This window comes from Rattus rattus, chromosome 9 (assembly GCF_011064425.1).
Source record: "Rattus rattus isolate New Zealand chromosome 9, Rrattus_CSIRO_v1, whole genome shotgun sequence".
Lineage (NCBI taxonomy): Eukaryota > Metazoa > Chordata > Mammalia > Rodentia > Muridae > Rattus > Rattus rattus.
Genome location: NC_046162.1, coordinates 40,687,502 through 40,758,940, shown reverse-complemented (window position 1 = coordinate 40,758,940; position 71,439 = coordinate 40,687,502). Strand labels below are relative to the sequence as shown.

The 71,439-nt window shown below is 45.2% G+C and overlaps 2 protein-coding genes across 6 annotated transcripts; one reads left to right on the top strand and one right to left on the bottom strand.

Moving 5' to 3' along the window:
* Nucleotides 1–12,301: 12,301 nt before the first annotated feature.
* Fam114a2 (family with sequence similarity 114 member A2) lies at nt 12,302–46,105 on the bottom strand. 4 transcript variants are annotated; one of them, XM_032911882.1, is made up of 14 exons: nt 46,004–46,105; nt 41,352–41,548; nt 40,904–41,006; nt 40,519–40,611; nt 36,500–36,588; nt 34,362–34,496; nt 33,737–33,895; nt 32,279–32,402; nt 27,456–27,535; nt 20,936–21,058; nt 19,809–19,948; nt 18,243–18,315; nt 14,864–14,917; nt 12,302–12,902 (listed from the first exon to the last, which is right to left on the bottom strand). In XM_032911882.1, exons 2-14 carry the CDS (start codon nt 41,529–41,531, stop codon nt 12,780–12,782), a joined length of 1,476 nt encoding a protein of 491 aa, XP_032767773.1. In that variant the 5' UTR covers nt 41,532–41,548; nt 46,004–46,105; the 3' UTR covers nt 12,302–12,779. The 4 variants fall into 4 exon arrangements, with proteins under 4 accessions (XP_032767773.1, XP_032767776.1, XP_032767775.1 ...); XM_032911885.1 differs by having other exon boundaries at nt 40,904–41,003; nt 46,004–46,100; XM_032911884.1 differs by having other exon boundaries at nt 41,352–41,545; nt 46,004–46,082.
* Nucleotides 46,103–60,565, top strand: Mfap3 (microfibril associated protein 3). Of its 2 annotated transcripts, none has more exons than XM_032911887.1 (3): nt 46,103–46,172; nt 55,395–55,829; nt 57,220–59,859. In XM_032911887.1, the coding sequence occupies exons 2-3, from the start codon at nt 55,556–55,558 to the stop codon at nt 57,987–57,989; spliced, it is 1,044 nt and encodes a 347-aa protein (XP_032767778.1). In that variant the 5' UTR covers nt 46,103–46,172; nt 55,395–55,555; the 3' UTR covers nt 57,990–59,859. The 2 variants fall into 2 exon arrangements, with proteins under 2 accessions (XP_032767778.1, XP_032767779.1); XM_032911888.1 differs by lacking the exon at nt 46,103–46,172 and adding an exon at nt 46,179–46,372 and having other exon boundaries at nt 57,220–60,565.
* Nucleotides 60,566–71,439: the final 10,874 nt, after the last annotated feature.

Sequence of the window (71,439 nt, the reverse complement as noted above, 5' to 3'; positions counted from 1 at the left end):
GGAAAAATTTCCTGAACAAAACACCAATGGCTTATGCTCTAAGATCAAGAATAAAACAAATGGGATCTCATAAAACTGCAAAAGCTTCTGTAAGGCAAAGGACACTGTGGTTGGGACAAAAGCGGCAACCAACAGATTGGGAAAAGATCTTTACCAATCCTACAACAGATAGAGGCCTTATATCCAAAATATACAAAGAACTCAAAAGTTAGACCGGGGAGACAAATAACCCTATTAAAAAATGGGGTTCAGAGCTAAACAAAGAATTCACAGCTGAGGAATGCGAATGGCTGAGAAACACCTAAAGAAATGTTCAACATCTTTAGTCATCAGGGAATTGCAAATCAAAACAACCCTGAGATTTCACCTCACACCAGTGAGAATGGCTAAGATCAAAAACTCAGGTGACAGCAAATGCTGGCGAGGATGTGGAGAAAGAGGAACACTCCTCCATTGTTGGTGGGATTGCAGACTGGTACAACCATTCTGGAAATCAGTCTGGAGATTCCTCAGAAAATTGGACATTAAACTGCCTGAGGATCCAGCTATCCCTCTCTTGGGCATATACCCAAAAGATGCCCCAACATATAAAAAAGACACGTGCTCCACTATGTTCATCGCAGCCTTATTTATAATAGCCAGAAGCTGGAAAGAACCCAGATGCCCTTCAACAGAGGAATGGATACAGAAAATGTGGTATATCTACACAATGGAATATTACTCAGCTATCAAAAACAACGAGTTTATGAAATTTGTAGGCAAATGGTTGGAACTGGAAAATATCATCCTGAGTGAGCTAACCCAATCACAGAAAGACATACATGGTATGCACTCATTGATAAGTGGCTATTAGCCCAAATGCCTGAATTACCCTAGATGCCTAGAACAAATGAAACTCAAGACGGATGATCAAAATGTGAATGCTTCACTCCTTCTTTAAAAAGGGAACAAGAATACCCTTGGCAGGGAAGAGAGAGGCAAAGATTAAAACAGAGACTGAAGGAACATCCATTCAGAGCCTGCCCCACATGTGGCCCATATATATACAGCCACCCAATTAGACAAGATGGATGAAGCAAAGAAGTGCAGAAGTGTAGATCGCTCCTGAGAGACACAGCCAGAATACAGCAAATACAGAGGCGAATGTCAGCAGCAAACCTCTGAACTGAGAATAGGACCCCCGTTGAAGGAATCAGAGAAAGAACTGGAAGAGCTTGAAGGGGCTCGAGACCCTATATGTACAACAATGCCAAGCCACCAGAGCTTCCAGGGACTAAGCCACTACCTAAAGACTATACATGGACTGACCCTGGACTCTGACCTCATAGGTAGCAATGAATATCCTAGTAAGAGCACCAGTGGAAGGGGAAGCCCTGGGTCCTGCTAATACTGAACCCCCAGTGAACTAGACTGTTGCGGGGAGGGCGGCAATGGGAGGAGGGTCGGGAGGGGAACACCCATAAGGAAGGGGAGGGGGGAGGGGGATGTTTGCCCGGAAACCGGGAAAGGGCATAACACTCGAAATGTATATAAGAAATATTCAAGTTAATAAAAAAAAAAAAAAACAATGACTTCATGAAATTCATAGGCAAATGTTTGGAAGTAGAAAATATCATCCTGAGTGAGATAACCCACTCACAAAGAAACGCACATGGTATGCACTCACTGACAAATCCAAGCCCAAAAGCTTGGATTACCCGAGATCCAATCCACAGACCACATGAAACTCAAGAAGAAGGAAGACCAAATTGAGAATGCTTCAGTCCTTCTTAGGAGGATCAAAAATTCTCAAAGGAGGAAATATGGAGACAATGTGTGGAACAGAGACTTAAGTAAAGGCTATCCAGAGACTGTCCCACCTCTGGGATCCATCCCATACACAGAGACCAAACCCAGACAATATTGTGGATGCCAAGAAGTGCATGCTGACAGGAGCTTGATACAGTATAGCTGTCTCCTGAGAGACTCTGCCAGAGCTTGACAAATACAGAGGTGGATGCTTGCAGCCAACCACTGAACTGAGAACAGGGTCCCCAGTGAAGGAGTTGGAGAAAGGACTGAAGTAGCTGAAGGGGTTTGCAATCCCATAAGAAGAACAACAATATCAACCAACCAGACCCCCCCAGAACTCGGAGGGACTAAACCACCATCCCAAGAGAACACACAAATGGATCTATGTCTCCATCAACACAAGTAGCAGAGGATGGCCTTGTCCTGCATCAGTGGGAGGAGAGGCCCTTGGTCCTGTCAAGGCTTGATGCCCCAGTGTAGGGAAATGTCAGAGCAGGGAGGTGGAAGGAAGTGTGTGGATGGGCACCCTCATAGAAGCAGGTGGGGGTGGGATAGCGGGTTTCTGGAGGGGAAACTAGGGATGGGGATAACATTTACAATGTAAATTTAAAAATATCCAATAAAAGAAAATACAGGACAATATCTCTGATGAAGACAAACAAAAAAAAATCACAATAAAATTCCTCCAAACCAAATTCAAGAACACATTTTAAAATATTATTATCAAACTGGCTTCATCCCAGAGACACGGGGATGGTTCAATACTAGTAAATCAATAAATGTAATCTATCACATAAAAAGATTTAAGGACAAAAACTTCATTAGATGCCGAAAAGGCCTTGGACAAAATCCTTTGGTGATAAAAAGAGACACTGGAGCTAGAGAAACTAGGAATGCACCCCAACATAATGAGGGCAGTTGAGAGCAAGCCCACGGCCAACAGCATGCTCACTGGAGAAAACATCAAGAGCATTGTCACTAAAACCAGGAGCAAGACAAGGGCGCCCACCTCCTCCGTTCCTCTTTGGTGTTGTGACTGAAGCTCAGCTAGAGCAGTTAGAACTGAAGGAAACGAAGAGGAGCAAACAGGAAAGGAAAACTACAAAGTACCTTCATTCACCATGATATGATTTGACACACGAGAGACCCTAAAACCGCCTCCTCAAAGCACCTGATAAACACATTCAGCAAAGCAGCAGGATGCGAAACGAACACACGAAAGTCAGTAGCTTTCCTAGCTCCAACAACAAGTGTAGCAAGAAAGAAATCAGGGCCATATGGCCATTCACACCAGCCTCAGAAACAATGAAACACCCTGCAATAAATTTAACCAAGCAAGTGCAAGCCTTATATAAGAAAACACTGACTTCTTAAAATGTGAGATTCTGAGGATCGAACACCGGCCCCTGCTTGCCTGCACGGAACCTTACCAGCTGAGCCATCTCCCTAGCCCCGGCCCGGCCCCAGCTGAGCCATCTCCCCAGCCCCGGCCCCGGCCTCCTATATTTAACAGATTCTATTGTCTCAAATTAACTTAGCAGTTTCCTGTTCCACTCATACAGTAAAACAGGGCTCCTAACCGAGTAAAAGAGGTCTTAATGGGACATAGTTCTGGAACACTGGGCACAAAGGTCCTGAGAAGTTTGGAAAGGGAGGATTCCTGTACTACAAGTCACCCAAGAAGACTTCACAACACACTGAAAAGGTGAGCTGGGCCTGGTGTGGAGAGCTTTGGCAGCTGAGAGCCCTAGGCAGGGACTTGCATTAATCAGCAAAGGCCTCCGGGTACCTACAGTCTGAGCTGCGTGTGGGCAGGTCCTTCTCTTCAAGGAGACCAAACCAACTACTGGGAGCTTGGCAGCTCTGTGCATGCTGTGGATAGAGTCATCAACGGGTCCTGGAGGATACCCAGAGTGACAGCCAGTCTGTCGTGCAGAACACAGCAGCACCATTTGCTACAGCTTTGCAGCATGCACTTTCCCTAAAGAACCGAGAGCTTCCTCCCCAAAGCTGCCACCAAGCCTGGAAGAGGAGTGACTTGGGGGGGGAGGGGAGGGAGAGGGAGGAAGGGAGGAAGGGGGGAGGGAGGGGGGGGAGGGGAGGAGGGGAGGGGAGGGAGGGGACTGGTGTGCCCTGCAGTTGCTGGAAAGGTTTAGGGGGCTCTCAGAAACGACAATGCAGGAGGGGCAGATGAACCATGGAACTGGATACTCAGTGCTGAGACAGAGGATCCATCCACCCTCCCACTCCCCTCCTCCCCACTCCCATCTCTTCCTGTCCCTTGCTACCCAGTATTTGATATCTTTGCTTTGAATTGCTCTTGCTTTTTAATTGTTTCTGTCATTTTTAGGTAGGGTCTCATACCATAGCCTAGCTTGGCCTTGTCTTAGGATAAGAGATGCCATTGCTGTAAAGAGATACCATGACCAAGGCAACTCTTACAAGGACCCATTTAGTTGGGGCCAGCTTCCAGGTTCTGAGGTTCAGTCCATTATCATCACGGCAAGAACCATGTCAGCATCCAGGCAAGCATGGCGCTGGAGGAGCTGAGAGTTCTACATCTTGTTCTAAAGGCAAACAGAAGACTGGCTTCCTCAGGCAGCTAGGAGGAGAGTCTCAAAGCCTATGCCCACTTTGACACACTTCCTCCAACAAGGCCACACCTCCTAAGAGCGCCACCCCCTAAGCCAAGCATATTCAAACCACCACAGGCCTCAGACTCATGGTGCTTCTGCAGTGCTCTGGGGTTACTGGTGTGGCCTCCCGTGCCTAGCGTGTCTTCTTGAAGAGCTGTTCTGACTGGGTTAGGATGAAGTCTCAACATAGGTTTGAGTTGCATCCATCCAGCGGATAAAATACTAAACATTATTTTTCATGCCTTTGTTTTATTTTTGATCTTTTTGTTTTGTATCTTTTTTTGGAGACTGAGGCTCATGTAACCCAGGCTAGACTAAAACTGAATATGCAGCTGGGGATAACTTTGAACTCTTGATCCTCCTGCCTCTACCTCTACCTCACCCATGCCTGTAGATTGAAGAGTTTTCCCTATTCATTTCTAAGGTTTAGTCCTTACGTTAAGGTGATCCACTCTGGGCTGACTTTTGTCAGCATGAGACAGATCCAGTTCAGTCTTCTGTGCGAGGGCATCCGGAGGCTGTCTGTTCTCCAGTGTTCTCGTACCTTTGGGGCATTATTACTGGGAGCTGTTCGGCTGGCCTTACAGCTCGTGCTTTGTGTCAGTGCCCGGCCGTTTTTGTCGCTGTGTCATGTGGGTTAAGTTTCACATGTCATCTCTCCAGCCTTGCTCTTAGCTCAGCGCTGTTTTGGCTGTACAGGGTGTTTGTGCTTCCCCTGTGGGTTTTAGCATTGTTTTTCCTAGTTCTGTGAACAATGCCACTGGACTTTTGATGGGGTCTGCATCGAATCTGTAAATCACTTTTGGTAATGTGCCCACCTTCACAATGTTAATGCTGCCAGTCCACAAACATGGGAAGGGCTCCCATCGCCTGTCATAGTCCCTTCTTCTCACCGGCACTCCGAGAATTGCCTTCCGGTTCCCCACGCATCTCCCTGCTCTGAGGCTCCAAAGCGCCTGCACTAACTACACAGCAGTTAGCTCCCAGGGTTCTGACTGACTTGGGAGAAAATAGACAGACGTGGACATTTAATGCTTAACCAGAAGGCTCACTAACTCTCAGAGCACTTTGCATCCAAGCTCCCATCATCCTCCTCGGCCATCTCACAGAGCTGATTGGCTAGGGGAAACAGAGGCTCAGAGAGGCTGAAAGGGAAGAGGGCCAGAGCTGTAGGCAAATACAGGGGGCTCTCCTCCCTTCACGGCCCATCCCTGCAGGAATGTTCTGGCTTGGAGAGAAGGATGAACATCCCAAGTCAGACTGGGGCCAGGAACAGAAGGAGGTGGTTGTCATGGTAACAAGTGGATAGAACACTGTGCTTATTCAGTTCTCCCTACTTCCAGGGGGTTTGGGGAAGAGGAAGAAGGGTCAGCCAGGACAGGAAGTCTGGAGACAGAGGAAGCAGCTTGTGAGGAGTGCACTATGGATTTGGTGTTGGAAAACTAGGACCTGCATGTGTGACCTGGAGTGGGTCCTGCTTTGGCACGAGCCTCTGTGACTGTGGTGGTTTGAATATGCTTGGCCCAGGAGGATGGCACTATTAAGAGACGTGGCTTTATTGGAATAGGTGTGGCCTTGTTGGAGGGGTTGTGTCACTGTGTAGGCAGGCTTTGAGGTCTCCTATGCTCAAGCTCTGCCCAGTGCAAAAGAGAGCTGACTCTTAGCTGCCTGCAGAAGCGAGCCTCCTGGCTCCCTTCAGATCAAGATGTAGAACCCCTGGTACCTCCAGCACCAACTCTGCCTGGACGCTGTCTTGCTTCCCGCCATGAGGATGATGGACTAAACCTCTGAAACTGTAAGCCAGCCCCGATTAAATGTTCTCCTTTACAAGAGTTGCCTTGGCCCTGGTGTCTCTTCACAGCAATAAAACCTAATTAAGACAGCGACCATCAGAAATATCAGGACCTCCAGTACCCGACAGACCTGACTCTTGGGACTTCTCTATCATGAATCAAGGTGAGAGCTTCCAGAGGGCTGAAAACACCACCGGTGTGACCCAGAGGTGACAGCAACTCATTGGACTTTCAGGACAACTGTGATGTATCCAGCCTTTCCCCAGACCCCACAGCAGACCAATATGTCCTAGAAGCCTTAGCCTCCTGGAATATTACTGAGGGCGGCACTATTGCAAAAAGGTACAGTGACCAAAACTGGCCAGCAGATGGAGCCAAGCACCCTGGAATCCTGAGCAGATTTCTAGTTTGGGTTTTGGTGGGAATTTTTGTTGTTTGTTTTGTTTTGTTTTATTTGGTTGGTTGGTTGGTTGGTTGGTTGGTTGGTTGGTTGGTTGGTTGGTTGGTTGGTGGGTGGGTGGGTGGGTGGGAAGGAACACATTACACACCAGGGCATTTGTGTGGCAGTCAGAGGACAACTTTCAGGAGGTCGGTTTTTGATTCCACTGTTGTAGATCCCATAGCTGGAACTCTGGTTTTCAGGCTTAGCATCATGAACCTTTAACCACTGCGCCATCCCACTGGCCCCGATTTCCAGTTTTAGGCCACAGAGGTAAGAGGTGTGTTTGAGGTTTCCCACCTGCGAGCTGCCTAAGCCAGGCATTAAGACTCTAAGACCAGCCATTACCTCTCCCCCCTACTTTCCTCTGCCCAGCCGGCAGGATATAGGTCAAGCAGAATATATTCCAAGATACCCTGACCTAATTCTAGCTTGCTTGTGAGAGAATGATAGGAAATAAAGAAGGGGGTCACCAGTCAGAGGAATCCGGGCTCACAGACAGAGCACCTAGGTTTGCAGATACATGAAGCACATGTCAAAAACGAAAGGTAAAGTCGGTCACAGAGGCTTAACTAGCATGTGTGGACAGTTTTCATTGTGCAGCCCTTCCCATTCGCTGCTCCCTTCCCCTGGGGTCTCACACCCATGCAGTCCCTTCCCCTCACTTTCTTCTGGCTTCACCCTCTCCCTAGGCTGTGAACACCTATCATTTGGATCCCGAGACCAGGCTGGTTTTTTTCTGTTTCACAGCCATCACTTCCCAGTTCTGTGGGGTGAGCAGCCAGACCTTAGCAAGATGATGTGGCGGAGGGAGGTGGCAGAGGCTGGATGCCCAGGCCATGAGGAAGCCTAGAGGTCATGGGAGTCTCGTACCTTCCCATCCATCAGCTCCCAGGCAGCCCCAGCCCCTCACCTTCTACAGAACCTGGAGCCAGTCTGTTCCCATGTGAGTGATTCCATCTCCAGCAGCCCCTCCCTCCCTGCCTGGCCAGACTCTGTTTTCCAGGTACAGATGCTTCTCTAGCAGAGTAATCTAGAGGCCGAGCATCCCATCTCAAGGTCAGGATTCACACTGCTTGCTTGACCGTGGAAGGGACATTATTCTAGGTTGATGGCTATTACTGTGAAGAAGAAACAGGGGCTTTGTCCAGAGACAACTGATGGAAGGAAACTGTTTATTTCAGCTTATAGTTCCAGGTCACAGTCACAGAGGGAAGTCAGCCCAGCTCAGTCAGGAACCTTGGAGGAGGACACTAACCAGCTCTCTCACCTGCTATTTGCCCAGGGAATGGTACCTCCCACAGTGGATTAAGAGACCCTCCTATGTCAGATAACAATCAAGCCACTCCCCCTCACACATGCCCACAGACCAACCTGATAAAGACACTCAGTTGATACTTGTTTCCCCAGGTGATTCAGGGCTACTAGGGCAAGCACTGTGAAGTCCCCCAATTCCATTCAAGTCTGACCCTACTCTGACAGAGGGCACTCCTTCCAATCAAACTCCATGCTTCCTATTCAGTTCATTCTTCCCTAGGATATGGCCGAACCAACCCAACATCAGACAAGAAGCCAGGTCCTGTTATGTTGTCATTTTAATGCTACATAAATAGAATTATGCAGAATGTAGCCTGTAGGGCTCTCCCCCACCCCCACTCCTTATCCGCATAATGGATTCCCTTGGGATTGACCTCAGCTGTTACAAAGATCTATGATGGGTTCATTACCTTAACTGCTGAGAAGCACATAGTATAGCTGTATCAAAGTCTAGTCCTCTCCAGTTTGGGGGGTGTTACAAGCATAGCCGCCAGGCAAAGCAAGCTCTCCTTTCTCATCACTAATTACACTAATCAACACAGATGTCCCCACATAACGGAGGCCTTTGTTCCTGCTGTGTCAAACATGTTCTGGGACCATACTGTCCTTCCTATGCCAAGTCTAGTGGCTCCGGGAAAGCCCAAGCAGATGCTCGCACACAGGTTTTATCACTAGATGAGCATCCCTGCACCATTCCCTTCAGGAAATAACACAGGACACATATGAGGTTAAAAACCACACGGCGGACTCACCGTAGAGGCTCTGCACGCGGAGCTGGGACATCTTAAAAGCCAGGCCTCTTGGTCTGTTTCACAGTCCTTATCGTAACAGCCAAGAATTAAACCGGTTTCCCTGCTGATGGTTCATGGTGACTGTGTCATATCATGGAGAGCGGGAACCCTGGTGCTCTGGGTTTGAGCCCCATCACTGACACCTCTGTGACCTCAGACTAATGGCTTAACCCTCCCATGCCTCAGTTTCTTCATCTATAAATGAGGATGTTAACAGCAGGGTGGTTGTGAGGATTACATGGTGCAAGCAGTGCATGATACATACGCATTCAGGACAGTGTTTGGGACACTGTCACGTGGCGGGCTCCCCGTAGATGATTTACAAGGCTCAGCCTACCAATGACTGGTTCACAGCGTCACAAGGCTGATTTTATAGAGAAAGTTCAAGAGTTGCTTACTTGTTCGTTGCCGTAGAAACGAGAGAGCAGAGATTCAGAGAGTCATTTATCGGCCTGTGCAAGCAGTCTTGCAGCCCCCGAGCTGGAGGGCACCATTACCCTGGCCCCCCAATAGTTAGGAGAGTTTAAAGTACACTCCACAGGACTTCCTAGCCAAAGTGCTCCCTGTGTGAGCTTCCTTTTAGCCATTGGTGGGTGGTAATTCTGAAGTTCAGAGACAGGAGACATCAGCTCCTTGAGTCAAAACCAGCCAAGGCAGCAACAAGGGTGTGGTGAACACATCTGTAAACATCTGCAATGCTAACCCGACTGGACAGGCAGACGGGAGACAAGGCCCTCCAAACCAGCCATGGTTCACCCTTCACCAGCCATGTAGCTGGTCCCTCCCTTCCTCTGAGACTTCCACAGCTCCTACACGGAGATGGCTCAGCCAGAACCACCAGCATGAACTAAACTAAACAGAATACACGCACCCCGTATCCTTTCCTCAGAACTTAGCAGTGTCTCTCTACACGTGCCGAAGTGAGGTGGGATCTAATGTCAGACAGGTACAAACAGATCAGAAGATCTGGGTTCAGGGCCTAGCCAAGTCTGCCTCTTAGGAGGCCTCAGTGTCCTTGGCTAGGGAGCCACGGGTTTAACTACACAATCCAGATGCCAGCAGATCCTATTCTGGACTGACAGCCACACTTCCGACCCTGCGGCAGAACATCGAAGTGAGCTGGAGGGTAGCATGATGGCTGTTCTTGGCTGACGACTACATCTGGAATCAACTAAAATCTAAAAATGGGAGGGGGGACATACCTGTGAGGGGTTTTTGCTTAGTTTGAAGTAGGAAGATCCACTCCTAATCCAGATCTCTGAGGTGGGCAGACAAGCCTTTAATACAGATCTTTAATGCTAGATCTTGAGAACACACCTTTAATCTGGGCCATGCCTTCTGCAGGAAGCCTATACAAGAACACGAAAGGAAACTTCTGCTCTTTGCCTGCTTCGCTTGCCCTTGAATGGCTAGCAAGTCCATTTCCTTCACTGGCATTTGCGCCTGCTTCCTCAAGATCCCAGCATACACTGAAGACATCGCAGACCAAGCAACCATTGGGTTCTCCTCAGACCTTCCGTTCACAGCCAGCCATGGTTGGATTAGCTGAACCATAGCCTGAAAGTCATCCTGATAAACACCCCTCCAGAGAGAGATTCATTCTGTAAGTTCTATTACTCTGGGGAACTCTTGCTAATACAGTTATACTAGATACAGAAATGCATCTGGATTTACTGAAGGCAATATTCACTCGCTGACTTTCAAAACTTTTCTTAACGCAGGGCTGAATTATTCAGTGCCAACTGAGAGGTTAGTGGGTTTCAGTTGCATGGAAAACTTAAGCCCTTCGGGTTTAAAATCTCAACTGAAATTTCCATGTTCACTGTTAAGTTACTCAGATGAGGCCAGACTGGTCTACACAGCAAGCTCTAGACCAACCACAGATACAGAGTCTCAAAAAAAAAAAAAAAATTAAGCTTATTTGGGTTAATATGCAGAAAATAAGTGGCAGGTGAACGCCCGGCCATAATTGTGACATCTGTACACACCCTACCCCCACAAGGCTCAGAGGACAGCTCAAAGAGCAGACTGGAGAGCAGGTTGTGGAGGGTTACTGGGAAAGTGTATTCTAGACACGATAGGAACATTGCACCCATGAGCTTACAGCAGCTGTGGATGCCTCCCCGCAACCTGAAAAAAAAAGTCAGTCAGCATCCCAACATGGATGGGGAGGGCTCCTGAGGACCAACTGCTAGCTGAGGGGCTACTGATGGCTGTCGTGGAAGGGATAAGTCAGTTTCCTTTAGGGTGTGGTCCCTGGTAAGTTGCCCACGCTCCAGTGGATGGCCCTACACGTATGTACAGGTGAGCATCACTAATGGGACTCAGTGGGTTATCAAAAAAAAACCTTTTTCAAGGACATGAAGTTGGGAGGGGACATTGTGGGGATGCTTTAGGAGTTAGAAAAGAGGCTTGGAGTGTATAGAATTCCAACGCATTGTTCACGTATGAGATTCTCAAACAATAATGAAATACTTTAAGACTATCGGTACATGCACGCATACCCACATGAAGTGGGGTCACTTGACCTGCACTGTAGAAGCAGTTGGAGTGCACAGCAGCAGCGGTGTGCAGAGAAAGCACCAGTGTGGGCTGCCTGCAGCTCCCTCCTAGGCCGCTGGGAAACGTGCTCTCTGGCAAGGACAGCCCTGCTGTCAGTGGAACACCCACCACTTCTGTTCACCGCTAAACAAGTGCCAGGCGGGCATCTGGATGTCCCTTTCACTCCCCGGGAAAATGACTGAGACAAAGAGCTTAGGGACGTGGGATTCCTCCAGACAACAAAATAAGCAGCAAGGCTTCTGAGTAGAGAAACGAGAAGACTGGTGTCTGAGGAGAGGACTGCAACTGGGGTCATACCAGCGCGTGCATTTTCAAAGCTCCCCTCACGGGCTGGACAGGGCCCTAATGACTTGTTACTAAAGGCTCTTATCATTCTCAGAATATCCTTGCTTCTCAAATGCTTCATTCTTTAAGCCTTTTATGAGAATGAACAACATTAAGGTAAACTATTTTAATTCTAGATATTTCTTAAATACCACACTTATAAGTAGGCATAATTATACTTTATTGTAATGGTTTTCAAAGATGAAGGATGGGGCTCTCAAAAGTTACCAGAGTCACTAAAAACCGCAAAGTTAGCGAACATTTTCAAAAAGCCTGGATACCAAAACAGCTCTTAACTGTTGAAATTTGCAAAGAAGGCTCAAGAGTACAGGATGGCAGTTGAGCTTTTCCCAAAGCACAGTAACAAGTACATTAAAACAGGGAATAATGAGGGAACATCTGACGCTAAGTCCTGTCGTCGTGAGCATCTTCACAGGACTCAACAAAGCCCCATCGCCAAAAGAGCCTCCTCCCGCTCTGGGGTTGGCAGCTGAAGAACGTGCCCTGCATGGACGCAGCCTCAGGCAGCGTCTGCACAGCGCAGCCTGAAGAGACTCAGAGCACGAGCAGACATGCAGCTGCATGGTCTCACTGGGAAGAGAGCCATTTGAAGCTAAAGGGCACTTTGCTGGGGTTCACACCATGGCTAGGTGAAGGGGGGACAGCTCTGTCTGACCATCTGCCTGAGGGCCAATGGAGTGTCAGCTCTCTAAAAGCCACCGGCTTTATTATGGAAAGGAAAAAACCCAGGGTACGAAGAATGTCATAATCCGCAGGACAGCAAGTTGAGGTTTTGTTCTCTCCTGTTTAACAATTATACCTCTGGCTGTAAATGACATCCATGCCAGCCTTTAGTGTTTTCTGATCTTTGTAAGAAAATCCAGCATTTCTGCCAGAATGTCCCGCTGACTTTCCTGGAATACGCTTTTTTAAATAACGTATTACTTATAAGGCTGGGAAGAGCGGTGAGAGCCGAGCACCGTGAGCCTGCGCCCTGCCTGCGCCCTGCCTGCGCTCTCACACACTCAGACTACGTCTCCGTCTGGCTGCAGGGCGTCCCGGAGCAAAGTCAGAGTCTCTGCTCTCACAGTCTCAGGCAGCCTCTCCGCTGCTCCTCAGCGCTCTGTCAGAGGTCTCTGGGCTGGTGGCTCACATCTGGGGACTCTGTCTTGCTCTCGATGAGAGAGATCTGCAGCACAGGCAGGAGAAGCTGGAAGGCGTCTTGAATGTAGGAGGCACTGTTTGAGGCCTGGCAGGATTGAGAAGTCACCAGAAACAAAGTGTTACAATCCCACGGAGGAGGAAATACTTGAAGACAAGGAAACAGCAGACCTGTGTCTGCCATCCAACCGACGTCACAGCTTAAGTAAAGAAAGAACAGGCTTGACTACTGCACTCAAGTGTGACATGGGACAAGACAGACCTAGGACTCAGATAGTGCAGCAACACCAAGAGAACACCAGCTCCCCGACCACCCAGCACGGCAGCTCTGACTGCTGCTCAAACTTGACAACCAAGGACTCTGTTCCCGCACTAGGGTCAAGACTGACATGCTCTCCGGAGCCTCTGAACCACCACATCTCCTTCCACAGACCCAATGCCATGACGGAACCACTGCACACAGGTATGAACAGTACAGACACAGTCTGCTCAGTGTGACAGACATGCAGACGAGGAGCCTTAGAGAATCTCTACACCCAAGTATGCAGATCTGGCTTATATCTGACAGGCTCTCCCTTCCCAGAATAATAGCCTAAAATAAAAACATACATTTCCAAGGACAAGAGTGTTTCAATTTTGTACCGAATAGCCCATTCAAAATGGAAACAGGGAGCTCACACCAAGAGAGCCTGCCTTTTGTATACTTATCAATAGCTGGCACTCCTATCAGAACTTCAGTGGGACACTTGATAACACAATTTCCAGCCAAAGGAGGCCTTAGGGATCCTCTAGTTACAGCTCCTTGCACTTAAAATAGGTAAGATTGCCAGGAAAGGCAACTCTGACCCAGGACTGTGAGGGAGGCCTAGGGAGGCTTCCAAGCGCTTTCAGCTCTGCCAGCTACTAAACCACAGGCCCATGTTTAAAAGCAGTTTATCTTATCACAAGAGGCCTGAGCTACTCAATGCTGTACAGCTGGAGGGTTAAGAGCATTTCTTTAACAGCAACTTAAAATACTTTTAAACTAAACAGTCTAACTAGTTCTTTAAAAACTTTTCACTTATGTTTTTACCTATATTTTTATTTATTTACTTGTGTGCACACACATGTGGGTGTACACATGCTATAATGCACATGTGGAGATCAGAGAACAACCTTCAGGAGTCCGTTCTCTCCTACCATGTGAATCCTGTAAATCACACCCATGCTGTCAGTCAGGCTTGGTAACAAGCACCTTTACTGAGCCATTTCACTGATCCTTACTTCTTACTTAAAACCTAGCCAATTATCAACATATTCCTCTCCTTGCGTTACATAAGTTCATCTCACCAGGTCACCACAGGTCTAAGTTGTCAGGCAGCATGGACTCCAGAAACCACCCCACACAGGTGACAATCTGACCGAGGACAGCAAGCATCCTCTCACTCCTCCTCTGGAAACCTTTTCTTTACGTACATTGGTGTTTTGCCTGCATGTATGCAGACAGTTGTGAGCCACCGCATGTGAGGCTGGGAATTAAGCCCAGGGAACTCTAGAAGAAGAGCCAGTTCTCTGAACTGCTGGGCCATCTCTCCTCCCACCCCTTCCAGAGACTTAAACCCTGTGGTGTCACAGACTGAGAAGGACGTGCATGCTCCGGTGCTGCCCTGTCAAACAGAGAAGAACTCTTTCCTTGGCAATGGCCACGTGCCTTTCTCTAACTCCTCTGCACGAGGCCGGCCTTTCAGGAGGCAGTGCTTGTCTGAGTGAGCTTCAGTCCTTCGTGTTCGACAGCTGGTCTCCAGAAGTGTTTCATTACTGAGAATCGTGCATGAAGCTTCAGGGAGGAACTGAGTAACAACGGCCTATGGCTCCTTCCATGTCACTTTACCCTTCAGCTTTGTCACACCTTCTATACTGAGTAGGGACACATCAAGTAAACAGCGTTTGGCGATATCTGTATCGGCAGGGCTAACCTGCAATCTGGTTTTTAAAAAGCAAAGCTAAGGGTGGAAAATATTAATGTGCGATGCCTTTGGAGTCAGAGACGCAGAAGCCATCACTACTGACCTCTAGAAACACTGCGGTGATTAACGGGTTGAGAACATCTGCCTTCTCTTTGACCTGGAATAAAGGAGAGAGTTTTGTCACCAAAAAAAAACAAGACAAGACACCAGGCAGAACAGACTCTCCCCTTGAGACACACAGGGTAAAGGCACAGGACACCTCTGTGTCGTCTCTGGAGGAAACCTTAAGTGCTTCACGCTTACTTTTTACACATGTCTGCGCTGCCAAACCGAGAACACATTGCTTAGCAGTTTGGGGGGTTGTTGCTGCTGTTGTTTTTTTGGGTGTGTGTGTGTGTGTGTGCGTGTTCTTGAGGCTCACATGAGTAATGACAAGGCATAAGTGAGGGGGTCAGAGGACATTTCAGGAGCCAGTTCTCTCCTTCCATCATGCCTCTGAACACTCAACTCAGGACGTCAGGCTTGCTCAGCAAGCACCTTACCCTGAGTCAAGTCACCAACCCTGTAGTCATTTATCAACGTCTAAAACTATCTTCATTCTGTATGATATAAACACCAAATGGAGTTCTAGTCAGGCAAAAAGAGGAATGAAGGTATGAAGGTCGCTAGCAGGAGAGATGGTATTCTCCAGAACTGTCTTCATGTTGAGTAGGACAAGCCGGTGTCACAAAGAAAAACAGATATGTTTTCTGTAATAGATGTGGAGTCTAGAGTAACTCTTCTCTGTAGGTGTGGAGAAAGAGATGGGGGAGGCAGAAAAGTATACGTAGGACTATTTAAAAGATAGAAGGTGATCAGCCAGCACTAGGAGGGACAAGAGAAAAATGGGGGTGAGTTTGTATGTGTGATGTTCGTGTTGTCAACTTGACAGACTGTAGAATCATCTGGGACATGGGCCTCTGAGCCCTCTGTGAGGGCTTCTCTTGCCTGGGCTAAGCAACTGCTGCTGGGATCACTCCCTCAGCAGGGGCTCCTGCACTGCTCAGGGGAGGCAGCAGGCTGAACACTAGCACACGCATTCACTGCTCTCTGCTCTGACTGCAGACAACAATGCCAGTGGCTTCAATGCTCCCACTGCCTTGACTTCCCCACCATGATGGACTACTCACTCTAACTTTCACCTTAACCTGCGTCTGCTGCAACATCCCATCACAGCAACAGGAAAAGAAACCAAAACCATGCACTCAGAGAAACTAAAACAATGAAGTAAACATGCAGATAAACTATAGAAAGAAAAGTAATCTTCATTTTAGAAGGGCAGCTGGAAACCTGACCACAGCACTGGGACAATTCTAAAGTAAGCGCACAAAACTGTTTTGAACACAGGCCTCTGAGAGTCTCATTCCATATAAACGCAGTCTGAATTTCAAACACGTCAGTACTCTGTAGTTGACTTATCTTAGCCTGCCTTCACAAAACACACAAAATATCTCCATTAAACTACTCAGGAAATCCAGGAGCTCATTTAAAGAAGATGCTAAGGACGAGAAGCTACATCCTCGGATTACTCCAAACAGGAGAGTCTGAACTCCAGCTCTGGCATTTCATCTGGGCCATGGCTTTGCTACATTAGGCTCAGCAGCAACTCTGCCACCACCGACGCACACACTGGGGAGCCAGCCTCATTTCCTCCGTGCTCTTGGTTCACCTCACCAAGAAATCACTAGTTTCCAAATCTCCCTTCACATCACTCACAGACCTTCAGTAATCGTAGACCATAAAGATGAGGAAGGCTGTGGCAGACTGTCCGAGCAGGAGACTGGCTGAACACACCTCAACCACACGCAGGAAACAGAAAGTGGCGAGCAAGGCCACAAACTCTCCACGCCCACTTGCGGTGGCAGACTTCCTCCAGCAAGGCTCAGCAGCCGTAAACTCCAGGACATCCCCACAGACTGCCACCAACTGGGGACAAACAGTCAAACACGTGAGTCTTGGGAGGGCATTTCTCACACAAACCACCACAGGGCAGGACACGGTACTCAAATACAGACGTGAGTAATAAAACCGTGTGTCTACAATCTTATGACCTCTGTCAAGGGGACAGACTTCAATGGGGAAAGAGTAACCTTTACACTGGTACACGAAACAGAAGAATGCAAACCAATGAAGTTGTAACCTGTGCCTCATACCACACACACACACACACACACACACACACACACACACGCACACACACTCATCAGAGAAGACATGAAGTGGGTCCTGGTGAGGTGATGCCTCCTGCTACAACACCAAAATTGTATGTGATGATGATGACCAATGAAAGGAGAACTTTGTTGAAATTCGCCAATATCACATAGGACAACAAATCAAGAAACCAGACATGGTGGCGGCACACACCTGTAATTCCATTGGTCAGGAAGCAAAAGGAACACAAGAGGATAGCGAGGCCAGCCTGGGCTACACAGACCCTGTCTCAAAAACCTACAAGATGGGCCTCTAACTCAGTGGTAGAGTGCTTGCCGTACACAGACACATCCTGGGTTTGATCCCCTGCACTGCAAAAGCAAACAAAAAGTGAGAACAACCCAGGAACTGAGGGCAAGTCTGTGTCTGTCACATACCTGACAAGAAATTTACATCAGCAAGACACAAGAGCTTTCTACATGGCAGTAATAAAAAGCAAACAACCCCGTTAAACTTACTGTAGCAGGTATCTCTTCAAAGTCACTCCAATGCCCAACAAGTGTGTGGAAAGACAGACAAAGTATCCTTAGATACTAGAGAAATGCAAATCTAGTCAGCAGTGAGGCACCACCTCACACTCACCAAGACAGCTATTACTGGTGAAGACACAAGAAAACTGTCACTTCATACACTGCTGGAAGAATGTGAAACTATGGAGTCACTTTGGAAAAAATGTGACATTTACCATGTTATCCATAAGGTTCAGCAATCCCACATCTACCCAAGAAAAGAAAAACTCACACTACGTTCATGACAGAATTATTCAAAATAATCACAAATAAGAACAATCCAAATATCTATCAAATGAAAAACAGATTAAAATCGGGTATATTCAGTCATAAAATAAAGTATTAATAAAAACAGTAAGTACGAACACATGCTAAAACAGGACCAACTTCAAAACTACCATTCCAGTCTAACAAACCTTCACGTGTCATCTCATTGATAGTAAATGTCTAGAATGAGAAAGCTTTCTGGAGAGAGAAAATGCACCGTCATAGACTACAGAGAAAACCGCCGTCATAGACTAGTAGAGATGGAGTAGAGAAGGAAAGGGGAGTGCTAATGTGTGGAAATCTTAGGGGCAGTGATGAAATCTCCTCCACTCCAATCCTAGTAGCAACGGTACATCTCTGTCAACATACTAACAAGCATCAACTGTACCGAGACGGTGAACTCTATGGTACATAAACTACCATTCAGACATTGGCCCCACGAGCAGGAATTCTTACCCCAGCTGTGGTCAGGCAGGTGGTGAACTCTTTAGACAGAGAGGCCAGGTCTTTACACAGCATGACTGTCATCCTGGAGAGAAGAACACATCAGGAGACTTCTGCTCTTCTTTCTCTTTCTAGTCACTTAAACACTGTGCTTAACAACTGCTACACAGAGACGCATCTGTCCTAGTAATGAAGAAGGATGCCTCTAATGGTATATGTACATCTCTCTTTCCACTATTTCATCATGGATACACAATTCGACAGTGGCATATTTAGGAGACAGAGTGACCCTGCCACTTGTTCTGTAGTCCACCTTGGGCTCCAGTGGCTATCGCCAGTCCTTGGTGATAAGAGTCCATTCCTTCCTGCTACAGACGACCTTACCTGCCTTTTCCTACAAGGGATGCTTCTTGGGTGAATGAGCTCCCTGACTCTGCAGTGGAAGCCATGCTTTCTTCCCTCATCATGACTTCTAAGCCAACCACCTTCTCTCTCAGGTTCTAGTCCCTGAAGGACCTCTCCCCTTTCTAGCTCCTTTCCTTCTTGCCCAAATCCCTCCATCCTGAGTTGTGAAAACAGGTCCCTGTCCTTGCTCATCTGTCACCTACATCAAGTCTCCCACACCTTGTGTGATAATTCCCTGAGGCTCAAACACTGGCATGGTCTCCCTACCATGTGTTAACTTCCTTACTCCCCATACTTCCATAGACAGCCACTGGTACTACTGGCTGGCTGGCTGGCTTTGTCTGTTTATTGAGACAGGGTCTATCTATATAGCTCTGGCTGTCCTAGAACTCCTTGTGTAGACCAGGTTGGCCTCAAACTTGAGGCTGGCTTAGGCTACATAGGAAGATGTTCCCCCCGCCCCACCCCACCCCCATGTCTGTCTATCTGAGTGTCTCTGTCTCCCCCCCCACACACACACACACTCTCGGATGTCTATTTAGATTTATAAACCATAAACCCCCAGACTTCTCTTACCCTTCTACTGCCATTACTCCTTTTTTTTTTTTTTTTTTTCTCTTCACACACACGGACACTGGGGACCAACGGATGTCTATTTAGATTTATAAACTATAAACTACTAGACTTAGGCTTACCCTCTCTACTGCCATTACTCACATTTTACTACTTTGAAATATATTTGTTCAAAATCAGCAAAAGTGAAAAAATATGTGTGGGACTTGGGTAGCCTCCTTTAACTGCCCTGGGTCTACACCTCCTCCATTTGTAAAGTTGTACTAATCATTTACCTTTTATGTTGCTATAAAAATGAGCACTGGTGACTAATAACTTACTTAAGAGCTGAAGAACTTAGGCCCACTTTCGTTGTTACTTATGACAAGTTCCACTCCTACAGAGATTAACAATCAGTTAATGAAATAGGCGGGTTTACATGTACACGTGCCCCTGCTTGGTAACAATACCCTAAATGAGCAAGCCTTTAACGTGTGCCTGTGTGCAATGGGACCAGTACCTGTAACATTCTAAAGCTGGAAGCAACATTCTAAAAGCTAGAAGGAGTAAGAAACCCTCTCCACAGGTTCCTTTGAGATGTGCAGGATGTGTTGTACTTACTGGGAGAGAGTCTGGCTCCTTTCTAAGGCTGTCACCTCCTGCTTCTGGCCATGCAGAACCAACGCTGCTGTTTTGTGGAACAATTCAATTGAGCAGGCAGTCAACTCTGCTAAGCTCCGGATTGCAAATGCATGGATGTCCTAGGAGCCAAACAAAGCAAACAGAGCATTATCGCTATTGTTGTTTATCACTGTAAGTGAAAACGACGGCCCTTGCTTCTTATACTAAAGAGACAATAGGATGCTTCCCAAGTGGAAACAAGGAAAGGCCACTGTCTAATAGGCCTGCTCTTCTTCCACAGCACGGCACCTTCCACAGCTGGCCTCATCACTACAGCAACCGAGGCTTCTGCACGGCTGCCTGTGACCGTGTAACTAAGTCCGGCCAAAGGACTAAGATAAGTGTCTGGTAACTTATTCAGAGTTACAGCCAACTTCCCTCCTTCCCTCCTCTCCCCTTCACTTCATTATTTTTATTTATTCCTCTTCTGCATTCTGGAACTGAAATGATACCAACCTACATCATAATGTTGAAATCACTGATAACAGCATAACAAAATAAAAGGCTCCTCAGCTCGACTGCAAGGTCACCTCTATTTAGTGTGTCACGGGGCAAGGGGGGGATATACTCACCTGTGTGAGTGTAGGAGGGTACACTCACCAGTGTGCATGAGTGTGGGGTGGGGATGCACTCACCTGTGTGTGTGAGGGGGCGCACTCACCTGGGTGTGTGAGGGGGCACACTCACCTGTGTGTGTGTGTGAGGGGGCACACTCACCTGTGTGTGGGGAGGTGCACTCACCCGTGTATGTGAGTGGGGAGTCCAGAGGCCCATGTCCAATGTCTTCCTTTATCAGCCCCCACTTTATCTTTTGCAACAGAGTCTCTCACTAAACTTGGAGCCTACTGTTATGGCTAGACTGTCTGGCCAGTGAAATCTGGGGAAATCTTGCCTTCACACCCCACAGCTTCTGCACTGGGGTTACAACCATGTGAGACCACATTCAGCCTTTTATGTGGATGCTGGGACCCAAGTTCAGGTCCTAATGCTTGGGCAGCAAACACTGAGCCATCTGCCAGCCCCCCCAACTTCATCTTTCTTTAAGAGAGTTTAGTTGCTTTGGTTACCTCTATTGAATGTTTCTGGGCTTCCTCAGTATTTTCTGCCTCCAACTGTTTTTCCCCTTCTTCTTTCTCTGCTACTGGCTTAGCTAGAGACGTCCTGATCCATTCGTAGGCTGTGTTTCTTGCCTAATAAGGATTAAGGCAACAATTAAATGCAGTTCTTACCAGAAACGCATCAGCACCCTGGAGGACAAGCTCTTCACACAAAAACAGACCATGCAACCTCTCAGTCCTTATCTCGTAAGACACAAACCCTTACACTGAACCCTGTCCAATGGCTCCCTGTGAACCACCCCCCACTCCCACTCCATCCTGTGGGTTCTCTGAAACTGAAGTTTGCTTTAGGGAAAGTGCAAGCATCTGGAGCACAGATCAGACATTTCACAGGTAGGTCAAGCTGCAGAGCACTGCCCCCAGCACATAGATCCTCCAGGCCCCTTCTTTAATAATGCTCACACAAAAGACTTTGGCTCACCATCAACAACCTGGTTTGTAAAATTTTGGGGATTAGTTCTAATGCTTTGTCTTAATTCAGCTCCCAAAAGCCAGAGCTTCCAGATGCTGAGGGTCCCTGCCCCCAGCTGGCTTTGATTGATAATAAAAAAGTAATGTACAGTCAATGGCTAGGCAGAGGGACAGAGGTGGGACTTTTAGACTGTAGGGCAAGAGACTGAGGAAGAAATATCATCATGACTGGGGAGCAAAAAGAGCAAATTTAAAGACCTGCCAACATGTAAGAATCCAGGAAAGTGGTCTTAAGGGTCTTTCCCCCATCTGGGTCTTGGGTAGCAGAGATGAAATAGAGATTTTAAAAGATGTTAACTCTGGAATATCGGAGGGGAGTGTGTGCTAGCCTCAGGGAGGTTTAGAAATGCCCAACCATTGAGCTAGTCAAGACATATCCAAATTAGCTGGCATGTGAGTGTGTCTTTCATTCGAGTACCCAGAGCTCTAGGGTGGGTACAGCGCATACAACCTCCTGAGAGCCAAAGTGAATTAACCACTATAGTAAAATTCATAAAAAATAGACTCCATATTCATTTTCATTTGTCCCTGCATGTTAAAAGTGCAGCCAATGTCAGACACACCCACACTGTCACATGTACTAATTCACTGACTTCCTACATAAAGATTGTCGCTCCACACAAATGCCACAAATTTCCTTTCTCCTGATAATGATCCTTTCTCTGGTTTCTCTAGTTTGTTTTGATTCAAATACAATCTTCTGATTCTTCACCCATCTTTTTAGTTACTGCTCTTCAGTGATTATAAAGTGCAGTGTAATCCTGATCTTGCCAGCCTACCTATATCCTCTGACCCCACTCACCCTACTGCTGCCTTTGCCTAGATCACTATTTCCAATCTTAACTTCTTTCTCTGGAAAAATGAAGCACCCCAAATGCCTGCTAGACACACATCTGATATTCTGCAACACATACAGCATGTACAGGAAACGAAACACTTTTATCTTTCTATCTCTAATCCATCCTTTTATTAGCCAAACTTTGGAGGTACTGTTCTATACTAGTGACTCAAGCAAAACTATGACAGCCATCTTGGATTTTTCCATCAGTCTGATTTTCACTGCCCCAACCCTCCCCTTCTATTACCATCATGTGCACTCAGAGAGATGCCATGACTACTCTATTACTTCTAATGTGACTTGTCTTAAATTTATTTTCACTGTCATAATACTGTCAGTGATCTGCCTACCAGGCAAAGCTGATCATTCCCCTGTGGTGGCTTGAATGAGAATGGATCCCATAGACTCATGTATTTGATGCTTAGTCAGTAGTTAGTGGACCTGTTTGGGAAAGACTAGGAAATATAACCTTGCTGGAAGCGGTGTGTCACTGAGGTGGGCTTTCAAAAGCCTGCCTGCCTGCCACCATAGTCCCCATCATGATGGTCATAGATTAACTCTAAAACTGTAGGTAATCAAGTCCCAATTTAAATGCTTTCTTTCAGTAGTCATGGTGTTTTATCCCAGCCAGAGAACAGTAATTAGTAATCCCTTTTGGTCATGGGTGCCCCATCACCTAGATCGTGTTCCTTCACATGATCTAACTGCTTTCCAATTTCATTTCCCATGCTATGCTCCAGTAAGTCAACCTGTAACTGTACCTTTTTCCCCAGCCCTTCACCTAAAACATCATCCCACATAATTTCCAAAGACAAGGCACCTGAACAACCTTTCTCTGAATTTCCACAATCCCAGAATACCACTTAACTTGAGTGCTTACCAGAAGACAGTGAAATCATCTGTTAGTCTCCTAAGTAGAGTGCATGCTAAAGGACAGCAGCAGAATGCCCATCTGGCTTGCACACCTAGTCCCTGGCATGTGTGTTTCACAACTGCTTTATCTTCCTTCTTTTTGTAGCATACTGGTTTGGGTTCTAGAGTCTTCTGGGTTTATATAGTCTGGATGAGTCTTGCCTATAAATATATAGGCACCAATGATTAGCAAATGATTCCACTAGCTACCAAGTAACATTAATCCCACCATTCCAACAGTGATTGGTTTGTGGACAAGAATGTAATACAATAAGGCCAATGAACTCTCAGAGTCTTAGTAAACTTGCTAGGAAAGGTAAACCATCAACCCAAAGCCACTAGCGCTCTCTTAAAGCCATGTACAAAAGTATGCTAAGAACAAAGCCACAGAAAAATAGCAGAGCCTGGAAGTACAGGCTCCTCTCAGAGCCACTCCAGAAGCAACACTACTGCTCACTGTTCTAGTTTCTTTGACTTTTGCATCCCCTCTTTTCATACAACTCCACTTGTATTTTTAGCATTTGTAGAGAAAGAACTCCATTACCTGTGCTAACTGGTTTCTGTCAACTAGACACAAACCTACACATATCTGGGAAGAGGGACTCTTCATTGAGAAAATGCTTCCAAAGACTGGCTTGAAGTAGTCAAAGGAACTGTCATGATTAATAACTGAGGTGGGAGAGCCCAGTTCACTGCGGTTGGTACCACCCCTAGGCCAGTGGTTCCAGGCTGTATATATACTAAAGCAGGATGAGGGGGGCAGGAGGAATAAGCCAATTAATGATGCTCCTCCAGGATGTCTGAAATAGATTCCGGCCTCCAGGTTCCTACCATGTCTTCCCTTAGTGATGAAATGTAACATGAGAGTTGTAAGAAGAAATAAAGGTTTTCTTTTGGTCATGGTATTTATCATGGTGACAGAAAATAACTGTCCTTGAATAAAGGCACCCATTTAATGAATTTTATACAAACATAAGGAATGCGCTGAGCTGGACAGTAGTGTCACACACCTTAAATCCCAGCACCTGAGGCTGTGAGTTCCAGGCCACTTTAGTGTACAGAGTGAGTTCAAAGACAGCCAGGGCTATAAGAGAAATCCTTCTCGAAAAACAAAACCAAACAAAAAAAAATTAATTAAATTAATTAAACTTTCAAAAAAAAAGTTGAGCCAGGCAACAGAGACCACACATGACCCTGGGCATTCCAACTAGACTGCAGACTGCAGATATGGCACTGGACTTGAGCCTTTAAGTGTCCTGAGTATTCCTGTAACCAAGGTACAACATGAGCTGGAGAAAACCTGGCATTCATTTGTTTCAGGGTTCTGTCCTCTTCAGAATAGTTCTTCTCCCAAAGAACCTGCAAGAACAATCTAATCTAATACTGAAAAAGAAAACCTTCACACCATTTAAATATCAACCTGTTTCCAAAAAAAAAAAAAGAGAGAGAGAAAAGAAAAAGAAAAAGCAAACAGAAGGGGATAGAGAGATGATTAAATTGGCCAAAAGCCAGCCACAGTGATTCATGCCTATAATCCCAGCATTAGTGAGTCAGAGACTAGAGGATCTCCCTGGTGCTTAGTATCCAGCTAGGCTAGCCAGATCAGTAAGCCTCAGGTCCAGTGAAAGACCTTATCTCAAAAAATAAACAGAGAAAGACTGAGGAAGACAACTGACTTCAACCTATGGCTCCACGGGCACAGGCACATAGCACATGTACATGTAACACACACAAAAACAAACAGTGACTTATACCAAGGTGCGGACCCAGGATATTCACAGTATACTAAGCAAACTGAGATTTATCAAGACCAGAATATAGAATATAAGCACATAAGCAAGGTAGAAGACATTCTCACCCTAAGGACCAGTGTATGTGAGTCAAGAGCACAAGGGCTGGAAATAGAGCTGAGTTTGTAGGAGGAGTGCCTGGTATGCAGGAGGCCCTGGGCTCCATCCTTAGCCCTGCACAGACCAGGGACAGCAGCATGCCCCTTTCCCAGCACTGGGAAGATCAGGGGTCAAAGGCTTCCTCAGCTACACGGTGAGTTCAAGGCCAACCTAGGCTTCATGTCTCAAAAGAATCATAACAGCCGCTAAATTTAAGGAAGAGTCCCCAGCACCAGACATACAAAGAAAACAACAAAAGGAAGAAAAATATGAGGAGTAGGGGTAAGAAGACTGTCTAGAATCTTTACCAGTCTCTTCATAGCAGCAAGGGGAAATAAATCGTTAACTCCACAGAGAATCATACGACACATCACCAGTCAGAACCAGACAAACATCTCACACCTGCAGATGTGACAAGTATCACACAGGATTTTGGCCCTAGGAATGTATGCCTAATAAAAGAGAGAAAACCTTAGACAAACCCCGGTACAGGTAGCAGACAGGGAATGCTCTACTTTTAGAATGGGGAGGAGAGAGTTGTGTGTTTCAAAAAGATACACATCACTAAAGACAAGGCTGAGGGACTACCACATATTAAAGGACTCCAAACCAGACAAGTAAAACTAGTTCAATCTGGCTGCAGGGGGGGGGGGGGGGGGGTCTGAATAACACGGCTCCCACGGGCTCATGCGTCTGAATGCTTACCCTCAGAGAAGGGCACTGTTTGGATTAGAAAGTTAGGAGGTTGTGAGGTTTCAAAAGCCTGTGCAAATGTGCCAGGCCTCTCTCTCTCTCTGCTGCTGGAAGCTGATCAGGATGTAGCTCTCAGCTACTGCTCCAGCACTAAGTGTGTGCCACCGTGCTCCCTGCCATGACAATAATGGACTGAGCCTCTGAAACTATTAATGTTAGACATGCTGAAGTGACAACTGCACTATGATTTATGCAAAGGGATAGCCATATCTTCCTACTTATTCTCAAACAGTGAGGTTGATGTGAATACAGAGAAAGCAGAGGTGCGGTGCGTGTGGTTGAACAGTAGAAGTAGCGTGCCAGCACTAGCATCGGGGGCTGCTTGTATGGTTTTTACAACATTTTTCTCAGTTTGATGTTGTTTCCAAAATGCTATAAGCAATGTCATGCTCTGAATATGAAACAGGGCTCATATGTGGAACACAGTCGCCAGCTGGTGGCACTGTGATGGCTGCTTGTGAAACCTTTCAGAGGTAGGGCCTACAAGGTCCCTGGGACAAGACTCTGAAGGGTATGGCCCAGGCTATCCTCTACTGCTATGGGAACAGTCACAACCTCACACTCCTCGAACTTTCCAGTCAGGGCTAAACTGCCATGCCTTCCCCACTATGGTAAACTAAAATCCTCTGAAAATATAAGCTAAAGTATGACTTTCCTCCCTTGAGCTGCTGGTGTCAGGAATTTCAGTCACAGGGATTTAAAATTGTCAGAAGGTTGAGTCCTTGAGGTAGATGCTGAGCACAGCCTACAAGGCTTCACTAGGGAATGCACCATCTGCCCAGGCCAGTGTCTCTCACTCCTTGCCTGCTTGAAAGGGAGGAAAGATGGCTGTGCTGACTCCACACAGCCAGCAGCTCTCACGGCCAGACAACAATGCATGGCTGCTGCTAATGGCTGCCGGAACTGTTCAGTCAGAAAAGGATACAGAAGGAGGAGCAGCACAGGACAACAAACAGTACCTCCTGAGCAGACAGTGGAACACACCCGACGGCCCTTCTCTGAGCTCTGACAAGACTCTATCCCAAATACATGCTATCTTAGCGTCACCACCATGGCTCAGCCATGGGACGCTCTCATTCCTGAATTCTAAATGGTCACTAGCAGAGTCACCGTCAGTCACTGTCTGGCACAGCAATGTCTAACCCCAGCCCCGTCCTCATCATCTTTGATCAGAGACCTTACTCATTGCACCTCTGATCCCATAAGTGCCAATTTTAAGTGATCGACTCAACAGCCTCAATGAAGCATTCAAACAAAGTATTACAAAAAACAGGTCAGGATGGGACACATACTGGGAAAACAGGCATAGGCTCTGCACACTGACCTAGAGAATGGGAGGCAGGGAAATGTGTGGAATCCTTTTGTAGAACTATCAGGAATACTTCCTCCATGCTGGTGATCCCATTGGCCGGAAAAGTATAATCTTATGCTTGTTTTACATATGTGTTGCAGGGAGGTTGAGACAAGCTCTTGCTATATATAGCCCAACTTGGCTTTGAACTTGCAGTGCCCCTGCCTCAAGCTCCTAAGTGGTGCCACCATACCTGACTATCCATTAAAATATTACAAACAAAATAATGAAAATCCCCAAAATGGAGTAACTTACCCTGGCAAGTTTCTCTGGTCGGGAAGAGACATGAAGCTGAGCAATCAGTTCTGTTATCTCCTTGGTAAAATCTTCATCCCCTGAGAACCAAGAGCCACATAAAACATTCAAGAAACACTGTCAAGAATGGTGTGCTGCCTAGGTTTAAGTCAACTTGTTCCAAGCTGAGTCATCTGACAGAAGGGAACCTCAACTGAGAAAATGTTTCCATACGATCAGACTGCAAGCAATCAGTGATTGAAAAGGGCCCAGCCAACTGTGGGCAGTACCAACCAAGCCCTGGGCTGGTGGTCCTGGGTTCTATAAGAAATCAGGCTGAGCAAGCCATGAGGAGCAAGCCTGTAGGCAGCATTCCTCCATGGCCTCTGCATCAGCTGCTACCTCTAGGTTTCTGCCATGTTTGAGTTCTCATCCTAGTTCCCTCAGCACCGAACTGGTACCTAAAAGTGTTAAGCAAAATCACCCTTTCCTCCCCGAGTTGCTTCTGGTCCTGGTGTTTATTACACACAAAACATGCAAGCAAATAGGGGCTGTGATCACAGCAAACCAGACATCAAAACAAATGACAATGCCTTCCTCTTTCTCATCTAAATCCTGCCACTGGCCCTGGCTGAGTGGTACAAAAGATAAATCTTAAACCACAAAAATCTTTGAGCGTGAACATCTATAAGAGTATTTCTTAATCATAAGTCCATATTACATAAGAGCAAATCAGTTCCCTTCTATGCCTACTACTTCCCCAGAAACAGCCCCAAGAATTCTAGGGAGCCATCTTGTCTCTTTTCCTCCAACTGTACTTTTGCTCTCTCTCGCTAGTTAAGGCAGAGAAAAAAAGTGATTTACTGATCCCCAGTGTGGGATTTGGGAAAATCCCAAATTTTGGGGAGTCGGGAAAAGCCGTTCTCACTGATACAGTCTTCACTCACAGAATTCCAGTAAACAACTCCCAGTCACAACCTACCGTGAAAGGACACAAAACCTGACCTCCACAGTCATTTGCTTTCCCCAACTAGGTGTGACCGGGTGTAAGGGAGGGCTCTGCCAAGGATTCACAAACTAACCAATGGCCCAGAGGAAAGAACAGGAATCTATGTTTACCGCACCTAACGATTCTACCCTGACTCACACTTTAGGTTGTTAGTAACAGAACATTATGGTAGTGTATAAATTAAATTTATAAGCATTCAAATATATTATGTCTGAGTGACCAAAAATCTATTACTATCAAACATAATGATGAGAAACATATTTGGCAAATCTACCACGTTCTGCCATACAGAACTGACTATACAAACAGCTGCTGCATTAGAACAGAAGTAGCTGCTGAGCATGAGGCTCAATGGTGAGTGCCTGTCGAGATGCACGGGTGGAAAGGAAACAATACTACCATTTAAGGGGAGGGGGCTGAGGGTAGAGGGCTCGGAAACGAAGTCTAGAAAATGCAGGGGCTCATGGGAATGAAGACATCAGAGCTGAGCTCTGCACTGTCTCCTCCTGCTATTCCCGAGTTTCTGTCTTAACAGCATCAGTGACATACAATTAACTACCAAGTCACTGAAGCATTTTCCACCAAATCAGAGACAGAGCAGGCAAAAGAGTCACAGAGGAGAGCTGGGGCAGGGCAGTCAGGAGGACTGTGCTGAAGCCGTCACCATGTTTTCAAAGTCTTCGTCCTTGCAAAGAATGAATATCACAGACTGTTCCGTCTGTTCAGAAAACTTGAAGCCCTCAGAACAGTAAAATAAATACATACATACATACATACATACATACATACATACATACATACATACCAGTTTCTAATTACTGTGCAAAGCCCAGCTGTTGACTAAATTGAAGACATTAACCTCACCATGTACAAATGACCTAAACTAGGCTGACAAACGAGCAGGCACCATCGCTCTACCTTGCCCTGCTGAGGAACAGTGGAAGAACCTGCCTCTCACAAAACCAAGGCCGTTGTACTGGTTTCCTGCCGAGGCTTTTCAGATGCAGGTTTTTAGCTGTTTGTTTATATTTCTAAGAGTGACAGTGACAGTGAGCACTTGTTAGACATGCCCAACTATAAGTATATTTAACCTTCTCCTCATACCACCACCAGAGGAAGTAAACCATCTTCTACCAAGATGAAACAAAGGCTCTGTGAGGAACCTCTTCTAGAGGTCGGACAGCTTTGTGAAAGGCAAGACTCCACGGAACCCAAGTCTAACTTCAAACCGTATCAGGCAGGGCACTAAACTCGTGTCTCCGGATCTCCAGACAGTTTTTAAAAAGTATATTCACGACCATTTCTGAACACAAGCTGAGCCTTCACACAAACTGTCACTAGTGAGGCATTACAGATGAAGTCAGCTTGGCCTCTGCTCTTCTCTCATAGAAAGCACCTTGTCTTACCAATGCTCAGTCAGATCTGCTCTTCCTCACAGAAGCCCTCAGACCCTGTCCCAGGGGACCTTTGCTTTCCTCTCGTAAATTAAGTTATTTGGCTTTCCACTCACAGCAGACTGGAAATGAAGAAATCAAGTGAGACTGAGCGCTGTCTCAGGTAAGCTTCCCACACTCGACAGAAGTAAGAGATAACCCCGCAGAAGGACAAGAACACACCGCTCTGAAAAGCAATCACAGAGGCTTCTAAAGCATTGCCGGTTGGCATAATTCACCTAGAAATTCTCAGACCATAAAACTCTGTGGCCTCCCAGAAGCTTTTATTTTAAATGCAAGTTAAACATGTTTAAAATTAAATGTCTAAAGTATTATTCATTAACAATAATAAATGCACTGTAATCAGGATATAGTGTATAAGAAAAGAATCTATTTTCAATTTTAAAAAGAAAAGAAAAACAGATAATAATAAACCCAGGGTGGAAAGGGGGCTTCTCGGGTAAAGCGCTTGCTGTGCAAGGATGATAACTTGTGTTCAGAACTGCAGCGCTCACATAAAGAGCCAGGCACGACAGCTCGTGTCTGTAATACCAATGCTGGACGCAGGGCCAGAAGGACACTGGAAGCTCACTGGCCGGCCAGCCTACGGGAGTCTGGAGACCGTGTCTAAAACCCATGAGATGGAAAACAGTAGAGGAAGACACCCATCACCATCCTCTGGCCTCAGCTAGGGCATGCACATGGGCATGAACCAGCCAACACACACACACACACACACACACACACACACACACACACAAAGTGGTAACAACCCCACCACTTCTTAATAAAACAAGCTTTTTTTGAAACAGGGCTAATGACCAGAAGATCTTGCCTCCACCTCCCAAGTGTATGTGATTGTGGGAACTGAACCCAGAGGTTCACACGTGCACTCTACCCACTGAAGTACACTGCCAACCCCAATAAAACATAATTTCAAGGAAAAAATATATCTCCCACAAAAAGAAAAATCATTGAAAACAATGTCATTGTTTTATATCTTTGTGACATGTCTAATAGCTAGCTTAATGAAAGATTCTCTTATGCAGTTTTTACACTTAGCCTGTTAAGACAGGACAAGCTTAAAGGTGGACAACATCCAACCATGCAGGGATGCATTATTGCAAAGGCAAGATGCATTTTAATGACTTTTCAGATAATAATAATTTACCCTTTAATAATCTTGTGTGTGTGCACGTGTGTGGGCACAAGCATGCCAGCCAAAGAGGAAGGAGGGGGAGGAGGGGAGGGGAAGAGAGGAAGAAAGAAGAGACCAGGGACACACATGTGTAGAAGTCAGAGGATGACCTGGGTGAGAGTCCTTGCCTTTGTCTCAGTGTCCTTGTTGCCCACTGCAGTAGACTAGGCTAACTGGTCTGCAAGCTTCTGGGAATTCTCCAGTCTCCACTTCCCATCTCCCTGAGGGTGCAGGGATCACAGAAGCCCTCTAGCACACTGTGCACACAGTGGTGGTTTAAATATGAATGCCCCCACCCCAGAGACTCATGTGTTTGAATGCATGGCCCATGGAGAGGCACTGTTAGGAGGTGTGATACACTTGGAGGAAGTGTGCCACTGGAGGCAGGCTTTAAGGTCTCATATGTGCAAGCTATGGCCAGTGTGACACACAGTGTCCTTCTGCTGCCTGTGGATCAAGACATAGAATCCTCGGCTCCTCCAGCACCGTGTCTGCCTGGATGCTGCCATGCTTCCCCCCCGTGATGACAACAGTCTAATCCTCTAAAGCTGTAAGCCAGCCCCGTTAAACACTTTCTTTTATAAGAGTTGCCTTTGTCATGGTGTCTCTTCACAACCCATGCTCAGCTTTCACCTGAGTTCTTGGAGACTCAAACTCAGTCCCTACACATGGCAAGCATTCCACCCACTGAGCCATCTCACTAGCCCCACTGAATAATTTTTAGTACTATAGAAAAAACCAAGATGGTTATTTCTTAAAGGATAGTTGCAATGACCTGAACTACAATGTACCCATATTATAACACACGATACCCATAAACCATATTTCCTGACAATTTTGCAGAACTGGATGGTTTCAACATTTACACTTTCTAAAAATATACAGACATTGTAAACAGGAAAAAGACAAAGGATCACCACCTTCTGGATAACAACCTTTCATGCTTCAAGATGGGACCAGGGATTACAGAAGCAGGAAAGGCACAGATGAAGCGTCTAACTACAAAGGCTGACAGTGAGCACCAGACAAACAGGACAGAAGCGAACACAGTGGCTCTCCTACGGAAACAATACGCAGAGACACCTGCAGGTTACACTTAGGAAAGTGGCAGGGCCCTGCAGGCAAGGGTGTGAGGAAAGAAAGCATGGCAAGCCTGTGACAGAGTGCACAGGGGTTGCCCACTGGCTGCAGAACCCTGCATTACCTTGTCTCTCCTCCTCCTCTTCCTCACAGAACTCTGCTAGGGAAAAGGCTTCTTTGAGCTGCTCTAGCTCAAGTCTAGTTGTCTGTAGTTCTTCTCCACTCAGAGAACTAAGGATAGATTTCACCTAAATGGATATGAGACAATTAAAATTTGTAGGAAAAAAAAGCTCAAATACAGAAGAGTCCACAGGTCAAATAAAATATGAATTATAAACTAACCAGTCAGCACAAGTATTTCTGGGTAGGGAAGAGGAAGCAGCATCACACTATATAGCCCAGACTAGTCTTGAACTCTCAACTCTCCTTTCTCAGCCTCCTGAGAACTGGGATTATAGGCTTGTACCACCATGGCTAACTCCATTCCTTAAAAATTTTTAACTTCAGAGCTGGAGAGATGGCTCAGAGGTTAAGAGCACCAGCTGCTCCTCCAGAGGATCTGAGTTCAATTCCTAGCACCCACAGGGCAGTTCACAACTGTCTGTAACTCCGGTCCCAAAGGATCTGATACCCTCACCCAAAAATACATGCAAGCAAAACAACAAAGCACATAAAATAAGAATAATATTTAAAAAATTAATTCGAAAATCTAATTTCTACAGAAAGGTTTAGAGAATCTGGACTTTCTAGTATAACAGATATCTGAAAACTATTAGTGCTTAACAGCAGCTTAGAAATAAAAGGAAATGAAATGGTCTTGAACTGGGCTGCAGGGACGGCTCAGAAGCTAAGAGTGCTTGCTCCTCTTCCAGATGACCTGAGTTCAGATCTTGGCACCCACACCAAGCTGCTCAGTACCACCTAAAACCTCTGGTATCCTCTCCCGGCCTCTATGGATACCTGCAGCATAGGGCATACACACACAAATACCAAAAAATAAAAATCCTTAACCAGGTATGATGATGTTTACCCTTAACCCCACCACTCAGGAGACAGACAGCAGGTCTCAGAAAATCTGAAGCCAGCCTAGTCTACACAGCAAGTTCCAGGCCAGTTAGGGCTACATAGTGAGGTCCTGTCTCAACATAAAACAAATCTTAACACGAAAAAAACAAACAAACAACAACAAAAAGCCCTGAGCCAACTAAAAGCCAACAGCTAACTCTATGCAAATTGGCAACTTGTCAGTAAGGGTTTTGGCAGCTAAAGCCAAAAAGACCTCAGAAAATAAATAAAATAAATAAATAAAGGCAGGCAGACAGACAGACAGACAGACAATGGAAAGTGACAAGGGTGTTAAAAGTTCTTATTTAAACCCGCCCTTCCTGTGTAATTAGGACAACCACTCTTGATCCCTCCCATCACTTAGCTCACAGGCTGGTTTGTGCTTGCTGTGTAGGGCACTTCCAAACTCTCAAGCCTCCACCAAAACCACCTCACCTTCCAAGTGCACAACAGAGGAGCAGCTGCAGCATCCCTTTTGTACAAAGACTGCTTCAGGAGGGGTGTGGGGTTGGAGTACCTTTATTTCACTTTCTCGGGAAAGCATCTCCAGAGCTTCTAGATGTGAAAGACCTTGAAACTCATCAAAGAGTAGCCCATAATGAGTTTTCTTGTCTGTTTCCATGGTTACTTCATTGGAAGGCCACTGCTCTTCTTTATCCTTTGCCTCTCGTAAAACCTAAAAAGAGATTGAAGCGTTGTACTGCACCAAGTAATGAGAGCTCAAGAGTGCGTTAACAGAGCAGAAGGGAGCACAGCTGCTCAGGCTCCATTCAGAGCACAGCCCCGTCAATCCTGGCATCACAGGCAAAATCCAAGAAGCTTGGGACAGCGGGAATAAGTTATCCCACAGCATCTGATGCTAGACAGTGTAAATAACATCCAAGACCCCAGGTGCTGTTCTGCAGGGGGTTTAAACACTAATCTAACAGCTCTGGCAGGGCTTAGCATTTCTCTGCTGACAGAAGGCTGCTCAAAAGGGAAACGCAGGAACAGCTAGAACTCCTCTATGCACTGGAGCTCGCTACCCATCCCACAACCCCAAAGGATCCCAAAGAAAATAACACTAACAAGGTTTCCAAGTGAACATCAGCAAAATCAAATCAAAACACAAACAGGGAGTGCACAGGTGAAGGAAACAGAACCTGTGACAGTGTAGAATTCCGGATCATCAGGCCCTTGGTTCTTTTAAATCCAGGATCCCCTTCTGCTATGACATCCATTGTCTTCTTCCCAATGAATTCCAAGGCATCCAAACCTCCACTGATAACGCTTTTGCCCTAAGAAAGCCAAAAAATTCCATTAAAACAAATTTCTGCAAAATTCCATTACAACTAATTGACGGTTTAGGAATGGCTATAGAGTATGGGGCTGCTGATACAGGCCTGCAGTCCCAACTACTCGGGAAGCTGAGGGAGGAGAACATCCAGGTACAGCAAAAGCATATCCAGTAAACTTCAGGCCTGTTTGGGCAAACGGTAAGAACCCTCCTCAAAATAAAGGTAAAAGGCAGCTGGGGATGTATTACCAGTTTAGTGGCAGTGCATTTGTCTGGCATTTGTGAGGCCTTAAACTCAATCCCAGCACCAGGAGGAAAGAAGAAGAAGCAGCACCCAACAATACCAAGCACTAAGCAGCCTAAAGAGCGGCTAAAGCAAGTACACGCTGCTCACCCAAATGCACACAAAAAGAACCGTTCAGGAACCTGAGAGTCAGTACCTGCTGCAGCTGCCTTACCCAGAGTCTTAATTAGGGTTTCCATTGCTGTAAGCAGACACCATGACCAAGGCAACTGTTATAGAGGACAACATTTAATTGGGGCTGGCTTATAGGTTCTGAGATTCCTTCCATTATCATCAAAGCAGGAGGCATGGCAGCATCCAGAAAGGCAGGGCGCTTGAGAAGGAGCTGAGAGTTCTACATCTCAATCAGAAGGCAGCAAAGAGAAGACTGTCTCCCATGTGGATAGGAAAAAGGTCTCAAAGCCTACAATGACACACCTCCTCCAACAAGGCCACACCTCCTCCAACAAGGCCACACCTCCTCCAACAAGGCCACACCTCCTCCAACAAGGCCACACCTCCTCCAACAAGGCCACACCTCCTCCAACAAGGCCACACCTCCTCCAACAAGGCCACACCTCCTCCAACAAGGCCACACCTCCTCCAACAAGGCCACACCTCCTCCAACAAGGCCACACCTCCTCCAACAAGGCCACACCTCCTCCAACAAGGCCACACCTCCTCCAACAAGGCCACACCTCCTCCAACAAGGCCACACCTCCTCCAACAAGGCCACACCTCCTCCAACAAGGCCACACCTCCTAATAGTGCGGCTCCCTGGGCCAACAAATACCCAGGAAATGCATAGAGATGGGCTAGAGGGCATGCTGAGAGTGTGCAATGCAACACTCTGTAAGAGATTATACTGGAAACGGAATTGGTATTTACTAACTGTGGGGTCAAGGTGACCAAGTCACACTAAGAATACAGCAAAGCTGCAACATGGACACATCCAGACATGATATGTGAAGACTGGATGGACATCTACGGCTCCGTTTATACAAAGCTGAAGAGCAGGTCCAAACTCACTCAGGAGAGAACAAGTCCCAGTGGTGGCTAGCTGAGCTGGGGAAAGAACACAAGCCTCAAGATGGGAAAGCAATGGACCCACAGGTTTCTTACCGTGGTTGAAAATTAGAATGCTATGAAAATTCAACTAAACACATATGGCATCACATTCTATATTGCATGCCATATTTAAAAAGTTAAAGATCCTGTCTCAAACCAAAAAAGTTTAAAGTAAAAAAACCAAACTAAAAATACTAGCCACCTTCCCTCATGTAGGAAAGACTTTAAGAGCCCTATCGTTTTTCAAACATTCTCATCATCTAAAATTTAGCAAGTGTTCATTTAAAAAGATCACATGTCCCTTCTACTTAAAAGATGAAGATATAAGAGAAATAACTTTTTAAAGATTTATTTTGTGTATGTGAGTGTTCTGTTTTCAAGAACACAAGAAGAGGGAATCAGATCCCATGACAGATGGTTGTGAGTCACTATGTGGTTGCTGGGAATTGAACTCAGGACCTTTGGAAGAGCAGTCAGTACTCTTAACTGCTGAGCCATCTCTCCAGCCCCGAGAAATAACTTTGTAAAGCAGAAACACTTCCTAAGGACACAAAGCTAAGACTTGCTAGTCCCTAAGATAATCTACAGTTCACAATCCACTTGTCTCAAGGACAGCCCATCATGACAGCACAGGCCCCTGCACCTTTTCTTACCGTGCTCTGCACAGCTGTTGAGATGGTCGAGAGCATCCCGAATGGCCCAGACACTAGTAAGCTTCCATTCTCAGCGGCACTTGTTTCTCCTAAAACAGAGAAGGTATATTAACATGAAAGAAAGGATCATTCATGGCTTTAACAACAAATATGTGGTTTTTAAAAATTAGACACTGGGGCTGGAGAGATGGCTCAGTGGTTAAGAGCACTGACTGCTCTTCCAGAGTTTCTCAGTTCAATTCCCAGCAACCACATGCTGGCTCACAACCATCTGTAATGGGATCTTTGTGCCCTCTTCTGGTATATTTGAGTCCTCTTCTGTGTGACCACGTATTCATATACATAAAATAAAATCTTAAAAAAAAAATTAGACACTGTTTCTCTACACAAGGCCTCAGGCCTTTCTGTATTTATTTTAAATCATTTATTATGCTACAATGAAAGATAAGGTAGACAGGTTTTTTTTTCATTCACTTCATTTCAATAATAAAAAAGTTTGTCTCAAACAAACTAAAGACTGATATGAAATCAGACTGTATAATGAATGATCTCATAGACACAAACTTCTAGGTAAGGGGAAACTATAGAAAATAGGCAAGTGACTGACCAGGGATAAAAGTTACATGAACCTTTTTGGTCATTAAAACATTCTTATAATCCAATGAGATCCAGCGGAGTACAGATCACGGCGTTCTATTGATTATGCCGCATAAACATAAGTACCTCTGCAAACATCCAAATATAAACTGCACAGCTAACAGTGAACCGCAGGTCACTGCCGTAGAAAGTGGTGCCCATTAGTTGTCATCAAACAGACCCGCATCGCAAAGGTGTCCATGTCCCACAAACAATCTACTCCATCTTATTAACTTAACCCTGTAGGAAGTCAACTTTGGGGCAAAGGCGTTATGAAAATGTGTTCATGTGTGTAGCACACATGTAAGTCATGTATGTGTGTGTATGTGGAAGCCAGCGGTCTTTAGGAAAGCCTGTTTTCTGAAAGTCTCTCTCACTGGGACCTGAGGCTCACTGATTAAGCTAGGCTAGGTGGCCATCGAGCCCCATACAGCGTCTTCTCTGTCCCTTTCGAACAGTAGTTTTACAGCTCTTCTCACACGGGTTCTGGGGTCGAGGACTCATGCTGTAGCACGCACACAGTTCAGACTGAGCGGCCACATAATCTGAGTGCCCAGTCTGAGATGCTCTCTTAGAGGACGGCTTCTGTTTCCAGTTACAATGTACTAACTGCTCTTGGACTCGCCCTCCTACTATGACAGCTATAAAACTAGACGAGAGGGAAGAGATGACTTTCAGAGTCAGACAAGGAGATTTTGATCCAACAGAAAGGAGAAACAAAATGACTCCTGGGACTGAATTGGCTTGCTATTCAGAAGAACTTTCTAACTACAGGGAGGGAAAAGCAGAGATGAGAGACAGTAGGAGCTGAGGGGACTCTGTCACCCCAGAATTCTAAGGTTCTACAGAAACACACGCGCTGAGTGCCTCTCTATGACTGCTGCTCTGCAGGGAATTCAGTACACAGACACAAGGAGACTCCACAGGCTGGGAAAGATACTGCCTTGGAGCAGTGAGCTAAACAACCTTCAGAGTTCGCACTAGGCTAAGACGCCTGGCTTCCACCCTACCGAGTGGACTCATTAAGTACCTGGGAAATGGATGGAGCCCACAGGAGAGCCAAGCCTTAAGCAAACCCTTTGAGTAAAGGCTACTCCAGAGTCAGCCTGAGCAAGCACACTAACATTTTTGGTTTTGCTTTGAGATAGGTCTCAGGTTCTCTATCCTCCTGCCTCCATTTCCTGACTGCTGGAATAACTGCTTAGAAACATTAAATGATTCATTTAAGCCACACACTCCATAACTACCTGCAAACGAAAGGAAAGCAAAGATGAGGTGGTCCTCTAAAGAAACACAGAGCCCCAAAAGATAACCAAAGCAGCCTGGAGATGGTGGCACAAGCCTTCAATCCCAGCACTCAGGAGGCAGAGGCAGGCAGACTCTTGAGTTCGAGGCCAGCCTGGTTGGAAAGGACTTCTTACTAAAAGTAGTCTATTCTAATTAGGCAAAGTTCTATCATTCTTACTGAACTACAATCTAAGCCCATGGACTTCCACTGAGTAGAATTACTGTCACGCCTTGAGTCTGAGCCCTACTCTCCATCCTCATCTTCAGAGACATAAAAAGAACCAGCACCCACAAACACTCCTGTCCTCACATTTTCACACTCGCTATAACACTTTCACTTGTAAGACATTAATTAACTCTATGGCTATTCCACCAGGGAGCTCACCATGAAGGACTTCAGTTTTTCAATGCATGTCTTGGCCCATGGCCCTGGGTAGTCGATAGCCTCCAGTATGAAGATGACACAGTTTACATCTAATGCCACTTCTAACTCCCAAACCCAGGCTTCTCTTACTTATACTTATGGCCACTACAGCACCAGCATAAGACCCAATTTTTTTTAGATGTATTTTTACTTATGTGTGAGTCTGTGTGAGTAGATGCTATGTGTGTGCAGGTGCTCTGAAATCCAGAAGAAGGGATCAGATCCCCTGGAGTTGAAATTACAGCTGAGCTGACTAATACAAGTGCTGGAAACCAAACTTCAGTCCTCAGGAGAGAGAGGAAAAACTCTTGGGGTTGAGTCACCTCTGTAGCCCCTAGACCCCATTCTTAACCAATGCTATTTGAGAATTATTCTAGGAACTGCTGAAGAAGAAACTGGACTCTCTTCCCAGGGAGAGATGGTAGGGGAAAGTCACTTCCTTTCTACTTCATTCCTGGCCTTGAGCACATTCAGTTACAGTATCATGTGAGGAGCTGTAGAAAGCATAAGGAAAGCCAGGTGTAAGCTCTGAGCTGTGATCCCAGCACCAGAAGGACTAAGGCAAGAGGACTGCGTAACTTCAAAGCCAACCAGGGTAAGAAGGCAAAAGGAAAGGGGCTGGGGAGAGAATAGGGAAGGGGAAGAGGAGAAGAGAAGACAGATAGGAAGAGGAGGGGAGGAGAGGAAAGGTTGTCAATATGAACAGTGCCTCAAATTCACACACATAGCCTGTGGGGCCATATCTGTGTAATGTGAGCTTGTTCTTGGCTGTATCTACACTGCAGTCAAGTGACCTAACTATGCCAATCTACTTCTCACTCCAAGGAATTCATAGGTGGGAACAACTGGAGTCAGATAGTTTCTGATGTCATGTGTGCCAGCGCTCTATCAAGGTGGAGCTGGAGGACCAAAAGGGAGCCAGGCGGCTTCATGGGAAGATGAGAGAAAGAAGCAAAGAATGGGCTGGAGAGATGGCTCAGTGGTTAAGAGCCCTGGCTGCTCTTCCAGAGGTCCTGAGTTCAATTCCCAGCAACCACATGGTGGCTCACAACCATCTGTAATGAGATCTGATGCCCTCTTCTGATGTGTCTGAAGACAGTAACAATGCATTTACATATATAAAATAAATACATATTTTTTTAAACAAAGAAAGAAAATAACAGTGAGAAATAGTATGGCCCCGAGGGATAGAAAAGTAAGCCTGGCCTTAAAACTCTCCTGGTCCCTAGTGGTAACTGTGTCCTTTGGGTATGAGTGACTGTAGGTTTCCCTCTGATCCAGACAAACCAGAACAGAACTTCATCTTCATACAAAACCCAAATGAAAACAAACCAGCTAGCACACCACGATCGCTCTGTCCAGCCACGACACACTCAGACTGGGCTAACTCTACTGATGGGAAACCTAACTATGACAGGCACAACGGCGAGCCCTTCTCGCAGGCCATGCTCGAGGCCTTGCTGCCGAGTGTTCACCAGCCTCTGAGCCACTTCATCCGTGCGAAAGTGCAGTGAAGAGGCACATGCATGGCAGTGGGAGACACAGCTGGAGCTCGATGTCCCAGACCCTCTTCCTCACAGTCTCAAGATGCCCTAGTATTATCACCAAGTGCCAGTGCTAAAAATGAACTTAACTGTCAGTTCCAACCGAAACCCCAAGCACGTATACTGACCTGCTGCTTGCTTGACTTCAGCTGAAATTTCAGTGGGGCTAGGAATCCCAAGAGAAGTCTCTGCCTTCTCAATGACATTTGAAATACCTTGTCCTAACGAGAAAAACAATTAACATTCATGTGCTGTGTGTTGTTACTAAAACTGAAGAAACAAATAAAAATAATAAAATCTGCTTATTTCTAAAATGATGGTCACAAGACATTATTTTAATGATATACCCATCCTTGTCATCATCTCCTTACCAAGACCAAAAACAAAACAAAAATCCCACTGACTTATCACTAAAAAGTTGGCCTAAATGAATCCCTAGACTTCAACTTACTAGTAGAGCACGGCATAAACCCCAGTGCACGCACAAAGTAAGGAAATGACCCACGGTCTTACCTACTGTAGCTACTGTAGCTGAGGCTGAGGAGAGTAGAGACTTGCCCCAACTGCCCCAGTAGCCCCATCCCGTCTGAGATGCATCTTTAGAAGCAGTCTCCTGCTGTTTCCCGGTGAGAGAAGGAACAAGACAAAAGAAAACAGAAAGTTAGAGGAGACTCAGCAGTACACAGACCAAGGATCTAATCACGAGAGAAGCATGGGTTGGCAAATCCATGACTTGTGTCAATCCTGCTGGGCTGACAGATGAAAGCCAGCAGCACATAAATACCCTGCAGCAAATGCAATCCCTGATAAAGGTGCTGCTGCGTCAGAGAGCGACACGTTATGGCTGTAAGAAGAAGGGAACGCCACTGTAAATTAGTACTGCTCCCACATCCCTTCTAAGACTTGTATGTTTAAATCCCCAAATTTTAATACAGGCTACGTTGGCCCCAGCCTGTGTAACCTGAGCAGGAAGTTCCGAGGCCTCCAGGTCACTGGAAGGCCTGGTCTCTGGTCTTTTCCGGGTGGACACTGCAGGCTGACATTTATTCTCTGGCTTCTCTACTGGCTCTCGGTTCTCATCTGTAAGGATCGAGGCTGCTTCGGTCACCGCTGGAGTCTCTGTAGCATCCTTATCTGACATGGCTGCAGCATCACCTGCTAAAACAAAAGCCCGACAAGAATCTACTGATGCCGGTTTCTTTAGTACAAACTATTTGCCTAGTGTTTTTGAGACTTTCAGATTCATATGCTACTACGACAACACAAAGAGATCTATATACCTCCACCCACCTCCCCATCAGAAGCTGACATGGCTGAAATTCACCAGTGTCCTCCCAACTCTACTGTTCTTACATGCGCCTTTATGTGTACATTAGTTACGTAAAACGTTACCACAGTCACAGCCGTCCCTTGGTTTCTGCAGGGAACTGGCTGCAAGAACCCTGCAGACAACAAAATCTCGGTGGCCACATCCCTTCTATAAAACGGACAGTGTGTGCATATCATCAGAGAGCATCCTCACAGTTTCATGACCTCTACTTCATTTGTAATGTCTAACGCCATATTTGGCGCTTTGCAATGGACTTAAAACTCTCTTGGGAATAATGACAAGTCTGCACAGGTTTAGGACAGATGAAACTTTTCCAACTGTTTTCTCCTTGTGATCAGTTAAATCCACAAATACTGATTCCCAGACACAGAGGGTCAACTACTTAATTCTACTGAGTATCAGTGGCAGGTAAGGCACAAATCAATCCTAAGGATACCTGGGCCATCCTCTCTGTAGCCAGACACTTCCCACATCCCTTTCAACCTATAGCAACCAACCACTGATCTGTTCTCTGACACTGACATTTTCAAGTCATATACATTGAAGTATACAGATTATCCTTGGAGTGACTTTTTTCATTCAGCTTAAGTCCCTCTGTTCTACTATGGTTGCACCAAAAGTCCCTTTCAATTTCTCAGTAATTTAATTGTGGATGGGTGGATGGGTGGGTGGGTGGGGGTGGATGGATGGAGATAGATGATAGAAGATAGATTGATAGAAGATACATGCATGCATACATACATACATACATACATACATACATACATCACAAGGTATTTGCCCATTCAAGGTAATCTGCAGTTTCCAACATGAGGCTGTTATACAAACTAAAACAACTTTCAAAGTTCATGTACAGGTATTTATGTAAACATAAGCTTTTTCTCTGGGATAAATGACTAAGACTATATTAATAATATGGGTCATAGTAAGCCCATGCTTATTTTTATATATAACTGTCATCTTTTCCAGAGTAGTACAAATAACCAAAAATGTCTGCATTCTGGTCAGGTTCTCCCACCACCACCACCTTGGGCCATTTTTCTAAGTATGTGGTGGCGGTGCACTGTGGCTTCTGTTTCAGTTCCTCAAGACTAACGACACTTGACACCTTTTCAGGGGCGTATCTGCCATCTGAATAGTCTCTTCAGAGAAACAGCTAGCTGCATCCTTGCACGCTTTGCTTAGGTTGCTGTGTTGTTTTCTGTTGAGTTTTTAAAGCACTTAATGTTCTAGGTTCAGTCTCGTCCCAGTGTAAAACTTATCTTCATTGTCTTATTCTGTTTTGCCTTTTGAGATAAGATCTCCCTCTTTGCTGACCACTAGCTTATGGCAATCCTCCTGCCTCAGGCTTCCAAGTGCTGGAATTACAGACATGAGTCACCACACCTGTCTTTTTATTATTTCCATGGGGTCTTTCACCAAGGAAGGTTTTCATTTTTATGAAGCCTGTTTATCAATCTTTCCTTTCACTAGACTGTCCTTCAAAAATTGTATCATTAAGCATTCATTCTTACTTCAATTTTTCCAGAGACTGTTTAAACCATGTCAGATCAGCATCCTACTTTTTAATATTCTTTGTAAATATTCCTAATGCTGTTTTGATAGTTGGGCCATCTGATGTAACCAAAGCATCTGAATTCCATTTTTTTTTTTTTATTTCATTTACTCTGCTATGCCAGAATCAAACCCAGGACCTCATTCATGCTAAGCAAGCTCTACCACCTAAATACATCCACTGGTCCCTCAGGTCAGCTTTGGAAGAGCAATATTATCCAACTCAATCCCTTCCAAGAATACAGCTCTTTGGCAATTAAAGCCAACATGTCACTGGTACTCCCACTAAGAGAAATACTAGTTTTCAGAATAACCAGCTGTCACCAATGAACACACACACACATATACAACATACACACCAGGTATGCTTATGAGCATTTTATTCAGGTATGCACTAAGCGAGGGATAAATCCAACTCAAGTAATCATGCTTCTAATGTAAAAAAAAAAAAATTTTTTTACAAGAAAGGCGGACGGGGTATAGCACAATAATTGAAGCGCATGCAAAGAATACTGCATGCTGATTGGCCTTCAGTCCCAGCACTTAGGAGGCAAAGGAAGACCTCTGAGATTTCAAGGCCAGCATGATCTACACAGCGGGTCTTAGGACAGAAAGAGCTGCATAGTGAGACTGTCTCAACGTGCACGCACACACACACACACACACACACACACACACACACACACACACCCTGAAACGTAAAGAACAAAGAAGGCAGCATAAAGCATAAGCATCAGAGAATGATTCCTAAAGTATATCTAGAGACGTGGTCACAAACTGGAAATCTGTTAGCTAACCAAAGCCTAAAGGTGTTTTTAATTAGTCCACACCGTTTAAACCCTTTTTCAACTGGTTGCTAACATTTAAGGTCTCATCTTCCATAGAAAGAAATAGACGTTTCCAGGTCCCCTTGTAAAAGGCAATGCCACAGGGGCATCTGAGTAGATAAGACCTATCTGGTGGCAAATGGCCGCTGTTGAATCCTTTTGCATGAGAACAGTATTCTCTCACACTCTACTATCTCCAAATTCCTATTACCCTTTGATAGTAATCCGATCAGACCCTGCCCGCATCTGTGTCTGTAATGTCTACCTTAAAGATGCTTAAGATGTTAAGGAATGAAAATGCCAATGAAATAAAAAAAAATTTAAGGGTGTGATGGTGAATCTCAGTTGCCAAACTGATAACCCTAGAACCACTAGAGAGTCCTCTGGGCACATCTGTGGAGATTGTCTTGATGAGGTTAACAGATGCGGGAAGACCCATCTACTGTGGGTGGCACAAGTACATAGGCTGGAATTCCCAAAGGTAGAGAAAGGAGAAAGCTAGCTGATGGCAAACAGCCCCTGCTCTCTGCAATGTGACCCACTTCCTATGTGGCCTTTCTGCCACTGTGGACAAGTGAACTGTGACTCAGAATACGCCTTCCTTGTTTTTGTCTGAGTATCTTATCACAGTAACAGGAAAGTAACTATAAACAAAGGGTATGGAAACAACACAGAAGAAAGGTCAGCAGCCCATGAAGAGTGACCTAGAGTAATGACCATATTAGGCAAGGTCACAGGCTAGAAAGGTGGATTAAGACCGTGTCGCCTAAACTATGTGGGTACATGATATCCACATATTAAACTGTCCCAAAAACTCATGGAGGATAAAAACCCATGGAGGAAAAAAACCCATATACAAGTACCAACTGCCATGCAAACCAAATCAGAAAAATAACTCATTCACTTATTCATGATCAGAAAATAACTCATTCACTTATTCATGATCAGAAAATAACTTATTCATGATCAGAAAAATAACTCATTTACTTATTCGTGATCAGAAAAATAGAACCTTTTGCATATGTACCCAGCTCTGGAGGCAGAGATGATATGTAAGGCGATTTCTGCCCCAGTCAGTCCAAAGGCTGATCTAACAAAAAGACACCAACATGCTTGCACAAAGTTCAGAAGGTGTTCTTGTAGCTGTGTAAAAACTGTTTTAGAACTCCCTTTTTCTTCTTTCTCCGAGTTACAACCTACAATAAACGGCCCATCGATGAGCTCGATGTAGGCAAATCGAGCATACATATTGCATAAGTTCGTTTAAATGTTATGAAACTAGACCATTCCAATTAGTAAACTCTGGTTATCACTATTACTTCACTTGCACAACGAAGATTTTAATGAGCATCGAGGCCTTGCCAAGCGTTTAGGCTGAGCCAGGAGACAAGATTTGTTTGTGTGGTGATGACCCTCTCCACCGTTCCTGTAAGTTAAGATTAAACACATACCAGACATACGGAATTGTACTATTTAATGTTTTCTGGGTAGTCTGGGGCAAATGGGTTTTCCTGATTGGAGGAGAAGGATCCAGGTGACTGGAGAATTCGAACGAGGCGCCTCACAGTCGAGACACACATAAGCCCAAAGCACACGCGTTCCCACCGCTTTTACCCTGAGACAGGCGGTGCGACTGGCACGGCTGACTAGCTGAGAGCCCGGCCTGGGGTCAGCGCTGCAGCCTGTCCGTGCGGCGAGGAATCCCGGCTGCAAGCAGCGGCGGACTCCCGGGCTAACGTGGCCGGTCTCCCGTCTCCGCACGTCCACACGCAGGTCCCACCCCCAGGCCTGAGGTAAACAAGCTCTCGAGCCCCTTAGGCCCGCAAGACCATCTAACACAACCGGAAGCGTTGCAGCCCCTCAACCCGTGACCCCGGCGACCCCAGCCTTCGCCGCCCTCACCGGGAAGCCCCGCAGTCCCGACACCGCCCCTCACCGCGGCCACCGCCGCCTGCTCGCCGATCCGACAGTCACGGAAGTATTCCTGACCTCCGCACGGAGGCGGGTTTGCCTTCAAGGAGTGCTTCCGGGTCAAGTATCTGCTGGGACGGAAGGCGCTGAATGCAGTGAGGTGAGTGAATGCTCTGCTCAGGTAGTTTCCTGAGAGATAAAGGACTCTTGGAGCTGGACACGGAGGCTATCAGGATGCCAGCCCTCCGTAAAGGCTGGGAGCGGGTGTGGGGGTTCCACCGTGAAGTATTTACAGAATACTAAAGGGCCAGCGACGCCCTGGGAATCCAGTGCAGGCCCTGCTCTCAGCTCACTGCAAAGGTGATGGGGAAGGGAGACCACAAGCAAATCAAAACAACGGGATCTGAGAGGGTAGTGAAGAGCTTTAATCGAAGTTGAAATCTGCTGATGGAACGGAACTGAGTGAGGAAGTGAGAAGGAGGAAGCCTGCCTATTGGGAGTAGGAGTAGAGCTTTTGAATAAATAGCAAAGAGAGAGGACGGAGAAGAGAGGGAGAAGAGAGTCCTAGGCACCGAGTCTTTGTCAGGTCAGTGACAAGGCGTTTGACTTTAAATGTGATACTCGGAGGGAAGTAATTAAAGGTCTCTAAACAGGAGAGTGACATGCGTTTGATTTGTAATTTTGGGGTTGCTCAAATGTGCAGTGTGTCGTTTCATTTGCCCCTGAGAGCAGTTTAGCCAAAAAGGCATTAAACAAAATTTTTGTAAAAACTGGGTGTGGGGGAGAAGTAAAGACTTGCTTTCAAGTCTCTTGGTCTTGTGCTAGTGTATAGCTAAATGGTAGTGCATTTGCCTGTCATGTGCAAGGCCTTGGGTTCTGTCCCTAGCACAAAAAAAAAAAAAAAAAAAAAAAAAGAACAGATTCTCCCCTTCCATTCAGTCCCTTACATCAGTGTTCAGATGTAACTGCCACTTCCTAAAACCTAAAATATTTTTTCTTTACTTCCAATGGTAATTTTGGCCTGCTGATGTTACCTACAACCTTGCTAAATGCCTATTCCTTTGAGGTAGAATTGCAAGTTCAACATCGTGAACTCTAGGCCAGCCATATCCTGTCTCAAACCAAAAGGTCTGGTCCAACAAATAAATCAGAAAAGGGATTTCTTCTGGTTTTCTTTTGTAAAGGAAAAATGTGTAGGAGCGTATCTTGGCCAACTAGTAGCTGTCTTGTCTATTTACATGTTATCATTAAAATTTAATCTTTAAGAGTCCATTACACTTAAACTTACCAAGAGTTTCAAAGGGTTTTGTTAAAATAGATTACTGCTACCAGTACTTTCTATTTAAGAAATCAAAACCACTCTGAAAAAAAAAAAACAGTTTCTTTTAAAATGGTAAGTCATTCGATGATTACTGGCATTTCTATAAAGGATATTTTCTGGGCGGAAGTGCTGGCATGGGTCTGTAATCCCAGCATTTAGCAGATGGGATATAGGCAGGAGGGGGAGCTCAGGTTTACCATGGGGCGCAAATTTGAGGCCAGCCTGGACAACACGGAGAGCTTTTCTCAAAAACACAATTTCTCTAATTTCTTGTGGGATGATGTTGCTGGGAGAGGAACTGATAAGCAAAAAGAACAACTAGAACCAGAGTGTTAAGTGGAAGACTATTTAGAGACAGTCGAGAGTAAGACGCACATAATGGAAGCTTTGTGTGGGGGCTGGAAACATTGTATAATTTTAGGCAAAGAAAGGGGTGAAGGTGGAATCAGCCTCCAGGTACGGAAAGTCCTAGAGCACATCAGAGCAAATGATAAAGGTGCAGCTAAGACCATACCAATTACAAACTACATCAGGCAGTTTGTGCACGCGTGCACTGCTGCCTACATGCCCGGCTCCTGGAGAGTTGCTGCTGCTGCCTGAAGTTTTAAGCTTATCTCCTAGATAGTGAGAGATCTCCTAATAGATTGTTTTTCTTTGAAAGACAGAATTTGGATATATTGCAAGCCGTTAGATTGGATATTGCAAGCCGTTAGATTGGATTTAGAGTGTGGTACCCATATGGGGTAAAAGGACTGTGATCTGGGCAGATACAGTCGGGACTTAACTGGAAAGTATCTAAAAAGTATAATAATAACAACATGTATTTATAATGTACCTACTACATCCATGCTTCCAGACATTCCAAGATCGTTACCGTTACTAACCTCATTCAGTAGATGTGAAAACAAAGGCTTTTCCAGCCTGGGCTTCACCCAGATCAAGGACCAGGTACTTGTAACTCGAGAGCCTATTCCTCGGGCCACTAAATTACATGATCCTATAGCTTTGGCGTTACAAAACCGGAAGGATTCTGTGGATCCCCTCTAAGCCATGTGTATGTTGGTTAGACAGATAGGTCTGGGATTACCGTGAGGGGCTGCACTGTGAGTTAAGGATACAGTGGGATCTTCCTCAGTTTCAGACTGCAGAGGAGGGAAAGAAAATGAGGTGGGAAGGTCCTGAATCTAAGCCTGCTATGCCAAAAAGGATAGAAGTCAGAATAATATTGACATTTAGACAAAGCTCCACAAAGGATGGTGTCTTAGGGTTTTATTACTGTGAAGAGACCCCATAACCAAGGCAACTCTTATAAAGGACAACATCTAACTGTGTCTATCTTAGTTTCAGAGGTTCAGTCCATTATTATGGCGGGAAGCATGGCAGCATGCAAGCAGACATGGTGCTGGAGAAGCTAAGAGTTATACATCTAAACAGGAGACTGGAATTCCACACTGGGTGGAGCTTGAGCATAGGAGACCTCAAAGCCCACCCCCACAATGGCCCACTTCCTCTGACAAGGCCACACCTCCTAAAAGATCCATTCCCTATAGGCCAAGTACTCAAACACATGAATCTATGGGAGCCAAACCTGTTCAAACTACCATTGATGGAGACCCAAAATGTTCTTTATTATGCCAGAAACTTTGTTGACATTTGAGCTAAGATTGCCCATATGCCTGGGGGTAGAGTGGTAGGCTTCAGGAAATGACTGGAAATATAGACTAGAAACTTCTAAGTAAATAGCCCTCAAAATGATGACCTCTGTTTGAATAGTAAATAGTAACTTTAAATATATACATTTAGTGTGTATATATGGAAACAGACAGCATGCGTGCCATGGTCAGAGGTCATGAGGTCAGAGGACAACTTTGTAGAGTCAGTTCTCCCCTTTACCTTTATGTGGGTCCCAGGATGGAACTCAAGTCTCCAGGCTTGCTCAGCAGGTGTCTTTACCCCGGCACCATCTCTTTGGCCTAAGAACTAACTTTGCAATGTCACAGATCCCCATGGCAACGCTAGCGGCAAGCAGCACAACTTGTGTTTGCTCTTTGCGGTGGATGGTGGGGACACGCAAGCTGTTCTCCATTTGCTTTCTTCCTTGCCACCTCAGAATGCCACTTTGTCAACTGTGTGGCAGTTTGTATGGGAACCTCCACTTTGCAAGTGTGACTAAGGGGAGAGCAGAGCGGATGCGCTGTAAATACAACAGGGAGCAGTTAATTATAGGACTGGGACATTAGTGTCCTGCTGTAATTGGAGTGAAAAACATTGCCATCTGGGCGCCAGTGTTCTCCCCCCTTGACTTTACCCAAAATGATTTCTGCAAACAGCGATTTCCATAGCCAACTAAATGCTGTGCCACCGGAACGGAAGTCAGCCACATTGCTTCCTTATTTGCTTCTGTCGAGAACCGGAGCCAAATGGAAATATTTCTTCGCTCAAAGTTGGCAGGAACAGCAGCCAAGCAGTCTGCTAGGGATGACAGTGAAGACTCTTCCTGACTTTTAAAATAATAGTTAATATTCAGAATGGTTTTCTGGGGCAAAATCCTCTACTTTTCTGCTCATTCGTGATCCTAACATGTCAGCTGCTACACTGACAATAACAGGCATGGTGTCGGAAGTGGCTCTCACTCCTAACATTCATGCATCCCCCTGATTTCTTGCATTCGCAGCACAGCTGCACCTCCCTCCAGCACTGCTCATACCACCGTGTGTGTGTGTGTGTGTGTGTGTGTGTGTGTGTGTGTGTGTGTGTGTGTGTGTGTGTGTGTGTGTGTGGTTAGCTGTTTCTGCCCCCAGCTTCTAAACTAGTTTGTAAATCCCTGAGTGTGGGGGCCGGTCTGACTCACCCGAGCAGCAGCAGCAGCACTGGCTGCTTTCCCTTCCGTGTGGTAGGTTCCTGACTTAACTAATGGTGTTAAGTCAGGCTTTGAGTTGAGTGGTAACACTTGCTGACCTCCATCATCACTGCTTTGGGAAAGAAAATGGTCACTCGAAGTCTAGATTGCAGGTTAAAGAGACCACTAATGCTAACTTAAGATTTCATATGAGGAATAAGTCACCTTGGACTTTTGCCACTGTTGTGTCCAGCTGCTCTACATGTCTTACCTGCAGGTGGATTCTGATTCTTCATGGCTGATAGCAGAAAGCCTTCATGTTCATATGGGTCTAAAGTAGCTAGTGCTGACTGGACTCTCAAGGCCGTTGTCAGATTCCTGCCAAGAAGTCAGGTTTAGGCTGCTGTGCTGCTCCCTTTGACAGAGGATCAGCTTCAGGGTGACTGTGATATTTCTGTAGATCCTGTTATGAAGATGTTTGTGAACCCCTAGCCCACACAAGTGGCTGTGTTAATATAGAACAAAGACTGTAGTTGTGGACCATAGGGTACTTTGCTCAAAACATCCCATAGTGCAGTGCTTCTGAACCTTCCTAACATTTGGACCCTTTAATAGAGTTCTTCGTGTTGTGGTGACCCCCCCGCCCAACCATAAAACTTATTGTTGCTACTTCATAACTGTAATTTTGCTACTGTTATAAACTGAAATGTAAATATCTGGATAAGCAGGATATCTGGTATGCAATTCCTGTGCAAGGAACATTTGACCTGCAGGCTGAGAACCACTGCCAAAGTACAAAGGAAATAGCTGGAGATGCGTGATAGCAAAGGTCACCTGGTGACTACAGCTATGGTTATCTTAGTCTTATGAGGCTTCTAATCTTCTTTCTCCTACCTAACCATTTTCCCCATTTGCTTCCTTGATCACAAGATAAATTTAATGATTCATAGTTTTAATTGTGAATAAAACCAAATAAAGAGCCAGATGGTGGTGGCCTATGCCTTAATCTCCGCACTCAGGGGAAACAGGCAGGTGTGTATCTGAATTTGAGGCCAGCTTGATCTACAGAGTGAGTTCCAGGACAGTCAGAGCTTCACAGAGAAACCCTGGCCTGAAAAAAGCAAACGAACAAACAAGTAAAGATGTTTATTTCTTTAAGGAAAAAAAGTCATTGGTACCAAACACTTGAATTCTGTAAGAGCCAAAGCAGCGTGTATGAGCCTCTTTCTCCACCTCCTCTTCATCTTCTCATGGCCCTCTCTCTTCTCCATCCCTCTTGTCCTATCCCTCAGCTTTCCACTGTAGGTAGGCTGAACCAAACTGTCTCAACACCCTGAATGCTCACTCTTCTCAAATGGCCCTAAGCTACAAATATCTCCATTCTAACTCCCAAAACAAAAGTTTCAGTTAGCTTACTTAACTGGGAGACAGAGGCAGGGCTTGAGGGACCCACAGGATACGTGGATTATAAGGAAGCTTGTCTGCCACATATGCAGGGCACAGGTGATATGACATTTTGATTGATGTTATTGAAAAATAGTGATTTGTGGTGAACTAAAAAAAGTGACGTTTTGAATTAAAAATTGAAATTGCAATGGTGTCTCCCCACCCTCAGAATATTCTACAGTTTATGGTATTTTGAGTAAAAGTGCTTAGTGGTGTAACTGTCAAATGGTATACATGTGAGTATAGCATCTAGAGAACAAACAGCAGTAATAACTAGAATGCATTGAGTGAGTGCTGTGGCATGACTACATTTATATAAATTATCTCTAGGCCCCACTCCTGTAAGAATAGGTACTGTTGTTTTCCTACTTTAAAGATGAGGGGGACAAGACAGAAACTCTAAGGCCCTTGTAAGAACTACAGGGCTGGTTAGAATACAGGCTCGAATGTCCATCCAAGAAATAGACTCAGTCAAGTCTGCACTCGGAACCTCGGCCACCCTGACTTTATCAGATTGCAGGCATTCAGTTGTACCAGTGCAGAGGCAGCCAGGACCAAAATGGAGTGTGACAGGTCAGCTCTGTGGTAGGAAGTGTCCCTGCAATCTAGAGCACCATTAGCAGGACTGTCAGAGAGAAGAGCAACTGTGATGGTGCTACCAAATGTCAGCCCAGGGACCCTTGCCCCAGAATTATCCAGGCTGCTAATCTAAGCCCACAGCAAATCCGTTTTTGGGTTTTTTGGGGGGTTTTTTGTTTTTTAAGATTTATTTATTGTATGTATGTAAGTACACTTGGCTGTCTTCAGACATACCAGAAGAAGGCATCAGATCCCATTACATGTGGTTGATGGGAACTGAACTCATCAAAACCTCTGGAAGAGCAGTCAGTGCTCTTAACCGCTGAGCCATCTCTCCAGCCCCTAGATCTGTATTTTTAAAAGCTCTCTAGACGATGATAATACTTAGATGAGTTTGAATTCCTGAATTTGGAGGGTTTTTGTTTTGTTTTTTGGTTTCAACCTTGTCCTTGATTACCTGGTAATGAGGAGGTTACAAGTCTGTTGAAGAATGCTTGTTCACTTGAATATAAAATCACTAGCACAGTGTTACTCATCCAGAAGTACGGCCACCTGCTTCAGGCTCTGAGATGGGTACCCACCATGTTCATAGAGAAAACAAAAGCCAAATCAAGTAGTCCTGCACAGCTTCAATCTGTACCAATTCTGCTTTCCCTCCTTCTCTACCTTACCAGCAGCTTCAGTGTAGAGACCGCATTCTCATCTATTCAGTTTCTAGTGAGCATATACGCTACCCAAGGCAGAAGTGCAAGAGGACTCAAACGTAGAGCAGTGCACACTGAGAAAGCCTCCCCAAGAAAGTGAACCGTGCAGGAGACCCGAAGGATGGGCAGATCGAGAATGGAACTCCTCAAGGAGGAGGCCAGAGCTCAAGCAATAAGCAGAAGGGTCACTAGTCAAGAGGTAGAGGAGAGGGCTGGAGAGATGGCTCAGTGGTTAAGAGCACTGACTGCTCTTCCAGAGGTCATGAGTTCAAATCCCAGCAACCACATGGTGGCTCACAACCATCTGTAATGGGATCTGATGCCCTCTTCTGGTATGTCTGAAGACAGCGACAGTGTACTCATCATATAAATAAAATCTTAAAAAAAAAAAAAAAAGAAGAGGTAGAGGAGAGCCACAAGTGGTAGTGGTGGGTATATCTCACAAGCAGACTCAGGAGGCAGAGAATGCTGGATCCTGATTCTGGAGGGAAAGAGACTGGGCTGGATTCTTGGTGCTGACATGAAATCAGAGGTGGACTCAGGATTGTAATGACCGGGATAAGTAAGAGAGATACTTGTCCAATGACAATTGAAGAGGTCAAAGATTAAAGTAGTTCAAGAGACATGGCTCACTCGTGAAATGGACATTGACTACAGGCAGGATCAAGGCATTAAGAGAAGAACACAGCGTGGGAACAGACCTTCCTCTGATACAACACTGGGCCTCGCAATGACTGGCCTCACAAGGACTGCTGAGTCAGCAGGTGACAGTAACTGAAATGAATCATTTTTATACTTGGCCATACAGGTTGATTTATCCACCGAAGTGCTGTACAGGTCCCTTTTAAAATAAATATACAGAAAGAAAATGAGTGGATTTAAAGATTTTGCCTTAGCTTGACAGTAAAGAGTATGGCAATGGGAGTGAATGACATTTCACAGTTTGATTCAGATGAGCCTGGGGAACTCCCTGTCAAAGTCCCAGGGGAAGCTTAACTGCTAGTCTAGGAGGAGGACAAAGTTGTATCTGTCAGATACCGCTCATCTTCCATGACCAAGAACTTGAAGCTTATACTAGCACAGAGCCTGGCTTCTGGTCCTCATCAGTGTTTCATTGGTGGTGCTTGTCGGTTCCCATTAACTTCTGGCATAATCCTAACAAGTCAGCACTGTGAAGTTTATAAAGTAAGCTAAATTGTTTATTAAATGCCCAAGGCTGTTTCCTTCAGTGTCATTTTAATAGGTTTTTATGAGGAAATGGAAGTAAACACATGTTTAACATACTCTGTAGAGCCAAAGTCTAAAGTTTTTGTTTTGTTCTAAATAAGTCTGTCCTTAAATTTTAAAGATAGAGATTTTTTATTGTCATTGTTCATCTGGTCCTTTAAGAGCTTAATGAAATTAAACGACATTTTAAAACTTGTAATTCAGACTTTGAGGGTTTAATGGCAAAACACAATGACCCATTGGTTTTATGTTCTATGATCAAGCAGCCTTCCTGTGAGTATAAAAGGAGATAAATGTCATCCTCAAAGCTAATTACCTTGGACTTTGAGAAGAAATAAAGCAGAGTGTCTCGCCACATATTTATAGAAGTATGAATTGACATTCTCCTTGTGAGTTGGTGGTTAAAAGTGGGGAATCAAATTAGGAAGAAGAAAATCCTAAACACCAGAACTCAGACTAGACTTTTATTCTGCTTTTGAGTTATTTTATTCTTCCAAATTTGTATAATAGTCGTTCCTTGTAATTATGTATTTTTATTTCTACCAACTGCACACTTAAGATGACAATTTTGTTAGACTTCAATCCAGAAATAGATTTCTATACATACTATTAAATATACTATTTTGTCTTTTAATTGTAAAGAAGATGCTATGGGGCTTTTTGTATAGCATTCTGAGAGAAAGGTTTTATAGCCTCAGAAATCAGTATCTCTCTTGTGTAGGTCACATAGTATTTTTTTTCCTAACAAGACCAGATTTTACCTCAGATATCCCTGAACTATTTGTTTGATCTGCATATATAGTTGAAGTATACAGATTTTGATCTCTATGGTAATGAGTAAGACATATCAGTTGCTTTACATACTAGTCTAGCATATGGTAGTGGTGCAGGTTGAAATAAAAGATCATTAAACTATATTCCAGCTCTCATTGACTCCCTGTTGCATAAAATTTTCCAAGTGAAATGGACTCTATTGCGTTTAGAACCAGAAGCATCCTTAGAGTCTCTCATCCTTCTCCTCAGTGGGCAAATGAGGAAGTGAAAGCCCAGAGAAAGCTGCTTGTCACAGTGGGGGCGCTGGCAGCAAGGTTTGGCTACAATCTAAGACTGCTGATATCTGGCTCAGCTTCTCCATCTCTGTGAGCTACTTTGACATCCCTGCTATCAGCACCTGTTGTTTAATTGGTTTTATGCCTGTTTGTTTCTGGGGCATGCAGTTTTATCCCGTGATGAGTCTCAGGTAAACACTATGTGGCTTTCTTTTAGGCTGGTCTCCACACTCATCTTTTAATTTTGAAAGCCTCAGAACACCTGGACCACTTCTTTGGAAAACTGTTCTACCAGCAACAAGTCATTCACTGCGATCCTGTTGAGCATAGCCACATCTGAGTTTTCCAAGTCTAAACAGGACTGCCTCTGATTTTCCCATGAAGCTGCATTATTGTCTGTCCATCTTACTGGTGGTCACTTTTGTGCCAACTGCTCTGGTTTTGGAAGATGTGGCTCCACTGGGAACGAATCAGAGTTCTTACAATGCATCATTTCTTTCGAGCTTTGAACTCTCGGCAGGTTCCTACTCAGGTGATGATGTCATCATAGCCAAAGAGGGAACAAATGTTTCACTGGAGTGTCTTCTCACGGTGGATCAGTATGGAGAAGTCCACTGGTACAACTCGAAAGGACGGCAGCTGCATAGCAGAGGTAATCCTGTAAGGTGTGATTAGCAGGTGACTCAAGCCTGCTCTTGGGGGTTATCACATCCTGAACAAGAATTCCCCAAGACAAAATGTCAAGGAGACTAGCTCCAAAGGAGGTTAGGGATACAGCAGTGGTTGAGCACTTTTCTAGAATGCACAGGGCCCTGGGTTTGATCCCAGCATGGGGGTAGTGGGTAGGGGTTAAGTTCTAAAGCATTATACATAACAAAAAGAACAAAATAATTATATTTATTTTGTTGTAAAAAAGGATGGGTATTAATATATATATATATATTAAAGAAAAGCCAAACTTTCAACAAACACTGTTATCAAGATAGACAATATTACCTTTTTTTTTTTTTTTTTTTTTTGGTTCTTTTTTCGGAGCTGGGGACCGAACCCAGGGCCTTGCGCTTCCTAGGCAAGCGCTCTACCACTGAGCTAAATCCCTCAACCCGATAATATTACCTCTTAAAACAGAGGATTCGTTCTTCATTTTAAGTTAAGGCAGAAGAGACAGTGCTCTTCCCTTCTCCCACCCATACACTAACTGGTGGAGTATGTCTCAGTGGTAAGTCCTTTCCTGGCAAACACGGGTTAGCTCTCCAACAGGACACACAAAAAGATCTTAGTCTCTTTTCCAGTTGCCATAATAAAATACCCTGACAAAGGAAGCTTAGGAAGAAAGGGTTTAGCCCACAGTTCCATGCTGCAGTCTGTCGTTGCAGGGAAGCCAGTGGCAGTAGCTCAAAACAGCTTGGTCATATTACATCTGTAATCAAGAAGCAGCGAGCAATGAAAGCACGTTGCTGCTCAGTTCAGTGGCTACAGGTTACCACGCTTGCTGAGGAGTGCCTTTACCACTCAACTACCTCTAGCACCATCTGGATGCATTTTAAAACATAACTTTTGTACCTTGTCATACGAGTTCATGATAAAAAGTAAGCAGTATTTCAATAAAAGTGTATAACCCATCACCCCACAAATAAACATGTCTATACTTCTGAGACATGTTCTTTTCATGTATAAAAATGTATAGAGAGCAGCGTGGTATAGATTCACATGGATGACCATGTCTTTGAAAGACTGGTCTTTGGGTCTGTGTGTACCTGTCTCCCTGACAGGTTTGGTGTCTGGCAGTGAGAAAGAAATGCTAGCCTTAGGATGGTCAGAAAGATCAGTTTTCATTGCTTATTTTATGCTGATAGAATCCTAATCAGATGTGACACTCTGCCTGCCTGCCTTTTTTCCTTTCTTATTCCTTTCTCTTTTTTTTAACTTGATTTAAACAGTAGAACCTAACAGACAAGCTACAGTACTTTTATGAAAAGGCAAATATTGGCAAGGCAGTCAGTCTTCTGTAATTTTTTTTTCATTTCTGTTGGATTTATTAGGTGGAAAATGGTTGGTTTCTGATAACTTCCTAAATATCACCAGCGTAGCCTTTGATGACCGTGGGCTCTACACATGCATCATCACTTCTCCCACTCGTGCTTCCTACTCGGTCACCCTCCGTGTGATCTTCACCTCTGGAGACATGAGTGTGTACTATATGGTCGTCTGCCTGATCGCCTTCACAATCACACTCATCCTGAACGTCACTCGGCTGTGCCTGATGAGCACCCACCTCCGCAAGACTGAGAAGGCCATCAACGAGTTCTTCAGGACCGAGGGTGCTGAGAAGCTCCAGAAGGCCTTTGAGATTGCAAAGCGTATCCCTATCATCACCTCAGCCAAAACCCTCGAGCTTGCCAAGGTCACACAGTTTAAGACTATGGAGTTTGCCCGCTATATTGAGGAACTGGCCAGAAGCGTCCCTCTCCCACCCCTTATTCTCAACTGCCGGGCCTTTGTTGAGGAAATGTTTGAGGCTGTGCGAGTGGATGACCCTGATGAGATGGGAGAAAGAATTAAGGAGAGACCTGCTTTAGACGCTCAAAGTGGCATCTATGTGATTAACCCAGAGCTAGGCCGAAGTAACTCGCCCGGTGGAGATTCAGATGATGGCTCTCTAAGTGAACAAGGACAGGAGATAGCAGTACAGGTGTCTGTCCACCTTCAGTCAGAGACCAAAAGCATTGGGACAGATTCTCAAGACAGCAGTCATTTTAGCCCACCCAGTGACCCTGCATCGGCTGAGGGTAGCACTCACCACAGAGAATGAGCATGTGGCAACTGACAGCTTGCCCAGTGCTCAGGAAAGAGCCTGCTGTGAGAACATAACATTATTGTAAAATGACCAGGGTCTTCCCTTTAACCTTAAGCACACCACAGCATGAATTGCCAAAGTCATCGTGAAAGGGCAGCATTTTTCTAATATTTGGTCATTTTCCTTAAGGTTGCTGGAGTGATATGTGTTAAGATTGAAAGGTGAGAGGCCCTGAGTAAGACTTCTGGTCACAGTTTTTCTTTGGCTCATGTGTGACACATTGAAGCCTAAGTTTCCCTATCAATGGAATCAGTGACTTGTTCTCATTGAGTTGAGACTTAAACCCAAACTTCCTACCTATTTCACCTCTAAGTCAGATTCTCACTAGACCTTTGGTCCATCCAAAGACTTTATTCTGCACTCTAGTCGTCTACACCAATGCCAGACATGGAGATACTCTGCCCTGGGGAGTGAACATGTGCTGGGCAGATCTTTTAAGTGAGGCACCACTGTGTTACACAGATCTAGAGAGTAAATTTTGATGAGAAAATCATTCTCACTGGGTGTGGTAGCACATGCCTTTAATTCCAGGCAGAGATAGGCAGATTCCTGAGTTCTAGGCCAGCCTGGTCTATGGAGCAAATCCAGGATAGCCAGGCTACACAGAGAAACCCTGTCTTTTAAAAAAAAAAAAAAAAGGATGGGGAGTGGGGGAGAAAAAGTCACTCTCTCCATGAGAAATGTATTCTTCTTGGGAGTACATCCTGTCTTTTTAGCTTATCTTTACCTTTAGTCCATCGAGCTGGCCTTGATGTCCCCAAGGAAAAATGTTTTCGGTGTTTTGTGAACAAGAACTATGTCAAGTCACCTCTCTGGAAAATCATCAATTTTGATACTTTTTAATAATGTCTCAGGCTTTCTCTTTTTAGATGTACTAAATTCCCAGGTGGATTCTGTGTAGGTCTAGAACTGCAGAATCCGCAGTAGTGCCCAACAGCAAGCACCCCTGCCCCCTGTGTTCTTCAACCTGGTGCTAGAGGTGATACACCTCCTCTTGTCTTGCCGAGACTCGTTGTTGTTAGTATTTTGGTTCTTCAGATGCATCCTTTTGACTGAGGGCTCTTTTGTAGCCTTTCTTGAAGCACCTACCTGAAATCAGATGAGATCATTGTGCTCAGTTCGTTATTGTATTAAAAACAGGCAATCGACCCAAGGGAGAAACGACAAGTGGTGGTGCTGCCCGCCTCGTCGGGGTACAGTAAGCACTGACGCTGGCACTTCCCGCTGACTGAGAGCGACATGACAGATTGTAGGTAGTCTTCACAATCCTTTCCTCAGCTGCAGGAAGCTCATGCCATAGAATTTTAACATCGTGGCTGTGGAGCTCAATGCAATGCTTCACTTCATTTGGCTTCTGGTTGTGGGAGATTTGCTTCAGCTAGAAGGTCCTGAGGGAAATGTGCAGAGGAGGTGTTCATCGGAATTTAATTTAAAGTGTCAAACAAACAGAGGACAGCAGGAAATTCAAAGTGTAACCAGTGAGCTCAGTGCCTGCCTTTGTCAGGCTCATCAGATACATACGACACCTCCGCTCTGGACAATGTGAATGAATCAGTGTGCAGCTTCATCAAGTGGCATATGGATAATATGGTAATGCTGCCTTTTCTGTCTCTCAGGCTGTTTCCATGGAAACCTTCAGAGCCAAACAAAAGCTACCAATCATTCAACCAAAAAGCTTGCCTTGGCTCAGAGATGTGAGTTTCTTTAAGGAAAGCTGTTTTCATACATTTGGCTGTAGAATAAGGGCTCTTAGACATACCCTAAGTTACAGAACATGTTTTCCCTTCTTACTGTTCTCTGGACATAGTAAATTTTTAAAAATCTATTCTGTGGGATCAGTCTCCTGAATTTCTCTCAGATCTATAGTTCCTCACCTGATAAAGCAAGATCTGGGTCACTTCTTCAATGAAGTCTGTTGCCTTAAATACTGATTTTACCCCCACATGTTCCTAGAAGGGACATTAATGTCTTGAACTTTAAGGTAAACATATTTAATGACCAGAGTTTCAGAAAATGATACTTTGCAAAAATGGAAAATACCAAAACAGTTAGGTAAGCTTACAGAATTCATACAGGCCACTCCACCATAGCCTGGGTCAGTCATCACAGAAACATAAAACAGACACTCGATATGGGGAAACACAGCTATAATCCCAGTACCTGGGAGGCAAGGGCAGAATGATTACAAGTGCTAAACCAGCCTGAGCTATCTAACAAGGTCCTGTCTCAAAAAGCTAACCAATAGGTGTGTATTTGAGGGTGAGGTGTCAGTCTTCCTGTGTGCGCCAAGCCTGGACTTGATCCAGTGGTCCTAACTGGTGGCCAGTGCAACTGCCCTGCTTTGAGCCTTTCAAGTTCTGTCAAAATAGGATAGGTCAAACTCAAGAAGAGTAGCAGACTTGTAAAATCTACTTTTCAAAGTGAAGAGGACAACTGTTAATATTTTCTGTGTCTAATCAAACCAAATGGATTTAACAGTCTCCTCTGTTTGTAGAAACTTAGAGCCACCGTCTGAACGTCTGCTCCCAGCTGGTGTCATCTTTCTGGCTGGCTGAATTTTATAGGTTAGTTAGGTTTTGTTTTGTTTTCTTTTAAATGCCTTTGGGCAGCAAAATGTGTAAAATAGGTCTGTTGCCATATTGTGAATTCTGTATTGTCATTTAATGAACTTCAGTGTCCTTACAGAATTAAATAGTGGCTTCATAAAATACATCTATCAAAAGTTGCCATTCCAGCATCTTTATATACTCCTTACACTCATGCACTTTGGAGTTGATGCCCTGTTGTGTTTATAACAGTTTAATAACCCCAGTCCTCAAAGCCATGTCTAATATGGCTTAAATATTTTTTAAAAGCAGGTCTTTCTATACTGTCCAACCTGCCTTCAAATATGTTATCCTCCAGTCTCAGTCTCGTGGATACTAGAATCACGCATGCACTGCCATGCTGGCCTTTGTCTGCCTTTGTCTCAGTATGTAGCCTAGGCTGGCCTTGAACTTGGAGCAGTTCTCTTGCTTCTGCCTCACAAATGCTAGGGTTAGAAGTATGTGTCACTATGCCTGGCAAAGGCTTCTTGAGTCAAGCCTGGTAAGCTTGTCTGTTTCCTGTCCACTATGTATTGGTATAAAGGTGGTAAGAACTGCTGGCCCTGGGACAGTTGTGAGGAAACCCCGCTGCTACTTTCCTCCCTTCCGCATACTGAAGGTCAGACCCCCATCTGCATGCCACTTCCTCTTCAGTTCCCCAACCTCAGAAGCCCATGGGCCAGTGCTTTCTATACCCAACATGTAGTTTTCACCCTACAGCTGGGTCCCTGACTGACCCAGGAGGCTGCATGCATGCTGTCTAGAGCCTAGCTCAGCACAGTGCTGGCCTCGTCCCCACACCAGCCATCGTAACTCTAATGTATCCTCTTTCCAGAGCCACAGTCTTCTCATCTAGGCAGGAATGTGACAACACTCGGCCTCTCGTGAAAACTTCTGGGTGCTTATGAACCTGTCACACAAAAGGGAATGAGTGTTGTTGATAGTACTTGTATCTCAACAATTATTTTAATTAAACTTGCATTTAAAAAGTCAGAGTTGAATGATGTGTGTTAAATGGAGTATTTACTTGAATCCTCAGAGTGAACTTCTCTTATAAGATCCAGTTTGATCTTTCTTCAGATTTATTTTGTGTGTGTGAGTGTTTGCCTACATGTATGTCCATGCTCCAAGTGCATGCCTGGTGCCCAAGGAGGTCAGAGAGAGTGTTGAACCTTTGGAACTGGAGCTGTGAATGGTTGTGAGCCACCATGGAGATGGCTGGGAACCAAATCCAGGTCCTCTACAAAAGCAGCAAGTACACTTAACGGCTTACCCATCTCTCCAGCCCCTGAAGTTTGATCCTGATAATTATAAACAAGGATGTATTTGAATGCAGTTTGATTGTTTCAAAACAATATTCTCCTAATCTGTGTGGTGCCATGAGCCACACTTTGGTGGGTACTCTCTCCACAACAAACCAGCAGGTAACAGTCACCCTGGACCCAAACAACATAGCTTCCTACTTCTGAAGTAAAGCTGTCTGTGACTAGGAAGCAGATCCAACAAAGACCCAAGACTCAGAGGCCTGGTGGTGTGTGTTCCCAGTGCGTCATGTTCATGAGCTTCAGCAGCTGGGAGCATTGGCTCTGGGAGAAGTGTAGTGTTAGTTCTGGTGACAGAACCCAGCAGAAAAAGGAGAACGGCAAGGGTGGAACATACAGCCCATTACTTACGTGCCACAGACTCTGCAGTAAAGAGCCAGCCAATTTTCACTGGCAAAGTACATGTTCCTAATGCCACCACTGACTTTGTAGTCAAGGATGGGTGTGTGGAATTTGATGTTAATTAACTTTAAAGAGGAGCAAATTTAAATTAAGCATGGAATTCCACCACACTTGTCAGCATTTGCTGGCCAGGCTTGATGATAAGTTAATGATGCCTACTTGGATGAGCCCACACTGGAATTAGCTGGAGCAGCATAGGAAACACGGGTTGCCTAGCACAGTATATAGTGCAAGGGCTGCATCAGCAGTGTTAGCCAGGTCCAATGATACACCTGTCAGCCGTACATTCCTCACACTTCTCAGAATTGTATCTGCTCTGTGCTGAGGCAGCCTGGGGATGGTGGCCTACTAAAAGCAAACTGTGTTTCTCAATTTCAGCACAAGCAATTCAGGGCTGATTCAAGGGCTCAGGTCAGCTACTGAAGACTTGGCTTGTAGACTCCTCTCCATTCTTGCATGTGGCTTTCATTCTCATAGTCACAAGATATCACAGTTGGATTCTAGAAGGAGCTCCAGAGATGTTTTTGGTGAAATCAGTCTATTTTGGAGATGATGGTAATGTAGGGAAGTGAGACATGAAGGAAGGCAATACAGGCACGCTGTGGAGAGGGTTCCTATGGGAACCTGCTCTTCCAACTTCCTGGGACACTCACATCTACAGTTGTCTAGGCCAAAGGCCAGCAAGCCCTCCAAAGTATCTGTTGTTAGTTAACGGGCTATCCTCAGGGTCAGTTAACACCCTGGTATTTGAGCACACCTGTATCAGATTTAATAGTCTGTCAGTAGAAAGTCTATGGTGATTGAATGATAGTGATAGGGAGTTATAGGCAGAGTGCCAACAGCACCGGCTAATAGGACACACACACCCCCACCCCCATCCCCGGCCTCCAGCATAGGATCTGCATTCAGGGTAGAGAGAGAGAGGGCAGACAGACAGAGGGCAAAGCTGAGTCTGTCCTTTTTATTTAATCAAGAGAGCAATGGACTTCCTGAAGCTGAACCCATGTGCTACCCAGCAGCACCCATAACTAACTAGGTTAGGGTGTACCTATCTTGTTACTGTGACCAAATATCTGGCAAAGGCAACCTAAGGGAGGAGACTTGTTCAGGTTCTTGGTGTGAGGGGACAGTCTAATGGGGAAGGGCATGGAGGCAAGAGCTTGTTCGCTTGAGCAGATCTCGAAGTAAGAGACATGATTGGTGCTGCCAAGCTAGCTTTCTCCTTTTCCTCCTTTATTCTATCCCAGGCCCCAGCCATGACATGATGAGACCCACATCGAGGGTGTCTGACTCCCCCGTACCCTCCACCAACCAGTTAATCCTGTCTGGAGACACCACTGCAGAGGTCTGCCCCTCCCATCTAGATGATTCTAAATCCAGCTAAGCAGGCAAGGTTAATTATCACAAGTTGGCCCCACTGTGGCCATAAGCCTGAGATGAGAGCCAGTAAGATGGCACAGTGGGTAAAAGCAAACTCCCAAACAGGTAAAAGTACTTACCACCAAGCCTACCACCCTGGGTTCAACCCCCAGAACCTACATGCTAGGAGAGACACTTCCACAAGATGCCTCCACACGCACACTGTATATATGTGCTCTCACACACAATGAATGAATGTAAAAATAATGGGGTTACTGTACTTTTGGCTAGGTACATTATCTGAACCCTGCATCACTGCTTAGGGTTAGGATAGTGAACTCTGTAGGCCACAGGTAGTGGGCAGCGAGATCACCTTCCCATCAGTCACAGGACTAAATGTGTGGAGTGCTGGAAAAGTTCCCTCACCATGCCTCCTGAAGATATGTATGAAGACAGAGGAAAGGCACAGTAAGGTGACCTACTTGAGAAAGAAGAAATAAGCCTTAGGCTCATGAGGAGACAGGCAAGCAAAAGGCACGAGTACAAGTAGATTCTCAAGCATTTCCAGGCTGTTTCCAGAGGAGATGCTAAAAACAGCTGATCTGGAAAAAGGAGGCTTATGTATTTCTAGAGGAAGATTTAATATTCAACATTACTGTTAGCTTTGGTTTCTCTGCAGCTTACATACACTTGACACTGATTTTCTCTATGTAATGAAACGCCATCAGAGCCCCTTAAATCACAGCCATGTTCTTAAGTTTTTATGTTTTCCCTGGAACTATCGATCAGGCGATGTATATATGTAAATACACATATGTCACCCCATATGCTGGGGGACCCGCGGTGCTGCTGCCTGCTAATTATTTCTGACAGTTGGGCACACTGCTTTGCAGCCCGCTCAGCTGTTCAAGAAGGAACACTCAAGTGTCCTGAGTACCAATGAGTCAGCCCTGAAGGGTCTCCTTCCGAGAAAAACCCCACCCTCTGGGAAACAGCTTGTCCCTAAGAGAAGGGAAGCGTCTGGAAGAACCCCCTGCATGCTTGGTTTCTGTGTGAAACCCATTGCTTTTGTGGAGACCTCAAGCAGTTCATTCCTGAGGCTCCTCTGCCTGGAACACCTAGGGCTGTACGCGCTGCCTTTGAACATCTCACTTGTAGTACTCAAGGCCCCTGAGACAGAATGTTGGTGATAAGCTTACTCCAATGGTAATTAATGTTATGAATGGACAGACAGACGGACCACATATGTCAGAGGTTCTGAGGAGATTCCAGGCCTTAGTGCGATAGGTGGATAACATGGCAGGGGCTCTGAAGATGAATCAATGGCAGAGTTGGGGTCCCTTCTCATAGGAAAGAGGAAGATTTCTACACCAGCCTGCAGCAAGGGTCTCTGATTCCCCCACAGGTGGCAGGGAAAGGGGTGAAGAGAATGTGTGGGACACCGTAGCCACCCTCGCTCTTCGATACATCTGAGCCTGAAAGCACACTTTCCCGAATGAGAAGTGCAGGCACTAGGAGCTCTGTTAGCTGGAGAGTCACATACCATGCTCTCAACAGGGAGCCCATATGGCTAAGCAGAGGGGAGGGGCAGCTGCAGGTGGTATGGCCTGAGCAGCACTCTGTTGTGAATGCTAACACTTTTGTCGGTGGGTGTTTGCAAACACACTGGGTACAGGACCGTGAGTAAAACCAGAGGCACCTCTGTTCTTCCAGCTGTGAGAAGACAGACAAACCAGTCACACAGAGAGTGAATGGGTTAAAAACTGGGACATCTTGAAGGAAATGGGGAGGACCTTGATCAACAAAAAGGCCTGAGATATTTAGTCTTAGAAAAACAGTTCCTCAAAAAAGTTTTTTAAAAAAATCACTTTGTGCTTGTGGTTTGAATAAGAATGGCCCCCCAATGGCCCATGTATTTGAAAGCTTGGTCCCTAGTTGGTGGAACTGTTAGGGAAGGATTAGGAGGTGGGGCCTTGTTGGGTGGGCTTTGAAATTTCAAAAACCATGCCATGCCCAGTCTTTCTGTCTGCTGCCTGGGGATAGATAACTTTCAGCTTCTGCTCCAGCATCATGTCTCCCTGCCTGCCTGCCTGCCTGCCACCATGCTGTCATGCTAGTCATAGACTCGTCCTCTGAAACTGTAAAGCCCTAATACCATGTTCCTATGATAAGCCACCTCAAAGGACTTGCATGCTGAGTGCTAACTGACTCAAAACGGGATCATACAGACAGAAGAGCTGAAGGGCAAAAGGCAAGTGTGACAGAAAAGAGCAGTGTTGCCAGGTCAGAGTGAGATTTGAGCTAAACATGGATGGTCAACCAAATCATGGTGGGGAAGGAAGGCTGTCAACTTGACCTGGAAGTCTTCCATCCTGGCCACTGTCTCAGCAGGAAAACAAATCCAGTTTTGGTTCCTGGAGACATGGGTCAGTGGATAAAACACCTATCAGGCAAGCATGAAAACCTGAGTTCAAGTCCCCAGAAGCCACACAAAGCTGAGCATAGTAGCCCAAATCTATAAACTCCAGGGCTCCGCTGCCAAGATTGGAGGCTGAGAGCCAAGAGCGGACACCCTGGTGCACACAGTGGCAGAGGCAGAAGAATAAATGACTATCCGGGAGCCCATAGGCCAGCTCACCTGGTGCATACCGTGGGCAGCAAGAGTAAGTGCCTGGTCTCCTCACCTGAACACCAGCTCCAGGAAAGCCGAGCCTTCACCCATCTCCCTTCATTTTCCTGTCCCCAGCAGTTGGAAAAGAGTCTGTCACTGTTGACAATCCTTCACTCTACCCTTTCACTGACGGTAACAGATGGGTGAATACTGACTCTAGAGGCTTAAGGAACTTATTTGGCTTCTTTGCCTCACTTTATATCTTTACCTGATGGAGGAAGATAATAGACTACTTGATTCCTAGAATACAGAGGAATTAAGATAAATAGAAATGTGGAGGACTTCAGGAAATATTAGGAGAAAATATTGGAATGTATAGACAGAGAGCCATTCATTTGAAAGTGGCAAAATGGAGACACGTTTTCTGTTGTTGTTTTTGTTTTCTTTTTCTTTTTTTTAAAAAGGATTTTATTTTATTTTACTGACAGAGTCTATGTCACCTTGGTTGCCCTGGAACTCACTCTATAGACCAGGTTGGCCCCAAATTCACAAGAGATCTGCCTACCTCTGCCTCCACAGTGCTGGGATTAAACCTAGGCACTCCAAGCCCAGCCAGAATCTTCTATTGCATGCCGGGATATCTGGCAGATGATTGTATTCTGAGTGATCAACAAGACCAGTGTGGTTCTTCTGAACCCTAGAATGTTCTGGAGAAAGATACCCTGTGATCAAGTAAGTACATGTGACAAGAGTCAAAAGCTCACCAGAAGGGACCAGATGTAGCCTGATTGGCATGCACAAGTCCCTTGGTTCAATCCATAGCACCACATGGACTGGAGGTAAGGGCACAGGTTTGTAATCCCAGGATTTGGGGACCGAGGCTGGAAGATTGAGTTCAAGGTCATCTTCATCTATATAGCGAATCCAAGGTTAGTCTGAGATACATGCAACCCTGTCCCAAAAAAATAAAAATAAAAATAAACTAAAATTAAAAAATAAGGAAGGAAGGAAAAGAAAAAAACAAAAGCCTCTTCAGAGGACTCTTCAGAGAATGGCCTTTCTGCTGATTCATACTTATGGAATGCCCTAGCAAAGACTGAGAAAGAAGATGACTGCGTGCATTTGAACAACCAAACAGACTCCTAATGATTCTGCCCAGTTGGCCAGGGCCAGATAGCAGATCCAAACCCCTGCCAGCCAAAGCTAGGGCTGCATCTTCCATCTGAGAAAGGTGGACTGTTACAAGAGGTAAGTGACATGATCAGTGAGGCTCTTCAAAAGAGGGTACAGTCACTAGTACCCCTGTGTAGAGGACAGCAAGTGATGCCATGTGGCCCACAGGGCCCACGGTCCACAGACTGGGACTAATGGTGCTGGGGGATTGGAAAGAGTCAAAAACAAACAGTACACATTTGGATGTGCGGAGTGCAATTCTCAGGAAAAGCCCTGTATTTAGTGTGGACTTTGTCCTCAGTGCTTGAGACACCTGCTGTATGTGCAAGACTAAGGAGCAGTTTGTTGAAGAAGGAAAACAAGCACTCAGCATGGTTACCTGAGGTCCAGTCACCTGTCATGGCCCATATGTGACACCCTCTCGAGAATGCTAAGATGCATGCTCAGCTCTAGGCAGCAGGAGGCCGAACAGCAGCATTAGGCCCCTCCACCTCCTCACCGGTGGACTTGAGCAGATGTCCTCACTTCTCTGACTGTCTGATTGGCTGTTTGCAGAAATGCTACCTCACCAGGTCATAGGGATTCACATGTCTGGTACAGAGAAAACCAATAGAGAATATCAGAGGGTTTCGGTAATCTTTAGCTTAATAGCTAATAGTATGCATATTAGACCAGTTCAGTAGGACAAAGAATTCAGAAATAAATGTCTCTTGAGGAGGAGGGGAAGGAGGAGAAAGAGGCATTATAACATGTTAGGAGGTGTCTTTTTTTTTTTTTTTTTTTTTTCCGGGGCTGGGGACCGAACCCAGGACCTTGCGCTTCCTAGGTAAGCACTCTACCACTGAGCCAAATCTCCAACCCCCATTAGGAGGTGTCTTACACCTCCATCTGTCCCATATTTGGGCCCTGGGATGACTTCCCTTTAACAGCTTTAATTCAGTGCTATCTCTGGTCTCTTCTGAACATCTTAAATTGAATTAGCATATATCCATATCAATTCTGCTAACAGCCAAGCTTTCCTTGCTGTCAGACTATACATATGGAATAAGCTTACATAGTTTCTTTGTGGTCTCTTCGGGGACTCCAGTGGTGTTAATAACAAGTCATATACTCTCGATTTTCTTATTTTTAAATAACTAGGTTTTAAATTGTAGGGCGAGCAAGTTGCCTTAAAGAAGAAACAGGGATTCTTTGCACCTCCTCCCCCCATTTATGCTCCACATACTAACAACATTTTACACATCCTTCTAGAAACTTCCTGTCCATCCGTTCCTTTCTTTCAACATATATTCCCCTGAAGTGCTTTTTTTTTTTTTTTTTTTTATTAACTTGAGTATTTTCTTATATACATTTTCATTCGAGTGTTATTCCCTTTCCCGGTTTCCGGGCAAACATCCCCCTCCACCCCTTCCTTATGGGTATTCCCCTCTCCACCCTCCCCCCATTGCCGCCCTCCCCCCAACAGTCTAGTTCACTGGGGGTTCAGTCTTAGCAGGACCCAGGGCTTCCCCTTCCACTGGTGCTCTTACTAGGATATTCATTGCTACCTATGAGGTCAGAGTCCAGGGTCAGTCCATGTATAGTCTTCAGGTAGTGGCTTAGTCCCTGGAAGCTCTGGTTGCTTGGCATTGTTGTACATATGGGGTCTCGAGCCCCTTCAAGCTCTTCCAGTTCTTTCTCTGATTCCTTCACGGGGGTCCTATTCTCAGTTCAGTGGTTTGCTGCTGGCATTCGCCTCTGTATTTGCTGTATTCTGGCTGTGTCTCTCAGGAGCGAGCTACATCCGGCTCCTGTCGGTCTGCACTTCTTTGCTTCATCCATCTTGTCTAATTGGGTGGCTGTATATGTATGGGCCACATGTGGGGCAGGCTCTGAATGGGTGTTCCTTCAGTCTCTGTTTTAATCTTTGCCTCTCTCTTCCCTGCCAAGGGTATTCTTGTTCCCCTTTAAAGAAGGGTGAAGCATTCACATTTTGATCATCCGTCTTGAGTTTCATTTGTTCTAGGCATCTAGGGTAATTCAAGCATTTGGGCTAATAGCCACTTATCAATGAGTGCATACCGTGTATGTCTTTCTGTGATTGGGTTAGCTCACTCAGGATGATATTTTCCAGTTTCAACCATTTGCCTACGAATTTCATAAAGTCGTTGTTTTTGATAGATGAGTAATATTCCATTGTGTAGATGTACCACATTTTCTGTATCCATTCCTCTGTTGAAGGGCATCTGGGTTCTTTCCAGCTTCTGGCTATTATAAATAAGGCTGCAATGAACATAGTGGAGCACGTGTCTTTTTTATATGTTGGGGCATCTTTTGGGTATATGCCCAAGAGAGGTATAGCTGGATCCTCAGGCAGTTCAATGTCCAATTTTCTGAGGATCCTCCAGACTGATTTCCAGAATGGTTGTACCAGTCTGCAATCCCACCAACAATGGAGGAGTGTTCCTCTTTCTCCACATCCTCGCCAGCATTTGCTGTCACCTGAGTTTTTGATCTTAGCCATTCTCACTGGTGTGAGGTGAAATCTCAGGGTTGTTTTGATTTGCATTTCCCTTATGACTAACGATGTTGAACATTTCTTTAGGTGTTTCTCAGCCATTTGGCATTCCTCAGCTGTGAATTCTTTGTTTAGCGCTGAACCCCATTTTTTAATAGGGTTATTTGTTTCCCTGCGATCTAACTTCTTGAGTTCTTTGTATATTCTGGATATAAGGCCTCTATCTGTTGTAGGATTGGTAAAGATCTTTTCCCAATCTGTTGGTTGCCGTTTTGTCCTAACCACAGTGTCCTTTGCCTTACAGAAGCTTTGCAGTTTTATGAGATCCCATTTGTCGATTCTTGATCTTAGAGCGTAAGCCATTGGTGTTTTGTTTAGGAAATTTTTTCCAGTGCCCATGTGTTCCAGATGCTTCCCTAGTTTTTCTTCTATTAGTTTGAGTGTGTCTGGTTTGATGTGGAGGTCCTTGATCCACTTGGACTTAAGCTTTGTACAGGGTGATAAGCATGGATCGATCTGCATTCTTCTACATGTTGACCTCCAGTTGAACCAGCACCATTTGCTGAAAATGCTATCTTTTTTCCATTGGATGGTTTTGGCTCCTTTGTCAAAAATCAAGTGCCCATAGGTGTGTGGGTTCATTTCTGGGTCTTCAATTCTATTCCATTGGTCTATCTGTCTGTCTCTGTACCAATACCATGCAGTTTTTATCACTATTGCTCTGTAATACTGCTTGAGTTCAGGGATAGTGATTCCCCCTGAAGTCCTTTTATTGTTGAGGATAGCTTTAGCTATCCTGGGTTTTTTGTTATTCCAGATGAATTTGCAAATTGTTCTGTCTAACTCTTTGAAGAATTGGGTTGGTATTTTGATGGGGATTGCATTGAATCTGTAGATTGCTTTTTGGTAAAATGGCCATTTTACTATATTAATCCTGCCAATCCATGAGCATGGGAGATCTTTCCATCTTCTGAGGTCTTCTTCAATTTCTTTCTTCAGTGTCTTGAAGTTCTTATTGTACAGATCTTTTACTTGCTTGGTTAAAGTCACACGAGGTACTTTATATTATTTGGGTCTATTATGAAGGGTGTCGTTTCCCTAATTTCTTTCTAGAAAGCTTGTTTTCTCTTTTATATAGAGGAAGGCAACTGATTTATTTGAGTTAATTTTATACCCAGCCACTTTGCTGAAGTTGTTTATCAGCTTTAGTAGTTCTCTGGTGGAACTTTTGGGATCCTTAAATATACTATCATATCATCTGCAAATAGTGATATTTTGACTTCTTCTTTTCGATCTGTATCCCCTTGACCTCCTTTTGTTGTCTGATTGCTCTGGCTAGAACTTCAAGAACTATATTGAATAAGTAGGGAGAGAGTGGGCAGCCTTGTCTAGTCCCTGATTTTTAGTGGGATTGCTTCAAGTTTCTCTCCATTTAGTTTAATGTTAGTAACTGGTT

What these genes read in the sequence shown, in the direction of transcription:
- Fam114a2 (XM_032911882.1), bottom strand. Translation starts at nt 41,531, where the DNA reads ATGTCAGATAAGGATGCTACAGAGACTCCAGCGGTGACCGAAGCAGCC. An exon ending in AGAGGAGGAGGAGAGACAAG is followed by an intron (nt 27,536 to 32,278) that starts GTAATGCAGGGT and finishes CTTGGTTCTCAG; the next exon opens with GGGATGAAGATTTTACCAAG. An exon ending in TCACCGCAGTGTTTCTAGAG is followed by an intron (nt 12,903 to 14,863) that starts GTCAGTAGTGAT and finishes CAATCCTGCCAG; the next exon opens with GCCTCAAACAGTGCCTCCTA.
- Mfap3 (XM_032911888.1), top strand. Translation starts at nt 55,556, where the DNA reads ATGAAGCTGCATTATTGTCTGTCCATCTTACTGGTGGTCACTTTTGTG. An exon ending in ACGGCAGCTGCATAGCAGAG is followed by an intron (nt 55,830 to 57,219) that starts GTAATCCTGTAA and finishes TGGATTTATTAG; the next exon opens with GTGGAAAATGGTTGGTTTCT.